This window comes from Pleurodeles waltl, unplaced genomic scaffold (assembly GCF_031143425.1).
Source record: "Pleurodeles waltl isolate 20211129_DDA unplaced genomic scaffold, aPleWal1.hap1.20221129 scaffold_72, whole genome shotgun sequence".
In the NCBI taxonomy this organism is placed as follows: Eukaryota; Metazoa; Chordata; class Amphibia; order Caudata; family Salamandridae; genus Pleurodeles; species Pleurodeles waltl.
This window is the reverse complement of record NW_027150393.1, coordinates 2,824,383-2,893,777: the sequence shown is the minus strand read 5'-3', so window position 1 is coordinate 2,893,777 and position 69,395 is coordinate 2,824,383. Positions and strand designations below refer to the sequence as shown.

At 48.6% G+C, this 69,395-nt stretch overlaps 15 non-coding genes across 15 annotated transcripts; all 15 read left to right on the top strand.

Moving 5' to 3' along the window:
• Window positions 1-12: 12 nt before the first annotated feature.
• Window positions 13-84, top strand: TRNAP-AGG (transfer RNA proline (anticodon AGG)). The gene has a single exon. It is a non-coding gene; the product is annotated as a tRNA-Pro (tRNA).
• A 3,501-nt stretch (window positions 85-3,585) lies between these two features.
• Window positions 3,586-3,657, top strand: TRNAP-AGG (transfer RNA proline (anticodon AGG)). The gene has a single exon. It is a non-coding gene; the product is annotated as a tRNA-Pro (tRNA).
• Window positions 3,658-10,739: 7,082 nt separating this feature from the next.
• Window positions 10,740-10,811, top strand: TRNAP-AGG (transfer RNA proline (anticodon AGG)). Its single transcript has one exon. It is a non-coding gene; the product is annotated as a tRNA-Pro (tRNA).
• A 7,071-nt stretch (window positions 10,812-17,882) lies between these two features.
• TRNAP-AGG (transfer RNA proline (anticodon AGG)) lies at window positions 17,883-17,954 on the top strand. The gene has a single exon. It is a non-coding gene; the product is annotated as a tRNA-Pro (tRNA).
• Window positions 17,955-21,465: 3,511 nt separating this feature from the next.
• Window positions 21,466-21,537, top strand: TRNAP-AGG (transfer RNA proline (anticodon AGG)). The gene has a single exon. It is a non-coding gene; the product is annotated as a tRNA-Pro (tRNA).
• A 3,363-nt stretch (window positions 21,538-24,900) lies between these two features.
• On the top strand, window positions 24,901-24,972 carry TRNAP-AGG (transfer RNA proline (anticodon AGG)). The gene has a single exon. It is a non-coding gene; the product is annotated as a tRNA-Pro (tRNA).
• Window positions 24,973-25,360: 388 nt separating this feature from the next.
• Window positions 25,361-25,433, top strand: TRNAV-CAC (transfer RNA valine (anticodon CAC)). The gene has a single exon. It is a non-coding gene; the product is annotated as a tRNA-Val (tRNA).
• A 3,024-nt stretch (window positions 25,434-28,457) lies between these two features.
• On the top strand, window positions 28,458-28,529 carry TRNAH-AUG (transfer RNA histidin (anticodon AUG)). Its single transcript has one exon. It is a non-coding gene; the product is annotated as a tRNA-His (tRNA).
• A 388-nt stretch (window positions 28,530-28,917) lies between these two features.
• On the top strand, window positions 28,918-28,990 carry TRNAV-CAC (transfer RNA valine (anticodon CAC)). Its single transcript has one exon. It is a non-coding gene; the product is annotated as a tRNA-Val (tRNA).
• Window positions 28,991-32,029: 3,039 nt separating this feature from the next.
• TRNAP-AGG (transfer RNA proline (anticodon AGG)) lies at window positions 32,030-32,101 on the top strand. The gene has a single exon. It is a non-coding gene; the product is annotated as a tRNA-Pro (tRNA).
• Window positions 32,102-35,622: 3,521 nt separating this feature from the next.
• Window positions 35,623-35,694, top strand: TRNAP-AGG (transfer RNA proline (anticodon AGG)). Its single transcript has one exon. It is a non-coding gene; the product is annotated as a tRNA-Pro (tRNA).
• Window positions 35,695-39,170: 3,476 nt separating this feature from the next.
• Window positions 39,171-39,242, top strand: TRNAP-AGG (transfer RNA proline (anticodon AGG)). The gene has a single exon. It is a non-coding gene; the product is annotated as a tRNA-Pro (tRNA).
• A 3,511-nt stretch (window positions 39,243-42,753) lies between these two features.
• On the top strand, window positions 42,754-42,825 carry TRNAP-AGG (transfer RNA proline (anticodon AGG)). Its single transcript has one exon. It is a non-coding gene; the product is annotated as a tRNA-Pro (tRNA).
• A 3,511-nt stretch (window positions 42,826-46,336) lies between these two features.
• On the top strand, window positions 46,337-46,408 carry TRNAP-AGG (transfer RNA proline (anticodon AGG)). The gene has a single exon. It is a non-coding gene; the product is annotated as a tRNA-Pro (tRNA).
• A 17,843-nt stretch (window positions 46,409-64,251) lies between these two features.
• On the top strand, window positions 64,252-64,323 carry TRNAP-AGG (transfer RNA proline (anticodon AGG)). The gene has a single exon. It is a non-coding gene; the product is annotated as a tRNA-Pro (tRNA).
• Window positions 64,324-69,395: the final 5,072 nt, after the last annotated feature.

Sequence of the window (69,395 nt, the reverse complement as noted above, 5' to 3'; positions counted from 1 at the left end):
TTTCTGTGCCCAGGCTCGTTGGTCTAGGGGTATGATTCTCGCTTAGGGTGCGAGAGGTCCCGGGTTCAAATCCCGGACGAGCCCATTTTAGCGGAAAACAATCAAATCCTGCTCAAAATACACAACCCCTCAACATTTCTCATTTTACTCGAAGCATTGTTGCGCAAAACATATTTTTTGCCTCAGGCGAAAAATGGATTACAATGCCTTGGCTTCCTTCCTGCTTGCTCTCAGTGCGCCCTGTGTGATGATTTCACAGGCTCTCCTTCCTGGCATTTAGGCATCAGATATTTGTCTGTCTCTGCCCGCAGCTATGGGATTTTTCAGGACGTCTGAGTGTATGCATGCTGGCCGACACCGCTGCAATTTTCACACTTACCCCTCGCATTCCGAGCAACTGCTGATAAAGTATAGAGGAAATCGTGCAAACATATGAGGGGAACTGTGCTCCTTCAGTCAAATCAGCAAGCTTGTTTCTGTAGTGTAGTGGTTATCACGTTCGCCTCACACGCGAAAAGTCCCCGGTTTGAGACCGGGCAGAAACACTTGGCAGCAGCAGCTTTTGTGTTTGCTCCCTAAAACCTCAGTCTCTCTCAATGCACACTTAGACAGAAATGACCTTTAAAAACTTGTGACCTGTGTAAAACGTGCTTTACTATTGCAGGACGCTAAAAAGTTATCTGCATCCCTCGGTGGTCGTGCATGTGCATTGTTTCTTGTTCTGTTTTTTTTTTTTTTTCTTGGCCATGTTATATTGTGGGGCCTTTAAAGCTGTGACTTTGATAGGAACATTGCAAGCGGCAAAATCAACAAGTGCAGACTGAAGAGTCCGACCTGCACACTGTTTTGGCTGTCAGGATGGCCGAGTGGTCTAAGGCGCCAGACTCAAGAGAGCTTGATCTTCAGTGAAGCTGAGCCTTCTGGTCTCTTCATGGAGGCGTGGGTTCAAATCCCACTTCTGACAGGTGTATTTTCTTCCCTTAAATCTTGCTCTGCTTGCAGAGCCAGCTCCTCAGACCACTATCTTTGGAAGCTGCTGTGGCATGTGAGGAGAAATCCACCAACCCATCGGCTGGGCCCTCAATCAAAATTCTGTGTATTACTGGAAGGGGCGTCTCAGGCACACCTTCTGTTAGAGCTGCACTTTATGACAGTAACTACCATGCTGGTTTCTACTTAAGCAGTTGATTCTATCGTTTGAAGTGAGGCTCTCCTGCCACCTTTTGGGCAAAGAAGACTCTGCCCCTGCAACAACACAGGCAGACAAGCTCAAACTAGGTTTCTTGGTTAGGTGGGCGGAGCATATTGGCAATGGTGCCTCCTCGTGACTTGCAATTTACATGAAGAAGACAGAGAGGCAGCTGGGAGTAGGCAGTACCCATGAACCCCTGAACACTGTCTTGCGACTAGCACACAATTCTGAAATGAGGCGGGGGAAAGGAGGTGATTTCCCCATCAAGGGCCATTCCGGGAAATCAGCCACCCTGCGTCTCCCAGGTGAGTGTTTCAGGCCTATGAGCCACTAATATAAATCTCGCCTGATCGAGCCCTGACCGAGCAAGTGTGCTTGAATCCAAGAGGCATGCTCCTCTGGCTCAAGAGCTAGCAGGCCCTTCAGTGCTTCTGGTTGGGAAATCTAAGGTGCAAGGGTCCATGACTAGCAGCGGGTTACAACTACCAGAAAGGGTCTGCTTTTCACATCAGTCCCCTAGTTCAGCTCACTGGCACAGGGCATTTTGACTACCTCTTGCCTTGCTAGAGACAAACAAAAAATCCTTGACAGAAAACATCAATTGCTATGGCACGCTTAGAGAGAGAGAGCCTCCAAATGGCCCTGCTTTTCTGAAAGACGCTTCAGAAGATGTTTCAAATGACTATGCAGCGGCAGTCTAGTTGGTATAGGGGTATGATTCTCGCTTCGGGTGTGAGAGGACCTCGGTTCAAATCCCAGACAAACCCCTACCTTTAGAGGTTCAGTCTGTGTTTTAAACAGGAGTATTTCTGCTTTTCACTCTTGTAAGATGTCATGTTGCAATGCAATACATGCTTTATACTGGCGTCGAGACGGTTCAGCATCATGAAGGTATGCGAGATTTCTTTGCAACTGCTTTTCTGTGCTGGAGCAGCAGTGCTCGTAGGAACATTAAATGCACAGTGCTTCTCCATGGTAATTTCGGGTCCAGTTCTGAAATCACCTCTTGGAATGAAAGTGATCCCAGTTCCTTTCTTCCAAGGGAAGAGATTGTGTTCCGGAAGGCTCAGCTTTGAGCGTCATGAACATTGGCCCTCATCCTTGCATCCCAGTCCAATGCATAGCCACATAAAGCAAGCAGGTGTGTCTGTTTCCATAGTGTGGTGGTTCCAGTACAATGCATAGCCACATGAAGCAAGCCGGCAAGTGTGTCTGCTTGTGTAGTGTAGTGGTTATCATGCGCACCTCACATGCGAAAGGTCCCTGGTTTGAGTCGCTGGGCTTTTTCACAGTATTTGCATTTCCTGCCTCACCTGACAGGCAAGCTGAGAAAAAAGAGACTGTGTCTATCCCTCACCATCGTGAGGTACTACGCTCCTGGGGCATCTGTCACAGCTCACCAAGAGGAGTTGCGCCAGCTTACGGCAGTCAGTTGCTCACTGTTTGACCTTTGCAATGAAGCCTGAGCCTACAGCATTCAAGCCAGCCAAGGAAGGAAGGTACGAGAGCGAAAATAGCTTTCCTGCCCTCACCAAGAACACACACCTTGAGCAAATAAAGTGCCAGACTTACAAGGCCCTATCGCCACCGGAGCATCACTTTTAGTGACGCCCCGGTGGCACTATGCACTGCGCGGTATTTACAAGATGGCGTTCAGCCACTTTTTGTGGCTTAACACCACCTTGTAAATACGGCCCCTTAGCACGCAGCGCGTTCCCTGGAAGGGGCGTGCAATGGGTGTTGTTGGGAGTGTGCCACAGCAACACCATAGCATTTTGATGCTGCTCCAGATTTAGGAGTTGGCGTAAATCTGCGTCAGCGCCAAAATCCAACGCCATCCCAGGGGTGTCGTTAGAGTGGCGCACTGAGGAGAAATGTTTTCATTTCTCCTTGTTTTTGCTCTTGCTATGTGTGATGCATTCTGCAGCACACATAGAAGTAAGAGCAAATCACCATTGAAGATTTTTTTTTTGGGCAGGAAGGTGTCCCTTCCTGCACAAAAACAATTTCCCCCTCAACGCAGTCATCCTTGTACCATGGTGCAAGAACGGCTGCGTTGGCGCTCAGCAGCTAATTTAGAGCTGGCGCAGGGGGAAGCACAGGGGTGCGCTGTATTCTACTAAATACGGCGCTTTCCTGCATTTTGAAAATGACGGCACGTGGGGCTTGCAAATTTGGCACAGCGTCGCGCTTAGTCATTTTCTTGTAAATCTGGGCCAAAATGTCTAAAGGATAGAGGCTTTTTATGTCATGTTCGATGAAGACCATGCAAATGACTCTAGTCGTACTGCAAAAGAGAGCACCATGTGCAGTTTCTTGCTTTGGGATGTAGTCTCCCACTCTCTGTCACCAATCCTCCGAGCAGGGTCGGAGCCGTTGCATTTCTGTGCCCAGGCTCGTTGGTCTAGGGGTATGATTCTCGCTTAGGGTGCGAGAGGTCCCGGGTTCAAATCCCGGACGAGCCCATTTTAGCGGAAAACAATCAAATCCTGCTCAAAATACACAACCCCTCAACATTTCTCATTTTACTCGAAGCATTGTTGCGCAAAACATATTTTTTGCCTCAGGCGAAAAATGGATTACAATGCCTTGGCTTCCTTCCTGCTTGCTCTGAGTGCGCCCTGTGTGATGATTTCACAGGCTCTCCTTCCTGGCATTTAGGCATCAGATATTTGTCTGTCTCTGCCCGCAGCTATGGGATTTTTCAGGACGTCTGAGTGTATGCATGCTGGCCGACACCGCTGCAATTTTCACACTTACCCCTCGCATTCCGAGCAACTGCTGATAAAGTATAGAGGAAATCGTGCAAACATATGAGGGGAACTGTGCTCCTTCAGTCAAATCAGCAAGCTTGTTTCTGTAGTGTAGTGGTTATCACGTTCGCCTCACACGCGAAAAGTCCCCGGTTTGAGACCGGGCAGAAACACTTGGCAGCAGCAGCTTTTGTGTTTGCTCCCTAAAACCTCAGTCTCTCTCAATGCACACTTAGACAGAAATGACCTTTAAAAACTTGTGACCTGTGTAAAACGTGCTTTACTATTGCAGGACGCTAAAAAGTTATCTGCATCCCTCGGTGGTCGTGCATGTGCATTGTTTCTTGTTCTGTTTTTTTTTTTTTTTCTTGGCCATGTTATATTGTGGGGCCTTTAAAGCTGTGACTTTGATAGGAACATTGCAAGCGGCAAAATCAACAAGTGCAGACTGAAGAGTCCGACCTGCACACTGTTTTGGCTGTCAGGATGGCCGAGTGGTCTAAGGCGCCAGACTCAAGAGAGCTTGATCTTCAGTGAAGCTGAGCCTTCTGGTCTCTTCATGGAGGCGTGGGTTCAAATCCCACTTCTGACAGGTGTATTTTCTTCCCTTAAATCTTGCTCTGCTTGCAGAGCCAGCTCCTCACACCACTATCTTTGGAAGCTGCTGTGGCATGTGAGGAGAAATCCACCAACCCATCGGCTGGGCCCTCAATCAAAATTCTGTGTATTACTGGAAGGGGCGTCTCAGGCACACCTTCTGTTAGAGCTGCACTTTATGACAGTAACTACCATGCTGGTTTCTACTTAAGCAGTTGATTCTATCGTTTGAAGTGAGGCTCTCCTGCCACCTTTTGGGCAAAGAAGACTCTGCCCCTGCAACAACACAGGCAGACAAGCTCAAACTAGGTTTCTTGGTTAGGTGGGCGGAGCATATTGGCAATGGTGCCTCCTCGTGACTTGCAATTTACATGAAGAAGACAGAGAGGCAGCTGGGAGTAGGCAGTACCCATGAACCCCTGAACACTGTCTTGCGACTAGCACACAATTCTGAAATGAGGCGGGGGAAAGGAGGTGATTTCCCCATCAAGGGCCATTCCGGGAAATCAGCCACCCTGCGTCTCCCAGGTGAGTGTTTCAGGCCTATGAGCCACTAATATAAATCTCGCCTGATCGAGCCTGATCGAGCGCTGACCGAGCAAGTGTGCTTGAATCCAAGAGGCATGCTCCTCTGGCTCAAGAGCTAGCAGGCCCTTCAGTGCTTCTGGTTGGGAAATCTAAGGTGCAAGGGTCCATGACTAGCAGCGGGTTACAACTACCAGAAAGGGTCTGCTTTTCACATCAGTCCCCTAGTTCAGCTCACTGGCACAGGGCATTTTGACTACCTCTTGCCTTGCTAGAGACAAACAAAAAATCCTTGACAGAAAACATCAATTGCTATGGCACGCTTAGAGAGAGAGAGCCTCCAAATGGCCCTGCTTTTCTGAAAGACGCTTCAGAAGATGTTTCAAATGACTATGCAGCGGCAGTCTAGTTGGTATAGGGGTATGATTCTCGCTTCGGGTGTGAGAGGACCTCGGTTCAAATCCCAGACAAACCCCTACCTTTAGAGGTTCAGTCTGTGTTTTAAACAGGAGTATTTCTGCTTTTCACTCTTGTAAGATGTCATGTTGCAATGCAATACATGCTTTATACTGGCGTCGAGACGGTTCAGCATCATGAAGGTATGCGAGATTTCTTTGCAACTGCTTTTCTGTGCTGGAGCAGCAGTGCTCGTAGGAACATTAAATGCACAGTGCTTCTCCATGGTAATTTCGGGTCCAGTTCTGAAATCACCTCTTGGAATGAAAGTGATCCCAGTTCCTTTCTTCCAAGGGAAGAGATTGTGTTCCGGAAGGCTCAGCTTTGAGCGTCATGAACATTGGCCCTCATCCTTGCATCCCAGTCCAATGCATAGCCACATAAAGCAAGCAGGTGTGTCTGTTTCCATAGTGTGGTGGTTCCAGTACAATGCATAGCCACATGAAGCAAGCCGGCAAGTGTGTCTGCTTGTGTAGTGTAGTGGTTATCATGCGCACCTCACATGCGAAAGGTCCCTGGTTCGAGTCGCTGGGCTTTTTCACAGTATTTGCATTTCCTGCCTCACCTGACAGGCAAGCTGAGATAAAAGAGACTGTGTCTATCCCTCACCATCGTGAGGTACTACGCTCCTGGGGCATCTGTCACAGCTCACCAAGAGGAGTTGCGCCAGCTTACGGCAGTCAGTTGCTCACTGTTTGACCTTTGCAATGAAGCCTGAGCCTACAGCATTCAAGCCAGCCAAGGAAGGAAGGTACGAGAGCGAAAATAGCTTTCCTGCCCTCACCAAGAACACACACCTTGAGCAAATAAAGTGCCAGACTTACAAGGCCCTATCGCCACCGGAGCATCACTTTTAGTGACGCCCCTGTGGCACTATGCACTGCGCGGTATTTACAAGATGGCGTTCAGCCACTTTTTGTGGCTTAACACCACCTTGTAAATACGGCCCCTTAGCACGCAGCGCGTTCCCTGGAAGGGGCGTGCAATGGGTGTTGTTGGGAGTGTGCCACAGCAACACCATAGCATTTTGATGCTGCTCCAGATTTAGGAGTTGGCGTAAATCTGCGTCAGCGCCAAAATCCAACGCCATCCCAGGGGTGTCGTTAGAGTGGCGCACTGAGGAGAAATGTTTTCATTTCTCCTTGTTTTTGCTCTTGCTATGTGTGATGCATTCTGCAGCACACATAGAAGTAAGAGCAAATCACCATTGAAGATTTTTTTTTTGGGCAGGAAGGTGTCCCTTCCTGCACAAAAACAATTTCCCCCTCAACGCAGTCATCCTTGTACCATGGTGAAAGAACGGCTGCGTTGGCGCTCAGCAGCTAATTTAGAGCTGGCGCAGGGGGAAGCACAGGGGTGCGCTGTATTCTACTAAATACGGCGCTTTCCTGCATTTTGAAAATGACGGCACGTGGGGCTTGCAAATTTGGCACAGCGTCGCGCTTAGTCATTTTCTTGTAAATCTGGGCCAAAATGTCTAAAGGATAGAGGCTTTTTATGTCATGTTCGATGAAGACCATGCAAATGACTCTAGTCGTACTGCAAAAGAGAGCACCATGTGCAGTTTCTTGCTTTGGGATGTAGTCTCCCACTCTCTGTCACCAATCCTCCGAGCAGGGTCGGAGCCGTTGCATTTCTGTGCCCAGGCTCGTTGGTCTAGGGGTATGATTCTCGCTTAGGGTGCGAGAGGACCCGGGTTCAAATCGCGGACGAGCCCATTTTAGCGGAAAACAATCAAATCCTGCTCAAAATACACAACCCCTCAACATTTCTCATTTTACTCGAAGCATTGTTGCGCAAAACATATTTTTTGCCTCAGGCGAAAAATGGATTACAATGCCTTGGCTTCCTTCCTGCTTGCTCTCAGTGCGCCCTGTGTGATGATTTCACAGGCTCTCCTTCCTGGCATTTAGGCATCAGATATTTGTCTGTCTCTGCCCGCAGCTATGGGATTTTTCAGGACGTCTGAGTGTATGCATGCTGGCCGACACCGCTGCAATTTTCACACTTACCCCTCGCATTCCGAGCAACTGCTGATAAAGTATAGAGGAAATCGTGCAAACATATGAGGGGAACTGTGCTCCTTCAGTCAAATCAGCAAGCTTGTTTCTGTAGTGTAGTGGTTATCACGTTCGCCTCACACGCGAAAAGTCCCCGGTTTGAGACCGGGCAGAAACACTTGGCAGCAGCAGCTTTTGTGTTTGCTCCCTAAAACCTCAGTCTCTCTCAATGCACACTTAGACAGAAATGACCTTTAAAAACTTGTGACCTGTGTAAAACGTGCTTTACTATTGCAGGACGCTAAAAAGTTATCTGCATCCCTCGGTGGTCGTGCATGTGCATTGTTTCTTGTTCTGTTTTTTTTTTTTTTTCTTGGCCATGTTATATTGTGGGGCCTTTAAAGCTGTGACTTTGATAGGAACATTGCAAGCGGCAAAATCAACAAGTGCAGACTGAAGAGTCCGACCTGCACACTGTTTTGGCTGTCAGGATGGCCGAGTGGTCTAAGGCGCCAGACTCAAGAGAGCTTGATCTTCAGTGAAGCTGAGCCTTCTGGTCTCTTCATGGAGGCGTGGGTTCAAATCCCACTTCTGACAGGTGTATTTTCTTCCCTTAAATCTTGCTCTGCTTGCAGAGCCAGCTCCTCAGACCACTATCTTTGGAAGCTGCTGTGGCATGTGAGGAGAAATCCACCAACCCATCGGCTGGGCCCTCAATCAAAATTCTGTGTATTACTGGAAGGGGCGTCTCAGGCACACCTTCTGTTAGAGCTGCACTTTATGACAGTAACTACCATGCTGGTTTCTACTTAAGCAGTTGATTCTATCGTTTGAAGTGAGGCTCTCCTGCCACCTTTTGGGCAAAGAAGACTCTGCCCCTGCAACAACACAGGCAGACAAGCTCAAACTAGGTTTCTTGGTTAGGTGGGCGGAGCATATTGGCAATGGTGCCTCCTCGTGACTTGCAATTTACATGAAGAAGACAGAGAGGCAGCTGGGAGTAGGCAGTACCCATGAACCCCTGAACACTGTCTTGCGACTAGCACACAATTCTGAAATGAGGCGGGGGAAAGGAGGTGATTTCCCCATCAAGGGCCATTCCGGGAAATCAGCCACCCTGCGTCTCCCAGGTGAGTGTTTCAGGCCTATGAGCCACTAATATAAATCTCGCCTGATCGAGCGCTGATCGAGCAAGTGTGCTTGAATCCAAGAGGAATGCTCCTCTGGCTCAAGAGCTAGCAGGCCCTTCAGTGCTTCTGGTTGGGAAGTCTAAGGTGCAAGGGTCCATGACTTGCAGCGGGATACAACTACCAGAAAGGGTCTGCTTTTCACATCAGTGCCCTAGTTCAGCTCACTGGCACAGGGCATTTTGACTACCTCTTGCCTTGCTAGAGACAAACAAAAAATCCTTGACAGAAAACATCAATTGCTATGGCACGCTTAGAGAGAGAGAGCCTCCAAATGGCCCTGCTTTTCTGAAAGACGCTTCAGAAGATGTTTCAAATGACTATGCAGCGGCAGTCTAGTTGGTATAGGGGTATGATTCTCGCTTCGGGTGTGAGAGGACCTCGGTTCAAATCCCAGACAAACCCCTAACTTTATAGGTTCAGTCTGTGTTTTAAACAGGAGTGTTTCTGCTTTTCACTCTTGTAAGATGTCATGTTGCAATGCAATACATGCTTTATACTGGCGTCGAGACGGTTCAGCATCATGAAGGTATGCGAGATTTCTTTGCAACTGCTTTTCTGTGCTGGAGCAGCAGTGCTCGTAGGAACATTAAATGCAGTGCTTCTCCATGGTAATTTCGGGTCCAGTTCTGAAATCACCTCTTGGAATGAAAGTGATCCCAGTTCCTTTCTTCCAAGGGAAGAGATCGTGTTCCGGAAGGCTCAGCTTTGAGCGTCATGAACATTGGCCCTCATCCTTGCATCCCAGTCCAATGCATAGCCACATAAAGCAAGCAGGTATGTCTGTTTCCATAGTGTGGTGGTTCCAGTACAATGCATAGCCACATGAAGCAAGCCGGCAAGTGTGTCTGTTTGTGTAGTGTAGTGCTTATCATGCGCACCTCACATGCGAAAGGTCCCTGGTTCGAGTCGCTGGGCTTTTTCACAGTATTTGCATTTCCTGCCTCACCTGACAGGCAAGCTGAGATAAAAGAGACTGTGTCTATCCCTCACCATCGTGAGGTACTACGCTCCTGGGGCATCTGTCACAGCTCACCAAGAGGAGTTGCGCTAGCTTAAGGCAGTCAGTTGCTCACTGTTTGACCTTTGCAATGAAGCCTGAGCCTACAGCATTCAAGCCAGCCAAGGAAGGAAGGTACGAGAGCGAAAATAGCTTTCCTGCACTCACCATGAACACACACCTTGAGCAAATAAAGTGCCAGACTTACAAGGCCCTATCGCCACCGGAGCATCACTTTTAGTGACGCCCCGGTGGCACTATGCACTGCGCGGTATTTACAAGATGGCGTTCAGCCACTTTTTGTGGCTTAACACCACCTTGTAAATACGGCCCCTTAGCACGCAGCGCGTTCCCTGGAAGGGGCGTGCAATGGGTGTTGTTGGGAGTGTGCCACAGCAACACCATAGCATTTTGATGCTGCTCCAGATTTAGGAGTTGGCGTAAATCTGCGTCAGCGCCAAAATCCAACGCCATCCCAGGGGTATCGTTAGAGTGGCGCACTGAGGAGAAATGTTTTCATTTCTCCTTGTTTTTGCTCTTTCTATGTGTGATGCATTCTGCAGCACACATAGAAGTAAGAGCAAATCACCAATGAAGATTTTTTTTTTGGGCAGGAAGGTGTCCCTTCCTGCACAAAAACAATTTCCCCCTCAACGCAGTCATCCTTGTACCATGGTGCAAGAACGGCTGCGTTGGCGCTCAGCAGCTAATTTAGAGCTGGCGCAGGGGGAAGCACAGGGGTGCGCTGTATTCTACTAAATACGGCGCTTTCCTGCATTTTGAAAATGACGGCGCGTGGGGCTTGCAAATTTGGCACAGCGTCGCGCTTAGTCATTTTCTTGTAAATCTGGGCCAAAATGTCTAAAGGATAGAGGCTTTTTATGTCATGTTCGATGAAGACCATGCAAATGACTCTAGTCGTACTGCAGAAGAGAGCACCATGTGCAGTTTCTTGCTTTGGGATGTAGTCTCCCACTCTCTGTCACCAACCCTCCGAGCAGGGTCGGAGCCGTTGCATTTCTGTGCCCAGGCTCGTTGGTCTAGGGGTATGATTCTCGCTTAGGGTGCGAGAGGTCCCGGGTTCAAATCCCAGACGAGCCCATTTTAGCGGAAAACAATCAAATCCTGCTCAAAATACACAACCCCTCAACATTTCTCATTCCACTTGAAGCATTGTTGCGCAAAACATATTTTTTGCCTCAGGCGAAAAATGGATTACAATGCCTTGGCTTCCTTCCTGCTTGCTCTCAGTGCGCCCTGTGTGATGATTTCACAGGCTCTCCTTCCTGGCATTTAGGCATCAGATATTTGTCTGTCTCTGCCCGCAGCTGTGGGATTTTTCAGGACGTTTGAGTGTATGCATGCTGGCCGACACCGCTGCAATTTTCACACTTACCCCTCGCATTCCGAGCAACTGCTGATAAAGTATAGAGGAAATCGTGCAAACATATGAGGGGAACTGTGCTCCTTCAGTCAAGTCAGCAAGCTTGTTTCTGTAGTGTAGTGGTTATCACGTTCGCCTCACACGCGAAAAGTCCCCGGTTCGAGAACGGGCAGAAACACTTGGCAGCAGCAGCTTTTGTGTTTGCTCCCTAAAACCTCAGTCTCTCTCAATGCACACTTAGTCAGAAATGACCTTTAAAAACTTGTGACCTGTGTAAAACGTGCTTTACTATTGCAGGACGCTAAAAAGTTATCTGCATCCCTCGGTGGTCGTGCATGTGCATTGTTTCTTGTTCTGTTTTTTTTTTTTTTCTTGGCCATGTTATATTGTGGGGCCTTTAAAGCTGCGACTTTGATAGGAACATTGCAAGCGGCAAAATCAACAAGTGCAGACTGAAGAGTCCAACCTGCACACTGTTTTGGCTGTCAGGATGGCCGTGTGGTCTAAGGCGCCAGACTCAAGAGAGCTTGATCTTCAGTGAAGCTGAGCCTTCTGGTCTCTTCATGGAGGCGTGGGTTCAAATCCCACTTCTGACAGGTGTATTTTCTTCCCTTAAATCTTGCTCTGCTTGCAGAGCCAGCTCCTCACACCACTATCTTTGGAAGCTGCTGTGGCATGTGAGGAGAAATCCACCAACCCATCGGCTGGGCCCTCAATCAAAATTCTGTGTATTACTGGAAGGGGCGTCTCAGGCACACCTTCTGTTAGAGCTGCACTTTATGACAGTAACTACCATGCTGGTTTCTACTTAAGCCGTTGATTCTATCGTTTGAAGTGAGGCTCTCCTGCCACCTTTTGGGCAAAGAAGACTCTGCCCCTGCAACAACACAGGCAGACAAGCTCAAACTAGGTTTCTTGGTTAGGTGGGCGGAGCATATTGGCAATGGTGCCTCCTCGTGACTTGCAATTTACATGAAGAAGACAGAGAGGCAGCTGGGAGTAGGCAGTACCCATGAACCCCTGAACACTGTCTTGCGACTAGCACACAATTCTAAAATGAGGCGGGGGAAAGGAGGTGATTTCCCCATCAAGGGCCATTCCGGGAAATCAGCCACCCTGCGTCTCCCAGGTGAGTGTTTCAGGCCTATGAGCCACTAATATAAATCTCGCCTGATCGAGCCCTGATCGAGCAAGTGTGCTTGAATCCAAGAGGCATGCTCCTCTGGCTCAAGAGCTAGCAGGCCCTTCAGTGCTTCTGGTTGGGAAGTCTAAGGTGCAAGGGTCCATGACTTGCAGCGGGTTACAACTACCAGAAAGGGTCTGCTTTTCACATCAGTGCCCTAGTTCAGCTCACTGGCACAGGGCATTTTGACCACCTCTTGCCTTGCTAGAGACAAACAAAAAATCCTTGACAGAAAACATCAATTGCTGTGGCACGCTTAGAGAGAGAGAGCCTCCAAATGGCCCTGCTTTTCTGAAAGACGCTTCAGAAGATGTTTCAAATGACTATGCATCGGCAGTCTAGTTGGTATAGGGGTATGATTCTTGCTTCGGGTGTGAGAGGACCTCGGTTCAAATCCCAGACAAACCCCTACCTTTATAGGTTCAGTCTGTGTTTTAAACAGGAGTGTTTCTGCTTTTCACTCTTGTAAGATGTCATGTTGCAATGCAATACATGCTTTATACTGGCGTCGAGACGGTTCAGCATCATGAAGGTATGCGAGATTTCTTTACAACTGCTTTTCTGTGCTGAGGCAGCAGTGCTCGTAGGAACATTAAATGCACAGTGCTTCTCCATGGTAATTTCGGGTCCAGTTCTGAAATCACCTCTTGGAATGAAAGTGATCCCAGTTCCTTTCTTCCAAGGGAAGAGATCGTGTTCCGGAAGGCTCAGCTTTGAGCGTCATGAACATTGGCTCTCATCCTTGCATCCCAGTCCAATGCATAGCCACATAAAGCAAGCAGGTGTGTCTGTTTCCATAGTGTGGTGGTTCCAGTACAATGCATAGCCACATGAAGCAAGCCGGCAAGTGTGTCTGTTTGTGTAGTGTAGTGGTTATCAAGCGCACCTCACATGCGAAAGGTCCCTGGTTCGAGTTGCTGGGCTTTTTCAGAGTATTTGCATTTCCTGCCTCACCTGACAGGCAAGCTGAGATAAAAGAGACTGTGTCTATCCCTCACCATCGTGAGGTACTACGCTCCTGGGGCATCTGTCACAGCTCACCAAGAGGAGTTGCGCCAGCTTACGGCAGTCAGTTGCTCACTGTTTGACCTTTGCAATGAAGCCTGAGCCTACAGCATTCAAGCCAGCCAAGGAAGGAAGCTACGAGAGCGAAAATAGCTTGCCTGCCCTCACCAAGAACACACGCCTTGAGCAAATAAAGTGCCAGACTTACAAGGCGCTATCGCCACCGGAGCATCACTTTTAGTGACGCCCCGGTGGCACTATGCACTGCGCGGTATTTACAAGATGGCGTTCAGCCACGTTTTGTGGCTTAACACCACCTTGTAAATACGGCCCCTTAGCACGCAGCGCGTTCCCTGGAAGGGGCGTGCAATGGGTGTTGTTGGGAGTGTGCCACAGTAACACCATAGCATTTTGATGCTGCTCCAGATTTAGGAGTTGGCGTAAATCTGCGTCAGCGCCAAAATCCAACACCGTCCCAGGGGTGTCGTTAGAGTGGCGCACTGAGGAGAAATGTTTTCATTTCTCCTTGTTTTTGCTCTTTCTATGTGTGATGCATTCTGCAGCACACATAGAAGTAAGAGCAAATCACCATTGAAGAATTTTTTTTTGGGCAGGAAGGTGTCCCTTCCTGCACAAAAACAATTTCCCCCTCAACGCAGTCATCCTTGTACCATGGTGCAAGAACGGCTGCGTTGGCGCTCAGCAGCTAATTTAGAGCTGGCGCAGGGGGAAGCACAGGGGTGCGCTGTATTCTACTAAATACTGCGCTTTCCTGCATTTTGAAAATGACGGCACGTGGGGCTTGCAAATTTGGCACAGCGTCGCGCTTAGTCATTTTCTTGTAAATCTGGGCCAAAATGTCTAAAGGATAGAGGCTTTTTATGTCATGTTCGATGAAGACCATGCAAATGACTCTAGTCGTACTACAGAAGAGAGTACCATGTGCAGTTTCTTGCTTTGGGATGTAGTCTCCCACTCTGTGTCACCAATCCTCCGAGCAGGGTCGGAGCCGTTGCATTTCTGTGCCCAAGCCCGTTGGTCTAGGGGTATGATTCTCGCTTAGGGTGTGAGAGGTCCCGGGTTCAAATCCCGGACAAGCCCATTTTAGCCGAAAACAATCAAATCCAGCTCAAAATACACAACCCCTCAACATTTCTCATTCCACTCGAAGCATTGTTGCGCAAAACATATTTTTTGCCTCAGGCGAAAAATGGATTACAATGCCTTGGCTTCCTTCCTGCTTGCTCTCAGTGCGCCCTATGTGATGATTTCACAGGCTCTCCTTCCTGGCATTTAGGCATCAGATATTTGTCTGTCTCTGCCCACAGCTGTGGGATTTTTCAGGACGTCTGAGTGTATGCATGCTGGCTGACACCGCTGCAATTTTCACACTTACCCCTCGCATTCCGAGCAACTGCTGATAAAGTATAGAGGAAATCGTGCAAACATATGAGGGGAACTGTGCTCCTTCAGTCAAACCAGCAAGCTTGTTTCTGTATTGTAGTGGTTATCACGTTCGCCTCACACGCGAAAGGTCCCCGGTTCGAGACTGGGCAGAAACACTTGGCAGCAGCAGCTTTTGTGTTTGCTCCCTAAAACCTCAGTCTCTCTCAATGCACACTTAGACAGAAATGACCTTTAAAAACTTGTGACCTGTGTAAAACGTGCTTTACTATTGCAGGACGCTAAAAAGTTATCTGCATCCCTCGGTGGTCGTGCATGTGCATTGTTTCTTGTTCTGTTTTTTTTTTTTTCTTGCCCATGTTATATTGTGGGGCCTTTAAAGCTGTGACTTTGATAGGAACATTGCAAGCGGCAAAATCAACAAGTGCAGACTGAAGAATCCGACCTGCACACTGTTTTGGCTGTCAGGATGGCCGAGAGGTCTAAGGCGCCAGACTCAAGAGAGCTTGATCTTCAGTGAAGCTGAGCCTTCTGGTCTCTTCATGGAGGCGTGGGTTCAAATCCCACTTCTGACAGGTGTATTTTCTTCCCTTAAATCTTGCTCTGCTTGCAGAGCCAGCTCCTCACACCACTATCTTTGGAAGCTGCTGTGGCATGTGAGGAGAAATCCACCAACCCATCGGCTCTGCCCTCAATCAAAATTCTGTGTATTACTGGAAGGGGCGTCTCAGGCACACCTTCTGTTAGAGCTGCACTTTATGACAGTAACTACCATGCTGGTTTCTACTTAAGCAGTTGATTCTATCGTTTGAAGTGAGGCTCTCCTGCCACCTTTTGGGCAAAGAAGACACTGCCCCTGCAACAACACAGGCAGACAAGCTCAAACTAGGTTTCTTGGTTAGGTGGGCGGAGCATATTGGCAATGGTGCCTCCTCGTGACTTGCAATTTACATGAAGAAGACAGAGAGGCAGCTGGGAGTAGGCAGTACCCATGAACCCCTGAACACTGTCTTGCGACTAGCACACAATTCTGAAATGAGGCTGGGGAAAGGAGGTGATTTCCCCATCAAGGGCCATTCCGGGAAATCAGCCACCCTGAGTCTCCCAGGTGAGTGTTTCAGGCCTATGAGCCACTAATATAAATCTCGCCTGATCGAGCGCTTATCGAGCAAGTGTGCTTGAATCCAAGAGGCATGCTCCTCTGGCTCAAGAGCTAGCAGGTCCTTCAGTGCTTCTGGTTGGGAAGTCTAAGGTGCAAGGGTCCATGACTTGCAGCGGGTTACACCTACCAGAAAGGGTCTGCTTTTCACATCAGTGCCCTAGTTCAGCTCACTGGCACAGGGCATTTTGACTACCTCTTGCCTTGCTAGAGACAAACAAAAAATCCTTGACAGAAAACATCAATTGCTATGGCACGCTTAGAGAGAGAGAGCCTCCAAATGGCCCTGCTTTTCGGAAAGACGCTTCAGAAGATGTTTCAAATGACTATGCAGCGGCAGTCTAGTTGGTATAGGGGTATGATTCTCGCTTCGGGTGTGAGAGGACCTCGGTTCAAATCCCAGACAAACCCCTACCTTTATAGGTTCAGTCTGTGTTTTAAACAGGAGTGTTTCTGCTTTTCACTCTTGTAAGATGTCATGTTGCAATGCAATACATGCTTTATACTGGCGTCGAGACGGTTCAGCATCATGAAGGTATGCGAGATTTCTTTGCAACTGCTTTTCTGTGCTGGAGCAGCAGTGCTCGTAGGAACATTAAATGCACAGTGCTTCTCCATGGTAATTTCGGGTCCAGTTCTGAAATCACCTCTTGGAATGAAAGTGATCCCAGTTCCTTTCTTCCAAGGGAAGAGATCGTGTTCCGGAAGGCTCAGCTTTGAGCGTCATGAACATTGGCCCTCATCCTTGCATCCCAGTCCAATGCATAGCCACATAAAGCAAGCAGGTGTGTCTGTTTCCATAATGTGGTGGTTCCAGTACAATGCATAGCCACATGAAGCAAGCCGGCAAGTGTGTCTGTTTGTGTAGTGTAGTGGTTATCATGCGCACCTCACATGCGAAAGGTCCCTGGTTCGAGTTGCTGGGCTTTTTCAGAGTATTTGCATTTCCTGCCTCACCTGACAGGCAAGCTGAGATAAAAGAGACTGTGTCTATCCCTCACCATCGTGAGGTACTACGCTCCTGGGGCATCTGTCACAGCTCACCAAGAGGAGTTGCGCCAGCTTACGGCAGTCAGTTGCTCACTGTTTGACCTTTGCAATGAAGCCTGAGCCTACAGCATTCAAGCCAGCCAAGGAAGGAAGGTACGAGAGCGAAAATAGCTTTCCTGCCCTCACCAAGAACACACACCTTGAGCAAATAAAGTGCCAGACTTACAAGGCCCTATCGCCACCGGAGCATCACTTTTAGTGACGCCCCGGTGGCACTATGCACTGCGCGGTATTTACAAGATGGCGTTCAGCCACGTTTTGTGGCTTAACACCACCTTGTAAATACGGCCCCTTAGCACGCAGCGCGTTCCCTGGAAGGGGCGTGCAATGGGTGTTGTTGGGAGTGTGCCACAGCAACCCCATAGCATTTTGATGCTGCTCCAGATTTAGGAGTTGGCGTAAATCTGCGTCAGCGCCAAAATCCAACGCCATCCCAGGGGTGTCGTTAGAGTGGCGCACTGAGGAGAAATGTTTTCATTCCTCCTTGTTTTTGCTCTTTCTATGTGTGATGCATTCTGCAGCACACATAGAAGTAAGAGCAAATCACCATTGAAGATTTTTTTTTTGGGCAGGAAGGTGTCCCTTCCTGCACAAAAACAATTTCCCCCTCAACGCAGTCATCCTTGTACCATGGTGCAAGAACGGCTGCGTTGGCGCTCAGCAGCTAATTTAGAGCTGGCGCAGGGGGAAGCACAGGGGTGCGCTGTATTCTACTAAATATGGCGCTTTCCTGCATTTTGAAAATGACGGCACGTGGGGCTTGCAAATTTGGCACAGCGTCGCGCTTAGTCATTTTCTTGTAAATCTGGGCCAAAATGTCTAAAGAATAGAGGCTTTTTATGTCATGTTCGATGAAGACCATGCAAATGACTCTAGTCGTACTGCAGAAGAGAGCACCATGTGCAGTTTCTTGCTTTGGGATGTAGTCTCCCACTCTGTGTCACCAATCCTCCGAGCAGGGTCGGAGCCGTTGCATTTCTGTGCCCAGGCTCGTTGGTCTAGGGGTATGATTCTCGCTTAGGGTGCGAGAGGTCCCGGGTTCAAATCCCGGACGAGCCCATTTTAGCGGAAAACAATCAAATCCTGCTCAAAATACACAACCCCTCAAAATTTCTCATTCCACTCGAAGCATTGTTGCGCAAAACATATTTTTTGCCTCAGGCGAAAAATGGATTACAATGCCTTGGCTTCCTTCCTGCTTGCTCTCAGTGCGCCCTGTGTGATGATTTCACAGGCTCTCCTTCCTGGCATTTAGGCATCAGATATTTGTCTGTCTCTACCCGCAGCTGTGGGATTTTTCAGGACGTCTGAGTGTATGCATGCTGGCCGACACCGCTGCAATTTTCACACTTACCCCTCGCATTCCGAGCAACTGCTGATAAAGTATAGAGGAAATCGTGCAAACATATGAGGGGAACTGTGCTCCTTCAGTCAAATCAGCAAGCTTGTTTCTGTAGTGTAGTGGTTATCACGTTTGCCTCACACGCGAAAAGTCCCCGGTTTGAGACCGGGCAGAAACACTTGGCAGCAGCAGCTTTTGTGTTTGCTCCCTAAAACCTCAGTCTCTCTCAATGCACACTTAGACAGAAATGACCTTTAAAAACTTGTGACCTGTGTAAAACGTGCTTTACTATTGCAGGACGCTAAAAAGTTATCTGCATCCCTCGGTGGTCGTGCATGTGCATTGTTTCTTGTTCTGTTTTTTTTTTTTTTTCTTGGCCATGTTATATTGTGGGGCCTTTAAAGCTGTGACTTTGATAGGAACATTGCATGCGGCAAAATCAACAAGTGCAGACTGAAGAGTCCGACCTGCACACTGTTTTGGCTGTCAGGATGGCCGAGTGGTCTAAGGCGCCAGACTCAAGAGAGCTTGATTTTCAGTGAAGCTGAGCCTTCTGGTCTCTTCATGGAGGCGTGGGTTCAAATCCCACTTCTGACAGGTGTATTTTCTTCCCTTAAATCTTGCTCTGCTTGCAGAGCCAGCTCCTCACACCACTATCTTTGGAAGCTGCTGTGGCATGTGAGGAGAAATCCACCAACCCATCGGCTGGGCCCTCAATCAAAATTCTGTGTATTACTGGAAGGGGCGTCTCAGGCACACCTTCTGTTAGAGCTGCACTTTATGACAGTAACTACCATGCTGGTTTCTACTTAAGCAGTTGATTCTATCGTTTGAAGTGAGGCTCTCCTGCCACCTTTTGGGCAAAGAAGACTCTGCCCCTGCAACAACACAGGCAGACAAGCTCAAACTAGGTTTCTTGGTTAGGTGGGCGGAGCATATTGGCAATGGTGCCTCCTCGTGACTTGCAATTTACATGAAGAAGACAGAGAGGCAGCTGGGAGTAGGCGGTACCCATGAACCCCTGAACACTGTCTTGCGACTAGCACACAATTCTGAAATGAGGCGGGGGAAAGGAGGTGATTTCCCCATCAAGGGCCATTCCGGGAAATCAGCCACCCTGCGTCTCCCAGGTGAGTGTTTCAGGCCTATGAGCCACTAATATAAATCTCGCCTGATCAAGCCTGATCGAGCGCTGATCGAGCAAGTGTGCTTGAATCCAAGAGGCATGCTCCTCTGGCTCAAGAGCTAGCAGGCCCTTCAGTGCTTCTGGTTGGGAAGTCTAAGGTGCAAGGGTCCATGACTAGCAGCGGGTTACAACTACCAGAAAGGGTCTGCTTTTCACATCAGTCCCCTAGTTCAGCTCACTGGCACAGGGCATTTTGACTACCTCTTGCCTTGCTAGAGACAAACAAAAAATCCTTGACAGAAAACATCAATTGCTATGGCACGCTTAGAGAGAGAGAGCCTCCAAATGGCCCTGCTTTTCTGAAAGACGCTTCAGAAGATGTTTCAAATGACTATGCAGCGGCAGTCTAGTTGGTATAGGGGTATGATTCTCGCTTCGGGTGTGAGAGGACCTCGGTTCAAATCCCAGACAAACCCCTACCTTTATAGGTTCAGTCTGTGTTTCAAACAGGAGTGTTTCTGCTTTTCACTCTTCTAAGATGTCATGTTGCAATGCAATACATGCTTTATACTGGCGTCGAGACGGTTCAGCATCATGAAGGTATGCGAGATTTCTTTGCAACTGCTTTTCTGTGCTGGAGCAGCAGTGCTCGTAGGAACATTAAATGCACAGTGCTTCTCCATGGTAATTTCGGGTCCAGTTCTGAAATCACCTCTTGGAATGAAAGTGATCCCAGTTCCTTTCTTCCAAGGGAAGAGATCGTGTTCCGGAAGGCTCAGCTTTGAGCGTCATGAACATTGGCCCTCATCCTTGCATCCCAGTCCAATGCATAGCCACATAAAGCAAGCAGGTGTGTCTGTTTCCATAGTGTGGTGGTTCCAGTACAATGCATAGCCACATGAAGCAAGCCGGCAAGTGTGTCTGCTTGTGTAGTGTAGTGGTTATCATGCGCACCTCACATGCGAAAGGTCCCTGGTTCGAGTCGCTGGGCTTTTTCACAGTATTTGCATTTCCTGCCTCACCTGACAGGCAAGCTGAGATAAAAGAGACTGTGTCTATCCCTCACCATCGTGAGGTACTACGCTCCTGGGGCATCTGTCACAGCTCACCAAGAGGAGTTGCGCCAGCTTACGGCAGTCAGTTGCTCACTGTTTGACCTTTGCAATGAAGCCTGAGCCTACAGCATTCAAGCCAGCCAAGGAAGGAAGGTACGAGAGCGAAAATAGCTTTCCTGCCCTCACCAAGAACACACACCTTGAGCAAATAAAGTGCCAGACTTACAAGGCCCTATCGCCACCGGAGCATCACTTTTAGTGACGCCCCGGTGGCACTATGCACTGCGCGGTATTTACAAGATGGCGTTCAGCCACTTTTTGTGGCTTAACACCACCTTGTAAATACGGCCCATTAGCACGCAGCGCATTCCCTGGAAGGGGCGTGCAATGGGTGTTGTTGGGAGTGTGCCCCAGCAACACCATAGCATTTTGATGCTGCTCCAGATTTAGGAGTTGGCGTAAATCTGCGTCAGCGCCAAAATCCAATGCCATCCCAGGGGTGTCGTTAGAGTGGCGCACTGAGGAGAAATGTTTTCATTTCTCCTTGTTTTTGCTCTTTCTATGTGTGATGCATTCTGCAGCACACATAGAAGTAAGAGCAAATCACCATTGAAGATTTTTTTTTTGGGCAGGAAGGTGTCCCTTCCTGCACAAAAACAATTTCCCCCTCAACGCAGTCATCCTTGTACCATGGTGCAAGAACGGCTGCGTTGGCGCTCAGCAGCTAATTTAGAGCTGGCGCAGGGGGAAGCACAGGGGTGCGCTGTATTCTACTAAATACGGCGCTTTCCTGCATTTTGAAAATGACGGCACGTGGGGCTTGCAAATTTGCCACAGCGTCGCGCTTAGTAATTTTCTTGTAAATCTGGGCTAAAATGTCTAAAGGATAGAGGCTTTTTATGTCATGTTCGATGAAGACCATGCAAATGACTCTAGTCGTACTGCAGAAGAGAGCACCATGTGCAGTTTCTTGCTTTGGGATGTAGTCTCCCACTCTGTGTCACCAATCCTCCGAGCAGGGTCGGAGCCGTTGCATTTCTGTGCCCAGGCTCGTTGGTCTAGGGGTATGATTCTCGCTTAGGGTGCGAGAGGTCCCGGGTTCAAATCCCGGACGAGCCCATTTTAGCGGAAAACAATCAAATCCTGCTCAAAATACACAACCCCTCAACATTTCTCATTCCACTCGAAGCATTGTTGCGCAAAACATATTTTTTGCCTCAGGCGAAAAATGGATTACAATGCCTTGGCTTCCTTCCTGCTTGCTCTCAGTGCGCCCTGTGTTATGATTTCACAGGCTCTCCTTCCTGGCATTTAGGCATCAGATATTTGTCTGTCTCTGCACGCAGCTGTGGGATTTTTCAGGACGTCTGAGTGTATGCATGCTGGCCGACACCGCTGCAATTTTCACACTTACCCCTCGCATTCCGAGCAACTGCTGATAAAGTATAGAGGAAATCGTGCAAACATATGAGGGGAACTGTGCTCCTTCAGTCAAATCAGCAAGCTTGTTTCTGTAGTGTAGTGGTTATCACGTTCGCCTCACACGCGAAAAGTCCCCGGTTTGAGACCGGGCAGAAACACTTGGCAGCAGCAGCTTTTGTGTTTGCTCCCTAAAACCTCAGTCTCTCTCAATGCACACTTAGACAGAAATGACCTTTAAAAACTTGTGACCTGTGTAAAACGTGCTTTACTATTGCAGGACGCTAAAAAGTTATCTGCATCCCTCGGTGGTCGTGCATGTGCATTGTTTCTTGTTCTGTTTTTTTTTTTTTTTCTTGGCCATGTTATATTGTGGGGCCTTTAAAGCTGTGACTTTGATAGGAACATTGCAAGCGGCAAAATCAACAAGTGCAGACTGAAGAGTCCGACCTGCACACTGTTTTGGCTGTCAGGATGGCCGAGTGGTCTAAGGCGCCAGACTCAAGAGAGCTTGATTTTCAGTGAAGCTGAGTCTTCTGGTCTCTTCATGGAGGCGTGGGTTCAAATCCCACTTCTGACAGGTGTATTTTCTTCCCTTAAATCTTGCTCTGCTTGCAGAGCCAGCTCCTCACCCCACTATCTTTGGAAGCTGCTGTGGCATGTGAGGAGAAATCCACCAACCCATCGGCTGGGCCCTCAATCAAAATTCTGTGTATTACTGGAAGGGGCGTCTCAGGCACACCTTCTGTTAGAGCTGCACTTTATGACAGTAACTACCATGCTGGTTTCTACTTAAGCAGTTGATTCTATCGTTTGAAGTGAGGCTCTCCTGCCACCTTTTGGGCAAAGAAGACTCTGCCCCTGCAACAACACAGGCAGACAAGCTCAAACTAGGTTTCTTGGTTAGGTGGGCGGAGCATATTGGCAATGGTGCCTCCTCGTGACTTGCAATTTACATGAAGAAGACAGAGAGGCAGCTGGGAGTAGGCGGTACCCATGAACCCCTGAACACTGTCTTGCGACTAGCACACAATTCTGAAATGAGGCGGGGGAAAGGAGGTGATTTCCCCATCAAGGGCCATTCCGGGAAATCAGCCACCCTGCGTCTCCCAGGTGAGTGTTTCAGGCCTATGAGCCACTAATATAAATCTCGCCTGATCGAGCGCTGATCGAGCAAGTGTGCTTGAATCCAAGAGGCATGCTCCTCTGGCTCAAGAGCTAGCAGGCCCTTCAGTGCTTCTGGTTGGGAAGTCTAAGGTGCAAGGGTCCATGACTAGCAGCGGGTTACAACTACCAGAAAGGGTCTGCTTTTCACATCAGTCCCCTAGTTCAGCTCACTGGCACAGGGCATTTTGACTACCTCTTGCCTTGCTAGAGACAAACAAAAAATCCTTGACAGAAAACATCAATTGCTATGGCACGCTTAGAGAGAGAGAGCCTCCAAATGGCCCTGCTTTTCTGAAAGACGCTGCAGAAGATGTTTCAAATGACTATGCAGCGGCAGTCTAGTTGGTATAGGGGTATGATTCTCGCTTCGGGTGTGAGAGGACCTCGGTTCAAATCCCAGACAAACCCCTACCTTTATAGGTTCAGTCTGTGTTTCAAACAGGAGTGTTTCTGCTTTTCACTCTTGTAAGATGTCATGTTGCAATGCAATACATGCTTTATACTGGCGTCGAGACGGTTCAGCATCATGAAGGTATGCGAGATTTCTTTGCAACTGCTTTTCTGTGCTGGAGCAGCAGTGCTCGTAGGAACATTAAATGCACAGTGCTTCTCCATGGTAATTTCGGGTCCAGTTCTGAAATCACCTCTTGGAATGAAAGTGATCCCAGTTCCTTTCTTCCAAGGGAAGAGATCGTGTTCCGGAAGGCTCAGCTTTGAGCGTCATGAACATTGGCCCTCATCCTTGCATCCCAGTCCAATGCATAGCCACATAAAGCAAGCAGGTGTGTCTGTTTCCATAGTGTGGTGGTTCCAGTACAATGCATAGCCACATGAAGCAAGCCGGCAAGTGTGTCTGCTTGTGTAGTGTAGTGGTTATCATGCGCACCTCACATGCGAAAGGTCCCTGGTTCGAGTTGCTGGGCTTTTTCACAGTATTTGCATTTCCTGCCTCACCTGACAGGCAAGCTGAGATAAAAGAGACTGTGTCTATCCCTCACCATCGTGAGGTACTACGCTCCTGGGGCATCTGTCACAGCTCACCAAGAGGAGTTGCGCCAGCTTACGGCAGTCAGTTGCTCACTGTTTGACCTTTGCAATGAAGCCTGAGCCTACAGCATTCAAGCCAGCCAAGGAAGGAAGGTACGAGAGCGAAAATAGCTTTCCTGCCCTCACCAAGAACACACACCTTGAGCAAATAAAGTGCCAGACTTACAAGGCCCTATCGCCACCGGAGCATCACTTTTAGTGACGCCCCGGTGGCACTATGCACTGCGCGGTATTTACAAGATGGCGTTCAGCCACTTTTTGTGGCTTAACACCACCTTGTAAATACGGCCCCTTAGCACGCAGCGCATTCCCTGGAAGGGGCGTGCAATGGGTGTTGTTGGGAGTGTGCCACAGCAACACCATAGCATTTTGATGCTGCTCCAGATTTAGGAGTTGGCGTAAATCTGCGTCAGCGCCAAAATCCAACGCCATCCCAGGGGTGTCGTTAGAGTGGCGCACTGAGGAGAAATGTTTTCATTCAAAACAATTTCCCCCTCAACGCAGTCATCCTTGTACCATGGTGCAAGAACGGCTGCGTTGGCGCAGGGGGAAGCACAGGGGTGCGCTGTATTCTACTAAATACGGCGCTTTCCTGCATTTTGAAAATGACGGCACGTGGGGCTTGCAAATTTGGCACAGCGTCGCGCTTAGTAATTTTCTTGTAAATCTGGGCTAAAATGTCTAAAGGATAGAGGCTTTTTATGTCATGTTCGATGAAGACCATGCAAATGACTCTAGTCGTACTGCAGAAGAGAGCACCATGTGCAGTTTCTTGCTTTGGGATGTAGTCTCCCACTCTGTGTCACCAATCCTCCGAGCAGGGTCGGAGCCGTTGCATTTCTGTGCCCAGGCTCGTTGGTCTAGGGGTATGATTCTCGCTTAGGGTGCGAGAGGTCCCGGGTTCAAATCCCGGACGAGCCCATTTTAGCGGAAAACAATCAAATCCTGCTCAAAATTCACAACCCCTCAACATTTCTCATTCCACTCGAAGCATTGTTGCGCAAAACATATTTTTTGCCTCAGGCGAAAAATGGATTACAATGCCTTGGCTTCCTTCCTGCTTGCTCTCAGTGCGCCCTGTGTTATGATTTCACAGGCTCTCCTTCCTGGCATTTAGGCATCAGATATTTGTCTGTCTCTGCACGCAGCTGTGGGATTTTTCAGGACGTCTGAGTGTATGCATGCTGGCCGACACCGCTGCAATTTTCACACTTACCCCTCGCATTCCGAGCAACTGCTGATAAAGTATAGAGGAAATCGTGCAAACATATGAGGGGAACTGTGCTCCTTCAGTCAAATCAGCAAGCTTGTTTCTGTAGTGTAGTGGTTATCACGTTCGCCTCACAAGCGAAAAGTCCCCGGTTTGAGACCGGGCAGAAACACTTGGCAGCAGCAGCTTTTGTGTTTGCTCCCTAAAACCTCAGTCTCTCTCAATGCACACTTAGACAGAAATGACCTTTAAAAACTTGTGACCTGTGTAAAACGTGCTTTACTATTGCAGGACGCTAAAAAGTTATCTGCATCCCTCGGTGGTCGTGCATGTGCATTGTTTCTTGTTCTGTTTTTTTTTTTTTTCTTCGCCATGTTATATTGTGGGGCCTTTAAAGCTGTGACTTTGATAGGAACATTGCAAGCGGCAAAATCAACAAGTGCAGACTGAAGAGTCCGACCTGCACACTGTCTTGGCTGTCAGGATGGCCGAGTGGTCTAAGGCGCCAGACTCAAGAGAGCTTAATCTTCAGTGAAGCTGAGCCTTCTGGTCTCTTCATGGAGGCGTGGGTTCAAATCCCACTTCTGACAGGTGTATTTTCTTCCCTTAAATCTTGCTCTGCTTGCAGAGCCAGCTCCTCACACCACTATCTTTGGAAGCTGCTGTGGCATGTGAGGAGAAATCCACCAACCCATCGGCTGGGCCCTCAATCAAAATTCTGTGTATTACTGGAAGGGGCGTCTCAGGCACACCTTCTGTTAGAGCTGCACTTTATGACAGTAACTACCATGCTGGTTTCTACTTAAGCAGTTGATTCTATCGTTTGAAGTGAGGCTCTCCTGCCACCTTTTGGGCAAAGAAGACTCTGCCCCTGCAACAACACAGGCAGACAAGCTCAAACTAGGTTTCTTGGTTAGGTGGGCGGAGCATATTGGCAATGGTGCCTCCTCGTGACTTGCAATTTACATGAAGAAGACAGAGAGGCAGCTGGGAGTAGGCAGTACCCATGAACCCCTGAACACTGTCTTGCGACTAGCACACAATTCTGAAATGAGGCGGGGGAAAGGAGGTGATTTCCCCATCAAGGGCCATTCCGGGAAATCAGCCACCCTGCGTCTCCCAGGTGAGTGTTTCAGGCCTATGAGCCACTAATATAAATCTCGCCTGATCAAGCCTGATCGAGCGCTGATCGAGCAAGTGTGCTTGAATCCAAGAGGCATGCTCCTCTGGCTCAAGAGCTAGCAGGCCCTTCAGTGCTTCTGGTTGGGAAGTCTAAGGTGCAAGGGTCCATGACTAGCAGCGGGTTACAACAACCAGAAAGGGTCTGCTTTTCACATCAGTCCCCTAGTTCAGCTCACTGGCACAGGGCATTTTGACTACCTCTTGCCTTGCTAGAGACAAACAAAAAATCCTTGACAGAAAACATCAATTGCTATGGCACGCTTAGAGAGAGAGAGCCTCCAAATGGCCCTGCTTTTCTGAAAGACGCTGCAGAAGATGTTTCAAATGACTATGCAGCGGCAGTCTAGTTGGTATAGGGGTATGATTCTCGCTTCGGGTGTGAGAGGACCTCGGTTCAAATCCCAGACAAACCCCTACCTTTATAGGTTCAGTCTGTGTTTCAAACAGGAGTGTTTCTGCTTTTCACTCTTGTAAGATGTCATGTTGCAATGCAATACATGCTTTATACTGGCGTCGAGACGGTTCAGCATCATGAAGGTATGCGAGATTTCTTTGCAACTGCTTTTCTGTGCTGGAGCAGCAGTGCTCGTAGGAACATTAAATGCACAGTGCTTCTCCATGGTAATTTCGGGTCCAGTTCTGAAATCACCTCTTGGAATGAAAGTGATCCCAGTTCCTTTCTTCCAAGGGAAGAGATCGTGTTCCGGAAGGCTCAGCTTTGAGCGTCATGAACATTGGCCCTCATCCTTGCATCCCAGTCCAATGCATAGCCACATAAAGCAAGCAGGTGTGTCTGTTTCCATAGTGTGGTGGTTCCAGTACAATGCATAGCCACATGAAGCAAGCCGGCAAGTGTGTCTGCTTGTGTAGTGTAGTGGTTATCATGCGCACCTCACATGCGAAAGGTCCCTGGTTCGAGTCGCTGGGCTTTTTCACAGTATTTGCATTTCCTGCCTCACCTGACAGGCAAGCTGAGATAAAAGAGACTGTGTCTATCCCTCACCATCGTGAGGTACTACGCTCCTGGGGCATCTGTCACAGCTCACCAAGAGGAGTTGCGCCAGCTTACGGCAGTCAGTTGCTCACTGTTTGACCTTTGCAATGAAGCCTGAGCCTACAGCATTCAAGCCAGCCAATGAGGGAAGGTACGAGAGCGAAAATAGCTTTCCTGCCCTCACCAAGAACACACACCTTGAGCAAATAAAGTGCCAGACTTACAAGGCCCTATCGCCACCGGAGCATCACTTTTAGTGACGCCCCGGTGGCACTATGCACTGCGCGGTATTTACAAGATGGCGTTCAGCCACTTTTTGTGGCTTAACACCACCTTGTAAATACGGCCCCTTAGCACGCAGCGCATTCCCTGGAAGGGGCGTGCAATGGGTGTTGTTGGGAGTGTGCCACAGCAACACCATAGCATTTTGATGCTGCTCCAGATTTAGGAGTTGGCGTAAATCTGCGTCAGCGCCAAAATCCAACGCCATCCCAGGGGTGTCGTTAGAGTGGCGCACTGAGGAGAAATGTTTTCATTTCTCCTTGTTTTTGCTCTTTCTATGTGTGATGCATTCTGCAGCACACATAGAAGTAAGAGCAAATCACCATTGAAGATTTTTTTTTTGGGCAGGAAGGTGTCCCTTCCTGCACAAAAACAATTTCCCCCTCAACGCAGTCATCCTTGTACCATGGTGCAAGAACGGCTGCGTTGGCGCAGGGGGAAGCACAGGGGTGCGCTGTATTCTACTAAATACGGCGCTTTCCTGCATTTTGAAAATGACGGCACGTGGGGCTTGCAAATTTGGCACAGCGTCGCGCTTAGTCATTTTCTTGTAAATCTGGGCCAAAATGTCTAAAGGATAGAGGCTTTTTATGTCATGTTCGATGAAGACCATGCAAATGACTCTAGTCGTACTGCTGAAGAGAGCACCATGTGCAGTTTCATACTTTGGGATGTAGTCTCCCACTCTCTGTCACCAATCCTCCGAGCAGGGTCGGAGCCGTTGCATTTCTGTGCCCAGGCTCGTTGGTCTAGGGGTATGATTCTCGCTTATGGTGCGAGAGGTCCCGGGTTCAAATCCCGGACAAGCCCATTTTAGCGGAAAACAATAAAATTCTGCTCAAAATACACAACCCCTCAACATTTCTCATTCCACTCGAAGCATTGTTGCGCAAAACATATTTTTTGCCTCAGGCGAAAAATGGATTACAATGCCTTGGCTTCCTTCCTGCTTGCTCTCAGTGCGCCCTGTGTGATGATTTCACAGGCTCTCCTTCCTGGCATTTAGGCATCAGATATTTGTCTGTCTCTGCCCGCAGCTGTGGGATTTTTCAGGACGTCTGAGTGTATGCATGCTGGCCGACACCGCTGCAATTTTCACACTTACCCCTCGCATTCCGAGCAACTGCTGATAAAGTATAGAGGAAATCGTGCAAACATATGAGGGGAACTGTGCTCCTTCAGTCAAATCAGCAAGCTTGTTTCTGTAGTGTAGTGGTTATCACGTTCGCCTCACACGCGAAATGTCCCCGGTTTGAGACCGGGCAGAAACACTTGGCAGCAGCAGCTTTTGTGTTTGTTCCCTAAAACCTCAGTCTCTCTCAATGCACACTTAGACAGAAATGACCTTTAAAAACTTGTGACCTGTGTAAAACGTGCTTTACTATTGCAGGACGCTAAAAAGTTATCTGCATCCCTCGGTGGTCGTGCATGTGCATTGTTTCTTGTTCTGTTTTTTTTTTTTTTCTTGGCCATGTTATATTGTGGGGCCTTTAAAGCTGTGACTTTGATAGGAACATTGCAAGCGGCAAAATCAACAAGTGCAGACTGAAGAGTCCGACCTGCACACTGTTTTGGCTGTCAGGATGGCCGAGTGGTCTAAGGCGCGAGACTCAAGAGAGATTGATCTTCAGTGAAGCTGAGCCTTCTGGTCTCTTCATGGAGGCGTGGGTTCAAATCCCACTTCTGACAGGTGTATTTTCTTCCCTTAAATCTTGCTCTGCTTGCAGAGCCAGCTCCTCACACCACTATCTTTGGAAGCTGCTGTGGCATGTGAGGAGAAATCCACCAACCCATCGGCTGGGCCCTCAATCAAAATTCTGTGTATTACTGGAAGGGGCGTCTCAGGCACACCTTCTGTTAGAGCTGCACTTTATGACAGTAACTACCATGCTGGTTTCTACTTAAGCAGTTGATTCTATCGTTTGAAGTGAGGCTCTCCTGCCACCTTTTGGGCAAAGAAGACTCTGCCCCTGCAACAACACAGGCAGACAAGCTCAAACTAGGTTTCTTGGTTAGGTGGGCGGAGCATATTGGCAATGGTGCCTCCTCGTGACTTGCAATTTACATGAAGAAGACAGAGAGGCAGCTGGGAGTAGGCAGTACCCATGAACCCCTGAACACTGTCTTGCGACTAGCACACAATTCTGAAATGAGGCGGGGGAAAGGAGGTGATTTCCCCATCAAGGGCCATTCCGGGAAATCAGCCACCCTGCGTCTCCCAGGTGAGTGTTTCAGGCCTATGAGCCACTAATATAAATCTCGCCTGATCGAGCCCTGATCGAGCAAGTGTGCTTGAATCCAAGAGGCATGCTCCTCTGGCTCAAGAGCTAGCAGGCCCTTCAGTGCTTCTGGTTGGGAAGTCTAAGGTGCAAGGGTCCATGACTAGCAGCGGGTTACAACTACCAGAAAGGGTCTGCTTTTCACATCAGTCCCCTAGTTCAGCTCACTGGCACAGGGCATTTTGACTACCTCTTGCCTTGCTAGAGACAAACAAAAAATCCTTGACAGAAAACATCAATTGCTATGGCACGCTTAGAGAGAGAGAGCCTCCAAATGGCCCTGCTTTTCTGAAAGACGCTTCAGAAGATGTTTCAAATGACTATGCAGCGGCAGTCTAGTTGGTATAGGGGTATGATTCTCGCTTCGGGTGTGAGAGGACCTCGGTTCAAATCCCCGACAAACCCCTACCTTTATAGGTTCAGTCTGTGTTTTAAACAGGAGTGTTTCTGCTTTTCACTCTTGTAAGATGTCATGTTGCAATGCAATACATGCTTTATACTGGCGTCGAGACGGTTCAGCATCATGAAGGTATGCGAGATTTCTTTGCAACTGCTTTTCTGTGCTGGAGCAGCAGTGCTCGTAGGAACATTAAATGCACAGTGCTTCTCCATGGTAATTTCGGGTCCAGTTCTGAAATCACCTCTTGGAATGAAAGTGATCCAAGTTCCTTTCTTCCAAGGGAAGTGATCGTGTTCCGGAAGGCTCAGCTTTGAGCGTCATGAACATTGGCCCTCATCCTTGCATCCCAGTCCAATGCATAGCCACATAAAGCAAGCAGGTGTGTCTGTTTCCATAGTGTGGTGGTTCCAGTACAATGCATAGCCACATGAAGCAAGCCGGCAAGTGTGTCTGCTTGTGTAGTGTAGTGGTTATCATGCGCACCTCACATGCGAAAGGTCCCTGGTTCGAGTCGCTGGGCTTTTTCACAGTATTTGCATTTCCTGCCTCACCTGACAGGCAAGCTGAGATAATAGAGACTGTGTCTATCCCTCACCATCGTGAGGTACTACGCTCCTGGGGCATCTGTCACAGCTCACCAAGAGTAGTTGCGCCAGCTTACGGCAGTCAGTTGCTCACTGTTTGACCTTTGCAATGAAGCCTGAGCCTACAGCATTCAAGCCAGCCAAGGAAGGAAGGTACAAGAGCGAAAATAGCTTTCCTGCCCTCACCAAGAACACACACATTGAGCAAATAAAGTGCCAGACTTACAAGGCCCTATCGCCACCGGAGCATCACTTTTAGTGACGCCCCGGTGGCACTATGCACTGTGCGGTATTTACAAGATGGCGTTCAGCCACTTTTTGTGGCTTAACACCACCTTGTAAATACGGCCCCTTAGCACGCAGCGCGTTCCCTGGAAGGGGCGTGCAATGGGTGTTGTTGGGAGTGTGCCACAGCAACACCATAGCATTTTGATGCTGCTCCAGATTTAGGAGTTGGCGTAAATCTGCGTCAGCGCCAAAATCCAATGCCATCCCAGGGGTGTCGTTAGAGTGGCGCACTGAGGAGAAATGTTTTCATTTCTCCTTGTTTTTGCTCTTTCTATGTGTGATGCATTCTGCAGCACACATAGAAGTAAGAGCAAATCACCATTGAAGATTTTTTTTTTGGGCAGGAAGGTGTCCCTTCCTGCACAAAAACAATTTCCCCCTCAATGCAGTCATCCTTGTACCATGGTGCAAGAACGGCTGCGTTGGCGCTCAGCAGCTAATTTAGAGCTGGCGCAGGGGGAAGCACAGGGGTGCGCTGTATTCTACTAAATACGGCGCTTTCCTGCATTTTGAAAATGACGGCGCGTGGGGCTTGCAAATTTGGCACAGCGTCGCGCTTAGTCATTTTCTTGTAAATCTGGGCCAAAATGTCTAAAGGATAGAGGCTTTTTATGTCATGTTCGATGAAGACCATGCAAATGACTCTAGTCGTACTGCAGAAGAGAGCACCATGTGCAGTTTCTTGCTTTGGGATGTAGTCTCCCACTCTCTGTCACCAACCCTCCGAGCAGGGTCGGAGCCGTTGCATTTCTGTGCCCAGGCTCGTTGGTCTAGGGGTATGATTCTCGCTTAGGGTGCGAGAGGTCCCGGGTTCAAATCCCGGACGAGCCCATTTTAGCGGAAAACAATCAAATCCTGCTCAAAATACACAACCCCTCAACATTTCTCATTCCACTCGAAGCATTGTTGCGCAAAACATATTTTTTGCCTCAGGCGAAAAATGGATTACAATGCCTTGGCTTCCTTCCTGCTTGCTCTCAGTGCGCCCTGTGTGATGATTTCACAGGCTCTCCTTCCTGGCATTTAGGCATCAGATATTTGTCTGTCTCTACCCGCAGCTGTGGGATTTTTCAGGACGTCTGAGTGTATGCATGCTGGCCGACACCGCTGCAATTTTCACACTTACCCCTCGCATTCCGAGCAACTGCTGATAAAGTATAGAGGAAATCGTGCAAACATATGAGGGGAACTGTGCTCCTTCAGTCAAATCAGCAAGCTTGTTTCTGTAGTGTAGTGGTTATCACGTTTGCCTCACACGCGAAAAGTCCCCGGTTTGAGACCGGGCAGAAACACTTGGCAGCAGCAGCTTTTGTGTTTGCTCCCTAAAACCTCAGTCTCTCTCAATGCACACTTAGACAGAAATGACCTTTAAAAACTTGTGACCTGTGTAAAACGTGCTTTACTATTGCAGGACGCTAAAAAGTTATCTGCATCCCTCGGTGGTCGTGCATGTGCATTGTTTCTTGTTCTGTTTTTTTTTTTTTTTCTTGGCCATGTTATATTGTGGGGCCTTTAAAGCTGTGACTTTGATAGGAACATTGCATGCGGCAAAATCAACAAGTGCAGACTGAAGAGTCCGACCTGCACACTGTTTTGGCTGTCAGGATGGCCGAGTGGTCTAAGGCGCCAGACTCAAGAGAGCTTGATTTTCAGTGAAGCTGAGCCTTCTGGTCTCTTCATGGAGGCGTGGGTTCAAATCCCACTTCTGACAGGTGTATTTTCTTCCCTTAAATCTTGCTCTGCTTGCAGAGCCAGCTCCTCACACCACTATCTTTGGAAGCTGCTGTGGCATGTGAGGAGAAATCCACCAACCCATCGGCTGGGCCCTCAATCAAAATTCTGTGTATTACTGGAAGGGGCGTCTCAGGCACACCTTCTGTTAGAGCTGCACTTTATGACAGTAACTACCATGCTGGTTTCTACTTAAGCAGTTGATTCTATCGTTTGAAGTGAGGCTCTCCTGCCACCTTTTGGGCAAAGAAGACTCTGCCCCTGCAACAACACAGGCAGACAAGCTCAAACTAGGTTTCTTGGTTAGGTGGGCGGAGCATATTGGCAATGGTGCCTCCTCGTGACTTGCAATTTACATGAAGAAGACAGAGAGGCAGCTGGGAGTAGGCGGTACCCATGAACCCCTGAACACTGTCTTGCGACTAGCACACAATTCTGAAATGAGGCGGGGGAAAGGAGGTGATTTCCCCATCAAGGGCCATTCCGGGAAATCAGCCACCCTGCGTCTCCCAGGTGAGTGTTTCAGGCCTATGAGCCACTAATATAAATCTCGCCTGATCAAGCCTGATCAAGCCTGATCGAGCGCTGATCGAGCAAGTGTGCTTGAATCCAAGAGGCATGCTCCTCTGGCTCAAGAGCTAGCAGGCCCTTCAGTGCTTCTGGTTGGGAAGTCTAAGGTGCAAGGGTCCATGACTAGCAGCGGGTTACAACTACCAGAAAGGGTCTGCTTTTCACATCAGTCCCCTAGTTCAGCTCACTGGCACAGGGCATTTTGACTACCTCTTGCCTTGCTAGAGACAAACAAAAAATCCTTGACAGAAAACATCAATTGCTATGGCACGCTTAGAGAGAGAGAGCCTCCAAATGGCCCTGCTTTTCTGAAAGACGCTTCAGAAGATGTTTCAAATGACTATGCAGCGGCAGTCTAGTTGGTATAGGGGTATGATTCTCGCTTCGGGTGTGAGAGGACCTCGGTTCAAATCCCAGACAAACCCCTACCTTTATAGGTTCAGTCTGTGTTTCAAACAGGAGTGTTTCTGCTTTTCACTCTTCTAAGATGTCATGTTGCAATGCAATACATGCTTTATACTGGCGTCGAGACGGTTCAGCATCATGAAGGTATGCGAGATTTCTTTGCAACTGCTTTTCTGTGCTGGAGCAGCAGTGCTCGTAGGAACATTAAATGCACAGTGCTTCTCCATGGTAATTTCGGGTCCAGTTCTGAAATCACCTCTTGGAATGAAAGTGATCCCAGTTCCTTTCTTCCAAGGGAAGAGATCGTGTTCCGGAAGGCTCAGCTTTGAGCGTCATGAACATTGGCCCTCATCCTTGCATCCCAGTCCAATGCATAGCCACATAAAGCAAGCAGGTGTGTCTGTTTCCATAGTGTGGTGGTTCCAGTACAATGCATAGCCACATGAAGCAAGCCGGCAAGTGTGTCTGCTTGTGTAGTGTAGTGGTTATCATGCGCACCTCACATGCGAAAGGTCCCTGGTTCGAGTCGCTGGGCTTTTTCACAGTATTTGCATTTCCTGCCTCACCTGACAGGCAAGCTGAGATAAAAGAGACTGTGTCTATCCCTCACCATCGTGAGGTACTACACTCCTGGGGCATCTGTCACAGCTCACCAAGAGGAGTTGCGCCAGCTTACGGCAGTCAGTTGCTCACTGTTTGACCTTTGCAATGAAGCCTGAGCCTACAGCATTCAAGCCAGCCAAGGAAGGAAGGTACGAGAGCGAAAATAGCTTTCCTGCCCTCACCAAGAACACACACCTTGAGCAAATAAAGTGCCAGACTTACAAGGCCCTATCGCCACCGGAGCATCACTTTTAGTGACGCCCCGGTGGCACTATGCACTGCGCGGTATTTACAAGATGGCGTTCAGCCACTTTTTGTGGCTTAACACCACCTTGTAAATACGGCCCATTAGCACGCAGCGCATTCCCTGGAAGGGGCGTGCAATGGGTGTTGTTGGGAGTGTGCCCCAGCAACACCATAGCATTTTGATGCTGCTCCAGATTTAGGAGTTGGCGTAAATCTGCGTCAGCGCCAAAATCCAATGCCATCCCAGGGGTGTCGTTAGAGTGGCGCACTGAGGAGAAATGTTTTCATTTCTCCTTGTTTTTGCTCTTTCTATGTGTGATGCATTCTGCAGCACACATAGAAGTAAGAGCAAATCACCATTGAAGATTTTTTTTTTGGGCAGGAAGGTGTCCCTTCCTGCACAAAAACAATTTCCCCCTCAACGCAGTCATCCTTGTACCATGGTGCAAGAACGGCTGCGTTGGCGCTCAGCAGCTAATTTAGAGCTGGCGCAGGGGGAAGCACAGGGGTGCGCTGTATTCTACTAAATACGGCGCTTTCCTGCATTTTGAAAATGACGGCACGTGGGGCTTGCAAATTTGGCACAGCGTCGCGCTTAGTAATTTTCTTGTAAATCTGGGCTAAAATGTCTAAAGGATAGAGGCTTTTTATGTCATGTTCGATGAAGACCATGCAAATGACTCTAGTCGTACTGCAGAAGAGAGCACCATGTGCAGTTTCTTGCTTTGGGATGTAGTCTCCCACTCTGTGTCACCAATCCTCCGAGCAGGGTCAGAGCCGTTGCATTTCTGTGCCCAGGCTCGTTGGTCTAGGGGTATGATTCTCGCTTAGGGTGCGAGAGGTCCCGGGTTCAAATCCCGGACGAGCCCATTTTAGCGGAAAACAATCAAATCCTGCTCAAAATACACAACCCCTCAACATTTCTCATTCCACTCGAAGCATTGTTGCGCAAAACATATTTTTTGCCTCAGGCGAAAAATGGATTACAATGCCTTGGCTTCCTTCCTGCTTGCTCTCAGTGCGCCCTGTGTTATGATTTCACAGGCTCTCCTTCCTGGCATTTAGGCATCAGATATTTGTCTGTCTCTGCACGCAGCTGTGGGATTTTTCAGGACGTCTGAGTGTATGCATGCTGGCCGACACCGCTGCAATTTTCACACTTACCCCTCGCATTCCGAGCAACTGCTGATAAAGTATAGAGGAAATCGTGCAAACATATGAGGGGAACTGTGCTCCTTCAGTCAAATCAGCAAGCTTGTTTCTGTAGTGTAGTGGTTATCACGTTCGCCTCACACGCGAAAAGTCCCCGGTTTGAGACCGGGCAGAAACACTTGGCAGCAGCAGCTTTTGTGTTTGCTCCCTAAAACCTCAGTCTCTCTCAATGCACACTTAGACAGAAATGACCTTTAAAAACTTGTGACCTGTGTAAAACGTGCTTTACTATTGCAGGACGCTAAAAAGTTATCTGCATCCCTCGGTGGTCGTGCATGTGCATTGTTTCTTGTTCTGTTTTTTTTTTTTTTTCTTGGCCATGTTATATTGTGGGGCCTTTAAAGCTGTGACTTTGATAGGAACATTGCAAGCGGCAAAATCAACAAGTGCAGACTGAAGAGTCCGACCTGCACACTGTTTTGGCTGTCAGGATGGCCGAGTGGTCTAAGGCGCCAGACTCAAGAGAGCTTGATTTTCAGTGAAGCTGAGTCTTCTGGTCTCTTCATGGAGGCGTGGGTTCAAATCCCACTTCTGACAGGTGTATTTTCTTCCCTTAAATCTTGCTCTGCTTGCAGAGCCAGCTCCTCACCCCACTATCTTTGGAAGCTGCTGTGGCATGTGAGGAGAAATCCACCAACCCATCGGCTGGGCCCTCAATCAAAATTCTGTGTATTACTGGAAGGGGCGTCTCAGGCACACCTTCTGTTAGAGCTGCACTTTATGACAGTAACTACCATGCTGGTTTCTACTTAAGCAGTTGATTCTATCGTTTGAAGTGAGGCTCTCCTGCCACCTTTTGGGCAAAGAAGACTCTGCCACTGCAACAACACAGGCAGACAAGCTCAAACTAGGTTTCTTGGTTAGGTGGGCGGAGCATATTGGCAATGGTGCCTCCTCGTGACTTGCAATTTACATGAAGAAGACAGAGAGGCAGCTGGGAGTAGGCGGTACCCATGAACCCCTGAACACTGTCTTGCGACTAGCACACAATTCTGAAATGAGGCGGGGGAAAGGAGGTGATTTCCCCATCAAGGGCCATTCCGGGAAATCAGCCACCCTGCGTCTCCCAGGTGAGTGTTTCAGGCCTATGAGCCACTAATATAAATCTCGCCTGATTGAGCGCTGATCGAGCAAGTGTGCTTGAATCCAAGAGGCATGCTCCTCTGGCTCAAGAGCTAGCAGGCCCTTCAGTGCTTCTGGTTGGGAAGTCTAAGGTGCAAGGGTCCATGACTAGCAGCGGGTTACAACTACCAGAAAGGGTCTGCTTTTCACATCAGTCCCCTAGTTCAGCTCACTGGCACAGGGCATTTTGACTACCTCTTGCCTTGCTAGAGACAAACAAAAAATCCTTGACAGAAAACATCAATTGCTATGGCACGCTTAGAGAGAGAGAGCCTCCAAATGGCCCTGCTTTTCTGAAAGACGCTGCAGAAGATGTTTCAAATGACTATGCAGCGGCAGTCTAGTTGGTATAGGGGTATGATTCTCGCTTCGGGTGTGAGAGGACCTCGGTTCAAATCCCAGACAAACCCCTACCTTTATAGGTTCAGTCTGTGTTTCAAACAGGAGTGTTTCTGCTTTTCACTCTTGTAAGATGTCATGTTGCAATGCAATACATGCTTTATACTGGCGTCGAGACGGTTCAGCATCATGAAGGTATGCGAGATTTCTTTGCAACTGCTTTTCTGTGCTGGAGCAGCAGTGCTCGTAGGAACATTAAATGCACAGTGCTTCTCCATGGTAATTTCGGGTCCAGTTCTGAAATCACCTCTTGGAATGAAAGTGATCCCAGTTCCTTTCTTCCAAGGGAAGAGATCGTGTTCCGGAAGGCTCAGCTTTGAGCGTCATGAACATTGGCCCTCATCCTTGCATCCCAGTCCAATGCATAGCCACATAAAGCAAGCAGGTGTGTCTGTTTCCATAGTGTGGTGGTTCCAGTACAATGCATAGCCACATGAAGCAAGCCGGCAAGTGTGTCTGCTTGTGTAGTGTAGTGGTTATCATGCGCAACTCACATGCGAAAGGTCCCTGGTTCGAGTCGCTGGGCTTTTTCACAGTATTTGCATTTCCTGCCTCACCTGACAGGCAAGCTGAGATAAAAGAGACTGTGTCTATCCCTCACCATCGTGAGGTACTACGCTCCTGGGGCATCTGTCACAGCTCACCAAGAGGAGTTGCGCCAGCTTACGGCAGTCAGTTGCTCACTGTTTGACCTTTGCAATGAAGCCTGAGCCTACAGCATTCAAGCCAGCCAAGGAAGGAAGGTACGAGAGCGAAAATAGCTTTCCTGCCCTCACCAAGAACACACACCTTGAGCAAATAAAGTGCCAGACTTACAAGGCCCTATCGCCACCGGAGCATCACTTTTAGTGACGCCCCGGTGGCACTATGCACTGCGCGGTATTTACAAGATGGCGTTCAGCCACTTTTTGTGGCTTAACACCACCTTGTAAATACGGCCCCTTAGCACGCAGCGCATTCCCTGGAAGGGGCGTGCAATGGGTGTTGTTGGGAGTGTGCCACAGCAACACCATAGCATTTTGATGCTGCTCCAGATTTAGGAGTTGGCGTAAATCTGCGTCAGCGCCAAAATCCAACGCCATCCCAGGGGTGTCGTTAGAGTGGCGCACTGAGGAGAAATGTTTTCATTTCTCCTTGTTTTTGCTCTTTCTATGTGTGATGCATTCTGCAGCACACATAGAAGTAAGAGCAAATCACCATTGAAGATTTTTTTTTTGGGCAGGAAGGTGTCCCTTCCTGCACAAAAACAATTTCCCCCTCAACGCAGTCATCCTTGTACCATGGTGCAAGAACGGCTGCGTTGGCGCAGGGGGAAGCACAGGGGTGCGCTGTATTCTACTAAATACGGCGCTTTCCTGCATTTTGAAAATGACGGCACGTGGGGCTTGCAAATTTGGCACAGCGTCGCGCTTAGTCATTTTCTTGTAAATCTGGGCCAAAATGTCTAAAGGATAGAGGCTTTTTATGTCATGTTCGATGAAGACCATGCAAATGACTCTAGTCGTACTGCAAAAGAGAGCACCATGTGCAGTTTCTTGCTTTGGGATGTAGTCTCCCACTCTCTGTCACCAATCCTCCGAGCAGGGTCGGAGCCGTTGCATTTCTGTGCCCAGGCTCGTTGGTCTAGGGGTATGATTCTCGCTTAGGGTGCTAGAGGTCCCGGGTTCAAATCCCGGACGAGCCCATTTTAGCGGAAAACAATCAAATCCTGCTCAAAATACACAACCCCTCAACATTTCTCATTTTACTCGAAGCATTGTTGCGCAAAACATATTTTTTGCCTCAGGCGAAAAATGGATTTCAATGCCTTGGCTTCCTTCCTGCTTGCTCTCAGTGCGCCCTGTGTGATGATTTCACAGGCTCTCCTTCCTGGCATTTAGGCATCAGATATTTGTCTGTCTCTGCCCGCAGCTATGGGATTTTTCAGGACGTCTGAGTGTATGCATGCTGGCCGACACCGCTGCAATTTTCACACTTACCCCTCGCATTCCGAGCAACTGCTGATAAAGTATAGAGGAAATCGTGCAAACATATGAGGGGAACTGTGCTCCTTCAGTCAAATCAGCAAGCTTGTTTCTGTAGTGTAGTGGTTATCACGTTCGCCTCACACGCGAAAAGTCCCCGGTTTGAGACCGGGCAGAAACACTTGGCAGCAGCAGCTTTTGTGTTTGCTCCCTAAAACCTCAGTCTCTCTCAATGCACACTTAGACAGAAATGACCTTTAAAAACTTGTGACCTGTGTAAAACGTGCTTTACTATTGCAGGACGCTAAAAAGTTATCTGCATCCCTCGGTGGTCGTGCATGTGCATTGTTTCTTGTTCTGTTTTTTTTTTTTTTTCTTGCCCATGTTATATTGTGGGGCCTTTAAAGCTGTGACTTTGATAGGAACATTGCAAGCGGCAAAATCAACAAGTGCAGACTGAAGAGTCCGACCTGCACACTGTTTTGGCTGTCAGGATGGCCGAGTGGTCTAAGGCGCCAGACTCAAGAGAGCTTGATCTTCAGTGAAGCTGAGCCTTCTGGTCTCTTCATGGAGGCGTGGGTTCAAATCCCACTTCTGACAGGTGTATTTTCTTCCCTTAAATCTTGCTCTGCTTGCAGAGCCAGCTCCTCACACCACTATCTTTGGAAGCTGCTGTGGCATGTGAGGAGAAATCCACCAACCCATCGGCTGGGCCCTCAATCAAAATTCTGTGTATTACTGGAAGGGGCGTCTCAGGCACACCTTCTGTTAGAGCTGCACTTTATGACAGTAACTACCATGCTGGTTTCTACTTAAGCAGTTGATTCTATCGTTTGAAGTGAGGCTCTCCTGCCACCTTTTGGGTAAAGAAGACTCTGCCCCTGCAACAACACAGGCAGACAAGCTCAAACTAGGTTTCTTGGTTAGGTGGGCGGAGCATATTGGCAATGGTGCCTCCTCGTGACTTGCAATTTACATGAAGAAGACAGAGAGGCAGCTGGGAGTAGGCAGTACCCATGAACCCCTGAACACTGTCTTGCGACTAGCACACAATTCTGAAATGAGGCGGGGGAAAGGAGGTGATTTCCCCATCAAGGGCCATTCCGGGAAATCAGCCACCCTGCGTCTCCCAGGTGAGTGTTTCAGGCCTATGAGCCACTAATATAAATCTCGCCTGATCGAGCCTGATTGAGCGCTGACCGAGCAAGTGTGCTTGAATCCAAGAGGCATGCTCCTCTGGCTCAAGAGCTAGCAGGCCCTTCAGTGCTTCTGGTTGGGAAATCTAAGGTGCAAGGGTCCATGACTAGCAGCGGGTTACAACTACCAGAAAGGGTCTGCTTTTCACATCAGTCCCCTAGTTCAGCTCACTGGCACAGGGCATTTTGACTACCTCTTGCCTTGCTAGAGACAAACAAAAAATCCTTGACAGAAAACATCAATTGCTATGGCACGCTTAGAGAGAGAGAGCCTCCAAATGGCCCTGCTTTTCTGAAAGACGCTTCAGAAGATGTTTCAAATGACTATGCAGCGGCAGTCTAGTTGGTATAGGGGTATGATTCTCGCTTCGGGTGTGAGAGGACCTCGGTTCAAATCCCAGACAAACCCCTACCTTTATAGGATCAGTCTGTGTTTTAAACAGGAGTATTTCTGCTTTTCACTCTTGTAAGATGTCATGTTGCAATGCAATACATGCTTTATACTGGCGTCGAGACGGTTCAGCATCATGAAGGTATGCGAGATTTCTTTGCAACTGCTTTTCTGTGCTGGAGCAGCAGTGCTCGTAGGAACATTAAATGCACAGTGCTTCTCCATGGTAATTTCGGGTCCAGTTCTGAAATCACCTCTTGGAATGAAAGTGATCCCAGTTCCTTTCTTCCAAGGGAAGAGATTGTGTTCCGGAAGGCTCAGCTTTGAGCGTCATGAACATTGGCCCTCATCCTTGCATCCCAGTCCAATGCATAGCCACATAAAGCAAGCAGGTGTGTCTGTTTCCATAGTGTGGTGGTTCCAGTACAATGCATAGCCACATGAAGCAAGCCGGCAAGTGTGTCTGCTTGTGTAGTGTAGTGGTTATCATGCGCACCTCACATGCGAAAGGTCCCTGGTTCGAGTCGCTGGGCTTTTTCACAGTATTTGCATTTCCTGCCTCACCTGACAGGCAAGCTGAGATAAAAGAGACTGTGTCTATCCCTCACCATCGTGAGGTACTACGCTCCTGGGGCATCTGTCACAGCTCACCAAGAGGAGTTGCGCCAGCTTACGGCAGTCAGTTGCTCACTGTTTGACCTTTGCAATGAAGCCTGAGCCTACAGCATTCAAGCCAGCCAAGGAAGGAAGGTACGAGAGCGAAAATAGCTTTCCTGCCCTCACCAAGAACACACACCTTGAGCAAATAAAGTGCCAGACTTACAAGGCCCTATCGCCACCGGAGCATCACTTTTAGTGACGCCCCGGTGGCACTATGCACTGCGCGGTATTTACAAGATGGCGTTCAGCCACTTTTTGTGGCTTAACACCACCTTGTAAATACGGCCCCTTAGCACGCAGCGCGTTCCCTGGAAGGGGCGTGCAATGGGTGTTGTTGGGAGTGTGCCACAGCAACACCATAGCATTTTGATGCTGCTCCAGATTTAGGAGTTGGCGTAAATCTGCGTCAGCGCCAAAATCCAACGCCATCCCAGGGGTGTCGTTAGAGTGGCGCACTGAGGAGAAATGTTTTCATTTCTCCTTGTTTTTGCTCTTGCTATGTGTGATGCATTCTGCAGCACACATAGAAGTAAGAGCAAATCACCATTGAAGATTTTTTTTTTGGGCAGGAAGGTGTCCCTTCCTGCACAAAAACAATTTCCCCCTCAACGCAGTCATCCTTGTACCATGGTGCAAGAACGGCTGCGTTGGCGCTCAGCAGCTAATTTAGAGCTGGCGCAGGGGGAAGCACAGGGGTGCGCTGTATTCTACTAAATACGGCGCTTTCCTGCATTTTGAAAATGACGGCACGTGGGGCTTGCAAATTTGGCACAGCGTCGCGCTTAGTCATTTTCTTGTAAATCTGGGCCAAAATGTCTAAAGGATAGAGGCTTTTTATGTCATGTTCGATGAAGACCATGCAAATGACTCTAGTCGTACTGCAAAAGAGAGCACCATGTGCAGTTTCTTGCTTTGGGATGTAGTCTCCCACTCTCTGTCACCAATCCTCCGAGCAGGGTCGGAGCCGTTGCATTTCTGTGCCCAGGCTCGTTGGTCTAGGGGTATGATTCTCGCTTAGGGTGCGAGAGGTCCCGGGTTCAAATCCCGGACGAGCCCATTTTAGCGGAAAACAATCAAATCCTGCTCAAAATACACAACCCCTCAACATTTCTCATTTTACTCGAAGCATTGTTGCGCAAAACATATTTTTTGCCTCAGGCGAAAAATGGATTACAATGCCTTGGCTTCCTTCCTGCTTGCTCTCGGTGCGCCCTGTGTGATGATTTCACAGGCTCTCCTTCCTGGCATTTAGGCATCAGATATTTGTCTGTCTCTGCCCGCAGCTATGGGATTTTTCAGGACGTCTGAGTGTATGCATGCTGGCCGACACCGCTGCAATTTTCACACTTACCCCTCGCATTCCGAGCAACTGCTGATAAAGTATAGAGGAAATCGTGCAAACATATGAGGGGAACTGTGCTCCTTCAGTCAAATCAGCAAGCTTGTTTCTGTAGTGTAGTGGTTATCACGTTCGCCTCACACGCGAAAAGTCCCCGGTTTGAGACCGGGCAGAAACACTTGGCAGCAGCAGCTTTTGTGTTTGCTCCCTAAAACCTCAGTCTCTCTCAATGCACACTTAGACAGAAATGACCTTTAAAAACTTGTGACCTGTGTAAAACGTGCTTTACTATTGCAGGACGCTAAAAATTTATCTGCATCCCTCGGTGGTCGTGCATGTGCATTGTTTCTTGTTCTGTTTTTTTTTTTTTTTCTTGGCCATGTTATATTGTGGGGCCTTTAAAGCTGTGACTTTGATAGGAACATTGCAAGCGGCAAAATCAACAAGTGCAGACTGAAGAGTCCGACCTGCACACTGTTTTGGCTGTCAGGATGGCCGAGTGGTCTAAGGCGCCAGACTCAAGAGAGCTTGATCTTCAGTGAAGCTGAGCCTTCTGGTCTCTTCATGGAGGCGTGGGTTCAAATCCCACTTCTGACAGGTGTATTTTCTTCCCTTAAATCTTGCTCTGCTTGCAGAGCCAGCTCCTCAGACCACTATCTTTGGAAGCTGCTGTGGCATGTGAGGAGAAATCCACCAACCCATCGGCTGGGCCCTCAATCAAAATTCTGTGTATTACTGGAAGGGGCGTCTCAGGCACACCTTCTGTTAGAGCTGCACTTTATGACAGTAACTACCATGCTGGTTTCTACTTAAGCAGTTGATTCTATCGTTTGAAGTGAGGCTCTCCTGCCACCTTTTGGGCAAAGAAGACTCTGCCCCTGCAACAACACAGGCAGACAAGCTCAAACTAGGTTTCTTGGTTAGGTGGGCGGAGCATATTGGCAATGGTGCCTCCTCGTGACTTGCAATTTACATGAAGAAGACAGAGAGGCAGCTGGGAGTAGGCAGTACCCATGAACCCCTGAACACTGTCTTGCGACTAGCACACAATTCTGAAATGAGGCGGGGGAAAGGAGGTGATTTCCCCATCAAGGGCCATTCCGGGAAATCAGCCACCCTGCGTCTCCCAGGTGAGTGTTTCAGGCCTATGAGCCACTAATATAAATCTCGCCTGATCGAGCCTGATTGAGCGCTGACCGAGCAAGTGTGCTTGAATCCAAGAGGCATGCTCCTCTGGCTCAAGAGCTAGCAGGCCCTTCAGTGCTTCTGGTTGGGAAATCTAAGGTGCAAGGGTCCATGACTAGCAGCGGGTTACAACTACCAGAAAGGGTCTGCTTTTCACATCAGTCCCCTAGTTCAGCTCACTGGCACAGGGCATTTTGACTACCTCTTGCCTTGCTAGAGACAAACAAAAAATCCTTGACAGAAAACATCAATTGCTATGGCACGCTTAGAGAGAGAGAGCCTCCAAATGGCCCTGCTTTTCTGAAAGACGCTTCAGAAGATGTTTCAAATGACTATGCAGCGGCAGTCTAGTTGGTATAGGGGTATGATTCTCGCTTCGGGTGTGAGAGGACCTCGGTTCAAATCCCAGACAAACCCCTACCTTTATAGGTTCAGTCTGTGTTTTAAACAGGAGTATTTCTGCTTTTCACTCTTGTAAGATGTCATGTTGCAATGCAATACATGCTTTATACTGGCGTCGAGACGGTTCAGCATCATGAAGGTATGCGAGATTTCTTTGCAACTGCTTTTCTGTGCTGGAGCAGCAGTGCTCGTAGGAACATTAAATGCACAGTGCTTCTCCATGGTAATTTCGGGTCCAGTTCTGAAATCACCTCTTGGAATGAAAGTGATCCCAGTTCCTTTCTTCCAAGGGAAGAGATTGTGTTCCGGAAGGCTCAGCTTTGAGCGTCATGAACATTGGCCCTCATCCTTGCATCCCAGTCCAATGCATAGCCACATAAAGCAAGCAGGTGTGTCTGTTTCCATAGTGTGGTGGTTCCAGTACAATGCATAGCCACATGAAGCAAGCCGGCAAGTGTGTCTGCTTGTGTAGTGTAGTGGTTATCATGCGCACCTCACATGCGAAAGGTCCCTGGTTCGAGTCGCTGGGCTTTTTCACAGTATTTGCATTTCCTGCCTCACCTGACAGGCAAGCTGAGATAAAAGAGACTGTGTCTATCCCTCACCATCGTGAGGTACTACGCTCCTGGGGCATCTGTCACAGCTCACCAGGAGGAGTTGCGCCAGCTTACGGCAGTCAGTTGCTCACTGTTTGACCTTTGCAATGAAGCCTGAGCCTACAGCATTCAAGCCAGCCAAGGAAGGAAGGTACGAGAGCGAAAATAGCTTTCCTGCCCTCACCAAGAACACACACCTTGAGCAAATAAAGTGCCAGACTTACAAGGCCCTATCGCCACCGGAGCATCACTTTTAGTGACGCCCCGGTGGCACTATGCACTGCGCGGTATTTACAAGATGGCGTTCAGCCACTTTTTGTGGCTTAACACCACCTTGTAAATACGGCCCCTTAGCACGCAGCGCGTTCCCTGGAAGGGGCGTGCAATGGGTGTTGTTGGGAGTGTGCCACAGCAACACCATAGCATTTTGATGCTGCTCCAGATTTAGGAGTTGGCGTAAATCTGCGTCAGCGCCAAAATCCAACGCCATCCCAGGGGTGTCGTTAGAGTGGCGCACTGAGGAGAAATGTTTTCATTTCTCCTTGTTTTTGCTCTTGCTATGTGTGATGCATTCTGCAGCACACATAGAAGTAAGAGCAAATCACCATTGAAGATTTTTTTTTTGGGCAGGAAGGTGTCCCTTCCTGCACAAAAACAATTTCCCCCTCAACGCAGTCATCCTTGTACCATGGTGCAAGAACGGCTGCGTTGGCGCTCAGCAGCTAATTTAGAGCTGGCGCAGGGGGAAGCACAGGGGTGCGCTGTATTCTACTAAATACGGCGCTTTCCTGCATTTTGAAAATGACGGCACGTGGGGCTTGCAAATTTTGCACAGCGTCGCGCTTAGTCATTTTCTTGTAAATCTGGGCCAAAATGTCTAAAGGATAGAGGCTTTTTATGTCATGTTCGATGAAGACCATGCAAATGACTCTAGTCGTACTGCAAAAGAGAGCACCATGTGCAGTTTCTTGCTTTGGGATGTAGTCTCCCACTCTCTGTCACCAATCCTCCGAGCAGGGTCGGAGCCGTTGCATTTCTGTGCCCAGGCTCGTTGGTCTAGGGGTATGATTCTCGCTTAGGGTGCGAGAGGTCCCGGGTTCAAATCCCGGACAAGCCCATTTTAGCGGAAAACAATCAAATCCTGCTCAAAATACACAACCCCTCAACATTTCTCATTTTACTCGAAGCATTGTTGCGCAAAACATATTTTTTGCCTCAGGCGAAAAATGGATTACAATGCCTTGGCTTCCTTCCTGCTTGCTCTCAGTGCGCCCTGTGTGATGATTTCACAGGCTCTCCTTCCTGGCATTTAGGCATCAGATATTTGTCTGTCTCTGCCCGCAGCTATGGGATTTTTCAGGACGTCTGAGTGTATGCATGCTGGCCGACACCGCTGCAATTTTCACACTTACCCCTCGCATTCCGAGCAACTGCTGATAAAGTATAGAGGAAATCGTGCAAACATATGAGGGGAACTGTGCTCCTTCAGTCAAATCAGCAAGCTTGTTTCTGTAGTGTAGTGGTTATCACGTTTGCCTCACACGCGAAAAGTCCCCGGTTTGAGACCGGGCAGAAACACTTGGCAGCAGCAGCTTTTGTGTTTGCTCCCTAAAACCTCAGTCTCTCTCAATGCACACTTAGACAGAAATGACCTTTAAAAACTTGTGACCTGTGTAAAACGTGCTTTACTATTGCAGGACGCTAAAAAGTTATCTGCATCCCTCGGTGGTCGTGCATGTGCATTGTTTCTTGTTCTGGTTTTTTTTTTTTTTCTTGGCCATGTTATATTGTGGGGCCTTTAAAGCTGTGACTTTGATAGGAACATTGCAAGCGGCAAAATCAACAAGTGCAGACTGAAGAGTCCGACCTGCACACTGTTTTGGCTGTCAGGATGGCCGAGTGGTCTAAGGCGCCAGACTCAAGAGAGCTTGATCTTCAGTGAAGCTGAGCCTTCTGGTCTCTTCATGGAGGCGTGGGTTCAAATCCCACTTCTGACAGGTGTATTTTCTTCCCTTAAATCTTGCTCTGCTTGCAGAGCCAGCTCCTCACACCACTATCTTTGGAAGCTGCTGTGGCATGTGAGGAGAAATCCACCAACCCATCGGCTGGGCCCTCAATCAAAATTCTGTGTATTACTGGAAAGGGCGTCTCAGGCACACCTTCTGTTAGAGCTGCACTTTATGACAGTAACTACCATGCTGGTTTCTACTTAAGCAGTTGATTCTATCGTTTGAAGTGAGGCTCTCCTGCCACCTTTTGGGCAAAGAAGACTCTGCGACTGCAACAACACAGGCAGACAAGCTCAAACTAGGTTTCTTGGTTAGGTGGGCGGAGCATATTGGCAATGGTGCCTCCTCGTGACTTGCAATTTACATGAAGAAGACAGAGAGGCAGCTGGGAGTAGGCAGTACCCATGAACCCCTGAACACTGTCTTGCGACTAGCACACAATTCTGAAATGAGGCGGGGGAAAGGAGGTGATTTCCCCATCAAGGGCCATTCCGGGAAATCAGCCACCCTGCGTCTCCCAGGTGAGTGTTTCAGGCCTATGAGCCACTAATTTAAATCTCGCCTGATTGAGCCTGATCGAGCGCTGACCGAGCAAGTGTGCTTGAATCCAAGAGGCATGCTCCTCTGGCTCAAGAGCTAGCAGGCCCTTCAGTGCTTCTGGTTGGGAAATCTAAGGTGCAAGGGTCCATGACTAGCAGCGGGTTACAACTACCAGAAAGGGTCTGCTTTTCACATCAGTCCCCTAGTTCAGCTCACTGGCACAGGGCATTTTGACTACCTCTTGCCTTGCTAGAGACAAACAAAAAATCCTTGACAGAAAACATCAATTGCTATGGCACGCTTAGAGAGAGAGAGCCTCCAAATGGCCCTGCTTTTCTGAAAGACGCTTCAGAAGATGTTTCAAATGACTATGCAGCGGCAGTCTAGTTGGTATAGGGGTATGATTCTCGCTTCGGGTGTGAGAGGACCTCGGTTCAAATCCCAGACAAACCCCTACCTTTAGAGGTTCAGTCTGTGTTTTAAACAGGAGTATTTCTGCTTTTCACTCTTGTAAGATGTCATGTTGCAATGCAATACATGCTTTATACTGGCGTCGAGACGGTTCAGCATCATGAAGGTATGCGAGATTTCTTTGCAACTGCTTTTCTGTGCTGGAGCAGCAGTGCTCGTAGGAACATTAAATGCACAGTGCTTCTCCATGGTAATTTCGGGTCCAGTTCTGAAATCACCTCTTGGAATGAAAGTGATCCCAGTTCCTTTCTTCCAAGGGAAGAGATTGTGTTCCGGAAGGCTCAGCTTTGAGCGTCATGAACATTGGCCCTCATCCTTGCATCCCAGTCCAATGCATAGCCACATAAAGCAAGCAGGTGTGTCTGTTTCCATAGTGTGGTGGTTCCAGTACAATGCATAGCCACATGAAGCAAGCCGGCAAGTGTGTCTGCTTGTGTAGTGTAGTGGTTATCATGCGCACCTCACATGCGAAAGGTCCCTGGTTCGAGTCGCTGGGCTTTTTCACAGTATTTGCATTTCCTGCCTCACCTGACAGGCAAGCTGAGATAAAAGAGACTGTGTCTATCCCTCACCATCGTGAGGTACTATGCTCCTGGGGCATCTGTCACAGCTCACCAAGAGGAGTTGCGCCAGCTTACGGCAGTCAGTTGCTCACTGTTTGACCTTTGCAATGAAGCCTGAGCCTACAGCATTCAAGCCAGCCAAGGAAGGAAGGTACGAGAGCGAAAATAGCTTTCCTGCCCTCACCAAGAACACACACCTTGAGCAAATAAAGTGCCAGACTTACAAGGCCCTATCGCCACCGGAGCATCACTTTTAGTGACGCCCCTGTGGCACTATGCACTGCGCGGTATTTACAAGATGGCGTTCAGCCACTTTTTGTGGCTTAACACCACCTTGTAAATACGGCCCCTTAGCACGCAGCGCGTTCCCTGGAAGGGGCGTGCAATGGGTGTTGTTGGGAGTGTGCCACAGCAACACCATAGCATTTTGATGCTGCTCCAGATTTAGGAGTTGGCGTAAATCTGCGTCAGCGCCAAAATCCAACGCCATCCCAGGGGTGTCGTTAGAGTGGCGCACTGAGGAGAAATGTTTTCATTTCTCCTTGTTTTTGCTCTTGCTATGTGTGATGCATTCTGCAGCACACATAGAAGTAAGAGCAAATCACCATTGAAGATTTTTTTTTTGGGCAGGAAGGTGTCCCTTCCTGCACAAAAACAATTTCCCCCTCAACGCAGTCATCCTTGTACCATGGTGAAAGAACGGCTGCGTTGGCGCTCAGCAGCTAATTTAGAGCTGGCGCAGGGGGAAGCACAGGGGTGCGCTGTATTCTACTAAATACGGCGCTTTCCTGCATTTTGAAAATGACGGCACGTGGGGCTTGCAAATTTGGCACAGCGTCGCGCTTAGTCATTTTCTTGTAAATCTGGGCCAAAATGTCTAAAGGATAGAGGCTTTTTATGTCATGTTCGATGAAGACCATGCAAATGACTCTAGTCGTACTGCAAAAGAGAGCACCATGTGCAGTTTCTTGCTTTGGGATGTAGTCTCCCACTCTCTGTCACCAATCCTCCGAGCAGGGTCGGAGCCGTTGCATTTCTGTGCCCAGGCTCGTTGGTCTAGGGGTATGATTCTCGCTTAGGGTGCGAGAGGTCCCGGGTTCAAATCGCGGACGAGCCCATTTTAGCGGAAAACAATCAAATCCTGCTCAAAATACACAACCCCTCAACATTTCTCATTTTACTCGAAGCATTGTTGCGCAAAACATATTTTTTGCCTCAGGCGAAAAATGGATTACAATGCCTTGGCTTCCTTCCTGCTTGCTCTCAGTGCGCCCTGTGTGATGATTTCACAGGCTCTCCTTCCTGGCATTTAGGCATCAGATATTTGTCTGTCTCTGCCCGCAGCTATGGGATTTTTCAGGACGTCTGAGTGTATGCATGCTGGCCGACACCGCTGCAATTTTCACACTTACCCCTCGCATTCCGAGCAACTGCTGATAAAGTATAGAGGAAATCGTGCAAACATATGAGGGGAACTGTGCTCCTTCAGTCAAATCAGCAAGCTTGTTTCTGTAGTGTAGTGGTTATCACGTTCGCCTCACACGCGAAAAGTCCCCGGTTTGAGACCGGGCAGAAACACTTGGCAGCAGCAGCTTTTGTGTTTGCTCCCTAAAACCTCAGTCTCTCTCAATGCACACTTAGACAGAAATGACCTTTAAAAACTTGTGACCTGTGTAAAACGTGCTTTACTATTGCAGGACGCTAAAAAGTTATCTGCATCCCTCGGTGGTCGTGCATGTGCATTGTTTCTTGTTCTGTTTTTTTTTTTTTTTCTTGGCCCTGTTATATTGTGGGGCCTTTAAAGCTGTGACTTTGATAGGAACATTGCAAGCGGCAAAATCAACAAGTGCAGACTGAAGAGTCCGACCTGCACACTGTTTTGGCTGTCAGGATGGCCGAGTGGTCTAAGGCGCCAGACTCAAGAGAGCTTGATCTTCAGTGAAGCTGAGCCTTCTGGTCTCTTCATGGAGGCGTGGGTTCAAATCCCACTTCTGACAGGTGTATTTTCTTCCCTTAAATCTTGCTCTGCTTGCAGAGCCAGCTCCTCAGACCACTATCTTTGGAAGCTGCTGTGGCATGTGAGGAGAAATCCACCAACCCATCGGCTGGTCCCTCAATCAAAATTCTGTGTATTACTGGAAGGGGCGTCTCAGGCACACCTTCTGTTAGAGCTGCACTTTATGACAGTAACTACCATGCTGGTTTCTACTTAAGCAGTTGATTCTATCGTTTGAAGTGAGGCTCTCCTGCCACCTTTTGGGCAAAGAAGACTCTGCCCCTGCAACAACACAGGCAGACAAGCTCAAACTAGGTTTCTTGGTTAGGTGGGCGGAGCATATTGGCAATGGTGCCTCCTCGTGACTTGCAATTTACATGAAGAAGACAGAGAGGCAGCTGGGAGTAGGCAGTACCCATGAACCCCTGAACACTGTCTTGCGACTAGCACACAATTCTGAAATGAGGCGGGGGAAAGGAGGTGATTTCCCCATCAAGGGCCATTCCGGGAAATCAGCCACCCTGCGTCTCCCAGGTGAGTGTTTCAGGCCTATGAGCCACTAATATAAATCTCGCCTGATCGAGCCTGATCGAGCGCTGACCGAGCAAGTGTGCTTGAATCCAAGAGGCATGCTCCTCTGGCTCAAGAGCTAGCAGGCCCTTCAGTGCTTCTGGTTGGGAAATCTAAGGTGCAAGGGTCCATGACTAGCAGCGGGTTACAACTACCAGAAAGGGTCTGCTTTTCACATCAGTCCCCTAGTTCAGCTCACTGGCACAGGGCATTTTGACTACCTCTTGCCTTGCTAGAGACAAACAAAAAATCCTTGACAGAAAACATCAATTGCTATGGCACGCTTAGAGAGAGAGAGCCTCCAAATGGCCCTGCTTTTCTGAAAGACGCTTCAGAAGATGTTTCAAATGACTATGCAGCGGCAGTCTAGTTGGTATAGGGGTATGATTCTCGCTTCGGGTGTGAGAGGACCTCGGTTCAAATCCCAGACAAACCCCTACCTTTAGAGGTTCAGTCTGTGTTTTAAACAGGAGTATTTCTGCTTTTCACTCTTGTAAGATGTCATGTTGCAATGCAATACATGCTTTATACTGGCGTCGAGACGGTTCAGCATCATGAAGGTATGCGAGATTTCTTTGCAACTGCTTTTCTGTGCTGGAGCAGCAGTGCTCGTAGGAACATTAAATGCACAGTGCTTCTCCATGGTAATTTCGGGTCCAGTTCTGAAATCACCTCTTGGAATGAAAGTGATCCCAGTTCCTTTCTTCCAAGGGAAGAGATTGTGTTCCGGAAGGCTCAGCTTTGAGCGTCATGAACATTGGCCCTCATCCTTGCATCCCAGTCCAATGCATAGCCACATAAAGCAAGCAGGTGTGTCTGTTTCCATAGTGTGGTGGTTCCAGTACAATGCATAGCCACATGAAGCAAGCCGGCAAGTGTGTCTGCTTGTGTAGTGTAGTGGTTATCATGCGCACCTCACATGCGAAAGGTCCCTGGTTCGAGTCGCTGGGCTTTTTCACAGTATTTGCATTTCCTGCCTCACCTGACAGGCAAGCTGAGATAAAAGAGACTGTGTCTATCCCTCACCATCGTGAGGTACTACGCTCCTGGGGCATCTGTCACAGCTCACCAAGAGGAGTTGCGCCAGCTTACGGCAGTCAGTTGCTCACTGTTTGACCTTTGCAATGAAGCCTGAGCCTACAGCATTCAAGCCAGCCAAGGAAGGAAGGTACGAGAGCGAAAATAGCTTTCCTGCCCTCACCAAGAACACACACCTTGAGCAAATAAAGTGCCAGACTTACAAGGCCCTATCGCCACCGGAGCATCACTTTTAGTGACGCCCCGGTGGCACTATGCACTGCGCGGTATTTACAAGATGGCGTTCAGCCACTTTTTGTGGCTTAACACCACCTTGTAAATACGGCCCCTTAGCACGCAGCGCGTTCCCTGGAAGGGGCGTGCAATGGGTGTTGTTGGGAGTGTGCCACAGCAACACCATAGCATTTTGATGCTGCTCCAGATTTAGGAGTTGGCGTAAATCTGCGTCAGCGCCAAAATCCAACGCCATCCCAGGGGTGTCGTTAGAGTGGCGCACTGAGGAGAAATGTTTTCATTTCTCCTTGTTTTTGCTCTTGCTATGTGTGATGCATTCTGCAGCACACATAGAAGTAAGAGCAAATCACCATTGAAGATTTTTTTTTTGGGCAGGAAGGTGTCCCTTCCTGCACAAAAACAATTTCCCCCTCAACGCAGTCATCCTTGTACCATGGTGCAAGAACGGCTGCGTTGGCGCTCAGCAGCTAATTTAGAGCTGGCGCAGGGGGAAGCACAGGGGTGCGCTGTATTCTACTAAATACGGCGCTTTCCTGCATTTTGAAAATGACGGCACGTGGGGCTTGCAAATTTGGCACAGCGTCGCGCTTAGTCATTTTCTTGTAAATCTGGGCCAAAATGTCTAAAGGATAGAGGCTTTTTATGTCATGTTCGATGAAGACCATGCAAATGACTCTAGTCGTACTGCAAAAGAGAGCACCATGTGCAGTTTCTTGCTTTGGGATGTAGTCTCCCACTCTCTGTCACCAATCCTCCGAGCAGGGTCGGAGCCGTTGCATTTCTGTGCCCAGGCTCGTTGGTCTAGGGGTATGATTGTCGCTTAGGGTGCGAGAGGTCCCGGGTTCAAATCCCGGACGAGCCCATTTTAGCGGAAAACAATCAAATCCTGCTCAAAATACACAACCCCTCAACATTTCTCATTTTACTCGAAGCATTGTTGCGCAAAACATATTTTTTGCCTCAGGCGAAAAATGGATTACAATGCCTTGGCTTCCTTCCTGCTTGCTCTCAGTGCGCCCTGTGTGATGATTTCACAGGCTCTCCTTCCTGGCATTTAGGCATCAGATATTTGTCTGTCTCTGCCCGCAGCTATGGGATTTTTCAGGACGTCTGAGTGTATGCATGCTGGCCGACACCGCTGCAATTTTCACACTTACCCCTCGCATTCCGAGCAACTGCTGATAAAGTATAGAGGAAATCGAGCAAACATATGAGGGGAACTGTGCTCCTTCAGTCAAATCAGCAAGCTTGTTTCTGTAGTGTAGTGGTTATCACGTTCGCCTCACACGCGAAAAGTCCCCGGTTTGAGACCGGGCAGAAACACTTGGCAGCAGCAGCTTTTGTGTTTGCTCCCTAAAACCTCAGTCTCTCTCAATGCACACTTAGACAGAAATGACCTTTAAAAACTTGTGACCTGTGTAAAACGTGCTTTACTATTGCAGGACACTAAAAAGTTATCTGCATCCCTCGGTGGTCGTGCATGTGCATTGTTTCTTGTTCTGTTTTTTTTTTTTTTTCTTGGCCATGTTATATTGTGGGGCCTTTAAAGCTGTGACTTTGATAGGAACATTGCAAGCGGCAAAATCAACAAGTGCAGACTGAAGAGTCCGACCTGCACACTGTTTTGGCTGTCAGGATGGCCGAGTGGTCTAAGGCGCCAGACTCAAGAGAGCTTGATCTTCAGTGAAGCTGAGCCTTCTGGTCTCTTCATGGAGGCGTGGGTTCAAATCCCACTTCTGACAGGTGTATTTTCTTCCCTTAAATCTTGCTCTGCTTGCAGAGCCAGCTCCTCACACCACTATCTTTGGAAGCTGCTGTGGCATGTGAGGAGAAATCCACCAACCCATCGGCTGGGCCCTCAATCAAAATTCTGTGTATTACTGGAAGGGGCGTCTCAGGCACACCTTCTGTTAGAGCTGCACTTTATGACAGTAACTACCATGCTGGTTTCTACTTAAGCAGTTGATTCTATCGTTTGAAGTGAGGCTCTCCTGCCACCTTTTGGGCAAAGAAGACTCTGCCCCTGCAACAACACAGGCAGACAAGCTCAAACTAGGTTTCTTGGTTAGGTGGGCGGAGCATATTGGCAATGGTGCCTCCTCGTGACTTGCAATTTACATGAAGAAGACAGAGAGGCAGCTGGGAGTAGGCAGTACCCATGAACCCCTGAACACTGTCTTGCGACTAGCACACAATTCTGAAATGAGGCGGGGGAAAGGAGGTGATTTCCCCATCAAGGGCCATTCCGGGAAATCAGCCACCCTGCGTCTCCCAGGTGAGTGTTTCAGGCCTATGAGCCACTAATATAAATCTCGCCTGATCGAGCCTGATCGAGCGCTGACCGAGCAAGTGTGCTTCAATCCAAGAGGCATGCTCCTCTGGCTCAAGAGCTAGCAGGCCCTTCAGTGCTTCTGGTTGGGAAATCTAAGGTGCAAGGGTCCATGACTAGCAGCGGGTTACAACTACCAGAAAGGGTCTGCTTTTCACATCAGTCCCCTAGTTCAGCTCACTGGCACAGGGCATTTTGACTACCTCTTGCCTTGCTAGAGACAAACAAAAAATCCTTGACAGAAAACATCAATTGCTATGGCACGCTTAGAGAGAGAGAGCCTCCAAATGGCCCTGCTTTTCTGAAAGACGCTTCAGAAGATGTTTCAAATGACTATGCAGCGGCAGTCTAGTTGGTATAGGGGTATGATTCTCGCTTCGGGTGTGAGAGGACCTCGGTTCAAATCCCAGACAAACCCCTACCTTTAGAGGTTCAGTCTGTGTTTTAAACAGGAGTATTTCTGCTTTTCACTCTTGTAAGATGTCATGTTGCAATACAATACATGCTTTATACTGGCGTCGAGACGGTTCAGCATCATGAAGGTATGCGAGATTTCTTTGCAACTGCTTTTCTGTGCTGGAGCAGCAGTGCTCGTAGGAACATTAAATGCACAGTGCTTCTCCATGGTAATTTCGGGTCCAGTTCTGAAATCACCTCTTGGAATGAAAGTGATCCCAGTTCCTTTCTTCCAAGGGAAGAGATTGTGTTCCGGAAGGCTCAGCTTTGAGCGTCATGAACATTGGCCCTCATCCTTGCATCCCAGTCCAATGCATAGCCACATAAAGCAAGCAGGTGTGTCTGTTTCCATAGTGTGGTGGTTCCAGTACAATGCATAGCCACATGAAGCAAGCCGGCAAGTGTGTCTGCTTGTGTAGTGTAGTGGTTATCATGCGCACCTCACATGCGAAAGGTCCCTGGTTCGAGTCGCTGGGCTTTTTCACAGTATTTGCATTTCCTGCCTCACCTGACAGGCAAGCTGAGATAAAAGAGACTGTGTCTATCCCTCACCATCGTGAGGTACTACGCTCCTGGGGCATCTGTCACAGCTCACCAAGAGGAGTTGCGCCAGCTTACGGCAGTCAGTTGCTCACTGTTTGACCTTTGCAATGAAGCCTGAGCCTACAGCATTCAAGCCAGCCAAGGAAGGAAGGTACGAGAGCGAAAATAGCTTTCCTGCCCTCACCAAGAACACACACCTTGAGCAAATAAAGTGCCAGACTTACAAGGCCCTATCGCCACCGGAGCATCACTTTTAGTGACGCCCCTGTGGCACTATGCACTGCGCGGTATTTACAAGATGGCGTTCAGCCACTTTTTGTGGCTTAACACCACCTTGTAAATACGGCCCCTTAGCACGCAGCGCGTTCCCTGGAAGGGGCGTGCAATGGGTGTTGTTGGGAGTGTGCCACAGCAACACCATAGCATTTTGATGCTGCTCCAGATTTAGGAGTTGGCGTAAATCTGCGTCAGCGCCAAAATCCAATGCCATCCCAGGGGTGTCGTTAGAGTGGCGCACTGAGGAGAAATGTTTTCATTTCTCCTTGTTTTTGCTCTTGCTATGTGTGATGCATTCTGCAGCACACATAGGAGTAAGAGCAAATCACCATTGAAGATTTTTTTTTTGGGCAGGAAGGTGTCCCTTCCTGCACAAAAACAATTTCCCCCTCAACGCAGTCATCCTTGTACCATGGTGCAAGAACGGCTGCGTTGGCGCTCAGCAGCTAATTTAGAGCTGGCGCAGGGGGAAGCACAGGGGTGCGCTGTATTCTACTAAATACGGCGCTTTCCTGCATTTTGAAAATGACGGCACGTGGGGCTTGCAAATTTGGCACAGCGTCGCGCTTAGTCATTTTCTTGTAAATCTGGGCCAAAATGTCTAAAGGATAGAGGCTTTTTATGTCATGTTCGATGAAGACCATGCAAATGACTCTAGTCGTACTGCAAAAGAGAGCACCATGTGCAGTTTCTTGCTTTGGGATGTAGTCTCCCACTCTCTGTCACCAATCCTCCGAGCAGGGTCGGAGCCGTTGCATTTCTGTGCCCAGGCTCGTTGGTCTAGGGGTATGATTCTCGCTTAGGGTGCGAGAGGTCCCGGGTTCAAATCCCAGACGTGCCCATTTTAGCGGAAAACAATCAAATCCTGCTCAAAATACACAACCCCTCAACATTTCTCATTTTACTCGAAGCATTGTTGCGCAAAACATATTTTTTGCCTCAGGCGAAAAATGGATTACAATGCCTTGGCTTCCTTCCTGCTTGCTCTCAGTGCGCCCTGTGTGATGATTTCACAGGCTCTCCTTCCTGGCATTTAGGCATCAGATATTTGTCTGTCTCTGCCCGCAGCTATGGGATTTTTCAGGACGTCTGAGTGTATGCATGCTGGCCGACACCGCTGCAATTTTCACACTTACCCCTCGCATTCCGAGCAACTGCTGATAAAGTATAGAGGAAATCGTGCAAACATATGAGGGGAACTGTGCTCCTTCAGTCAAATCAGCAAGCTTGTTTCTGTAGTGTAGTGGTTATCACGTTCGCCTCACACGCGAAAAGTCCCCGGTTTGAGACCGGGCAGAAACACTTGGCAGCAGCAGCTTTTGTGTTTGCTCCCTAAAACCTCAGTCTCTCTCAATGCACACTTAGACAGAAATGACCTTTAAAAACTTGTGACCTGTGTAAAACGTGCTTTACTATTGCAGGACGCTAAAAAGTTATCTGCATCCCTCGGTGGTCGTGCATGTGCATTGTTTCTTGTTCTGTTTTTTTTTTTTTTTCTTGGCCATGTTATATTGTGGGGCCTTTAAAGCTGTGACTTTGATAGGAACATTGCAAGCGGCAAAATCAACAAGTGCAGACTGAAGAGTCCGACCTGCACACTGTTTTGGCTGTCAGGATGGCCGAGTGGTCTAAGGCGCCAGACTCAAGAGAGCTTGATCTTCAGTGAAGCTGAGCCTTCTGGTCTCTTCATGGAGGCGTGGGTTCAAATCCCACTTCTGACAGGTGTGTTTTCTTCCCTTAAATCTTGCTCTGCTTGCAGAGCCAGCTCCTCAGACCACTATCTTTGGAAGCTGCTGTGGCATGTGAGGAGAAATCCACCAACCCATCGGCTGGGCCCTCAATCAAAATTCTGTGTATTACTGGAAGGGGCGTCTCAGGCACACCTTCTGTTAGAGCTGCACTTTATGACAGTAACTACCATGCTGGTTTCTACTTAAGCAGTTGATTCTATCGTTTGAAGTGAGGCTCTCCTGCCACCTTTTGGGCAAAGAAGACTCTGCCCCTGCAACAACACAGGCAGACAAGCTCAAACTAGGTTTCTTGGTTAGGTGGGCGGAGCATATTGGCAATGGTGCCTCCTCGTGACTTGCAATTTACATGAAGAAGACAGAGAGGCAGCTGGGAGTAGGCAGTACCCATGAACCCCTGAACACTGTCTTGCGACTAGCACACAATTCTGAAATGAGGCGGGGGAAAGGAGGTGATTTCCCCATCAAGGGCCATTCCGGGAAATCAGCCACCCTGCGTCTCCCAGGTGAGTGTTTCAGGCCTATGAGCCACTAATATAAATCTCGCCTGATCGAGCCTAATCGAGCGCTGACCGAGCAAGTGTGCTTCAATCCAAGAGGCATGCTCCTCTGGCTCAAGAGCTAGCAGGCCCTTCAGTGCTTCTGGTTGGGAAATCTAAGGTGCAAGGGTCCATGACTAGCAGCGGGTTACAACTACCAGAAAGGGTCTGCTTTTCACATCAGTCCCCTAGTTCAGCTCACTGGCACAGGGCATTTTGACTACCTCTTGCCTTGCTAGAGACAAACAAAAAATCCTTGACAGAAAACATCAATTGCTATGGCACGCTTAGAGAGAGAGAGCCTCCAAATGGCCCTGCTTTTCTGAAAGACGCTTCAGAAGATGTTTCAAATGACTATGCAGCGGCAGTCTAGTTGGTATAGGGGTATGATTCTCGCTTCGGGTGTGAGAGGACCTCGGTTCAAATCCCAGACAAACCCCTACCTTTATAGGTTCAGTCTGTGTTTTAAACAGGAGTATTTCTGCTTTTCACTCTTGTAAGATGTCATGTTGCAATGCAATACATGCTTTATACTGGCGTCGAGACGGTTCAGCATCATGAAGGTATGCGAGATTTCTTTGCAACTGCTTTTCTGTGCTGGAGCAGCAGTGCTCGTAGGAACATTAAATGCACAGTGCTTCTCCATGGTAATTTCGGGTCCAGTTCTGAAATCACCTCTTGGAATGAAAGTGATCCCAGTTCCTTTCTTCCAAGGGAAGAGATTGTGTTCCGGAAGGCTCAGCTTTGAGCGTCATGAACATTGGCCCTCATCCTTGCATCCCAGTCCAATGCATAGCCACATAAAGCAAGCAGGTGTGTCTGTTTCCATAGTGTGGTGGTTCCAGTACAATGCATAGCCACATGAAGCAAGCCGGCAAGTGTGTCTGCTTGTGTAGTGTAGTGGTTATCATGCGCACCTCACATGCGAAAGGTCCCTGGTTCGAGTCGCTGGGCTTTTTCACAGTATTTGCATTTCCTGCCTCACCTGACAGGCAAGCTGAGATAAAAGAGACTGTGTCTATCCCTCACCATCGTGAGGTACTACGCTCCTGGGGCATCTGTCACAGCTCACCAAGAGGAGTTGCGCCAGCTTACGGCAGTCAGTTGCTCACTGTTTGACCTTTGCAATGAAGCCTGAGCCTACAGCATTCAAGCCAGCCAAGGAAGGAAGGTACGAGAGCGAAAATAGCTTTCCTGCCCTCACCAAGAACACACACCTTGAGCAAATAAAGTGCCAGACTTACAAGGCCCTATCGCCACCGGAGCATCACTTTTAGTGACGCCCCGGTGGCACTATGCACTGCGCGGTATTTACAAGATGGCGTTCAGCCACTTTTTGTGGCTTAACACCACCTTGTAAATACGGCCCCTTAGCACGCAGCGCGTTCCCTGGAAGGGGCGTGCAATGGGTGTTGTTGGGAGTGTGCCACAGCAACACCATAGCATTTTGATGCTGCTCCAGATTTAGGAGTTGGCGTAAATCTGCGTCAGCGCCAAAATCCAACGCCATCCCAGGGGTGTCGTTAGAGTGGCGCACTGAGGAGAAATTTTTTCATTTCTCCTTGTTTTTGCTCTTTCTATGTGTGATGCATTCTGCAGCACACATAGAAGTAAGAGCAAATCACCATTGAAGATTTTTTTTGGGGGCAGGAAGGTTTCCCTTCCTGCACAAAAACAATTTCCCCCTCAACGCAGTCATCCTTGTACCATGGTGCAAGAACGGCTGCGTTGGCGCTCAGCAGCTAATTTAGAGCTGGCGCAGGGGGAAGCACAGGGGTGCGCTGTATTCTACTAAATACGGCGCTTTCCTGCATTTTGAAAATGACGGCACGTGGGGCTTGCAAATTTGGCACAGCGTCGCGCTTAGTCATTTTCTTGTAAATCTGGGCCAAAATGTCTAAAGGATAGAGGCTTTTTATGTCATGTTCGATGAAGACCATGCAAATGACTCTAGTCGTACTGCAAAAGAGAGCACCATGTGCAGTTTCTTGCTTTGGGATGTAGTCTCCCACTCTCTGTCACCAATCCTCCGAGCAGGGTCGGAGCCGTTGCATTTCTGTGCCCAGGCTCGTTGGTCTAGGGGTATGATACTCGCTTAGGGTGCGAGAGGTCCCGGGTTCAAATCCCAGACGTGCCCATTTTAGCGGAAAACAATCAAATCCTGCTCAAAATACACAACCCCTCAACATTTCTCATTTTACTCGAAGCATTGTTGCGCAAAACATATTTTTTGCCTCAGGCGAAAAATGGATTACAATGCCTTGGCTTCCTTCCTGCTTGCTCTCAGTGCGCCCTGTGTGATGATTTCACAGGCTCTCCTTCCTGGCATTTAGGCATCAGATATTTGTCTGTCTCTGCCCGCAGCTATGGGATTTTTCAGGACGTCTGAGTGTATGCATGCTGGCCGACACCGCTGCAATTTTCACACTTACCCCTCGCATTCCGAGCAACTGCTGATAAAGTATAGAGGAAATCGTGCAAACATATGAGGGGAACTGTGCTCCTTCAGTCAAATCAGCAAGCTTGTTTCTGTAGTGTAGTGGTTATCACGTTCGCCTCACACGCGAAAAGTCCCCGGTTTGAGACCGGGCAGAAACACTTGGCAGCAGCAGCTTTTGTGTTTGCTCCCTAAAACCTCAGTCTCTCTCAATGCACACTTAGACAGAAATGACCTTTAAAAACTTGTGACCTGTGTAAAACGTGCTTTACTATTGCAGGACGCTAAAAAGTTATCTGCATCCCTCGGTGGTCGTGCATGTGCATTGTTTCTTGTTCTGTTTTTTTTTTTTTTTCTTGGCCATGTTATATTGTGGGGCCTTTAAAGCTGTGACTTTGATAGGAACATTGCAAGCGGCAAAATCAACAAGTGCAGACTGAAGAGTCCGACCTGCACACTGTTTTGGCTGTCAGGATGGCCGAGTGGTCTAAGGCGCCAGACTCAAGAGAGCTTGATCTTCAGTGAAGCTGAGCCTTCTGGTCTCTTCATGGAGGCGTGGGTTCAAATCCCACTTCTGACAGGTGTATTTTCTTCCCTTAAATCTTGCTCTGCTTGCAGAGCCAGCTCCTCAGACCACTATCTTTGGAAGCTGCTGTGGCATGTGAGGAGAAATCCACCAACCCATCGGCTGGGCCCTCAATCAAAATTCTGTGTATTACTGGAAGGGGCGTCTCAGGCACACCTTCTGTTAGAGCTGCACTTTATGACAGTAACTACCATGCTGGTTTCTACTTAAGCAGTTGATTCTATCGTTTGAAGTGAGGCTCTCCTGCCACCTTTTGGGCAAAGAAGACTCTGCCCCTGCAACAACACAGGCAGACAAGCTCAAACTAGGTTTCTTGGTTAGGTGGGCGGAGCATATTGGCAATGGTGCCTCCTCGTGACTTGCAATTTACATGAAGAAGACAGAGAGGCAGCTGGGAGTAGGCAGTACCCATGAACCCCTGAACACTGTCTTGCGACTAGCACACAATTCTGAAATGAGGCGGGGGAAAGGAGGTGATTTCCCCATCAAGGGCCATTCCGGGAAATCAGCCACCCTGCGTCTCCCAGGTGAGTGTTTCAGGCCTATGAGCCACTAATATAAATCTCGCCTGATCGAGCCTGATCGAGCGCTGACCGAGCAAGTGTGCTTCAATCCAAGAGGCATGCTCCTCTGGCTCAAGAGCTAGCAGGCCCTTCAGTGCTTCTGGTTGGGAAATCTAAGGTGCAAGGGTCCATGACTAGCAGCGGGTTACAACTACCAGAAAGGGTCTGCTTTTCACATCAGTCCCCTAGTTCAGCTCACTGGCACAGGGCATTTTGACTACCTCTTGCCTTGCTAGAGACAAACAAAAAATCCTTGACAGAAAACATCAATTGCTATGGCACGCTTAGAGAGAGAGAGCCTCCAAATGGCCCTGCTTTTCTGAAAGACGCTTCAGAAGATGTTTCAAATGACTATGCAGCGGCAGTCTAGTTGGTATAGGGGTATGATTCTCGCTTCGGGTGTGAGAGGACCTCGGTTCAAATCCCAGACAAACCCCTACCTTTATAGGTTCAGTCTGTGTTTTAAACAGGAGTATTTCTGCTTTTCACTCTTGTAAGATGTCATGTTGCAATGCAATACATGCTTTATACTGGCGTCGAGACGGTTCAGCATCATGAAGGTATGCGAGATTTCTTTGCAACTGCTTTTCTGTGCTGGAGCAGCAGTGCTCGTAGGAACATTAAATGCACAGTGCTTCTCCATGGTAATTTCGGGTCCAGTTCTGAAATCACCTCTTGGAATGAAAGTGATCCCAGTTCCTTTCTTCCAAGGGAAGAGATTGTGTTCCGGAAGGCTCAGCTTTGAGCGTCATGAACATTGGCCCTCATCCTTGCATCCCAGTCCAATGCATAGCCACATAAAGCAAGCAGGTGTGTCTGTTTCCATAGTGTGGTGGTTCCAGTACAATGCATAGCCACATGAAGCAAGCCGGCAAGTGTGTCTGCTTGTGTAGTGTAGTGGTTATCATGCGCACCTCACATGCGAAAGGTCCCTGGTTCGAGTCGCTGGGCTTTTTCACAGTATTTGCATTTCCTGCCTCACCTGACAGGCAAGCTGAGATAAAAGAGACTGTGTCTATCCCTCACCATCGTGAGGTACTACGCTCCTGGGGCATCTGTCACAGCTCACCAAGAGGAGTTGCGCCAGCTTACGGCAGTCAGTTGCTCACTGTTTGACCTTTGCAATGAAGCCTGAGCCTACAGCATTCAAGCCAGCCAAGGAAGGAAGGTACGAGAGCGAAAATAGCTTTCCTGCCCTCACCAAGAACACACACCTTGAGCAAATAAAGTGCCAGACTTACAAGGCCCTATCGCCACCGGAGCATCACTTTTAGTGACGCCCCGGTGGCACTATGCACTGCGCGGTATTTACAAGATGGCGTTCAGCCACTTTTTGTGGCTTAACACCACCTTGTAAATACGGCCCCTTAGCACGCAGCGCGTTCCCTGGAAGGGGCGTGCAATGGGTGTTGTTGGGAGTGTGCCACAGCAACACCATAGCATTTTGATGCTGCTCCAGATTTAGGAGTTGGCGTAAATCTGCGTCAGCGCCAAAATCCAACGCCATCCCAGGGGTGTCGTTAGAGTGGCGCACTGAGGAGAAATTTTTTCATTTCTCCTTGTTTTTGCTCTTTCTATGTGTGATGCATTCTGCAGCACACATAGAAGTAAGAGCAAATCACCATTGAAGATTTTTTTTGGGGGCAGGAAGGTTTCCCTTCCTGCACAAAAACAATTTCCCCCTCAACGCAGTCATCCTTGTACCATGGTGCAAGAACGGCTGCGTTGGCGCTCAGCAGCTAATTTAGAGCTGGCGCAGGGGGAAGCACAGGGGTGCGCTGTATTCTACTAAATACGGCGCTTTCCTGCATTTTGAAAATGACGGCACGTGGGGCTTGCAAATTTGGCACAGCGTCGCGCTTAGTCATTTTCTTGTAAATCTGGGCCAAAATGTCTAAAGGATAGAGGCTTTTTATGTCATGTTCGATGAAGACCATGCAAATGACTCTAGTCGTACTGCAAAAGAGAGCACCATGTGCAGTTTCTTGCTTTGGGATGTAGTCTCCCACTCTCTGTCACCAATCCTCCGAGCAGGGTCGGAGCCGTTGCATTTCTGTGCCCAGGCTCGTTGGTCTAGGGGTATGATTCTCGCTTAGGGTGCGAGAGGTCCCGGGTTCAAATCCCGGACGAGCCCATTTTAGCGGAAAACAATCAAATCCTGCTCAAAATACACAACCCCTCAACATTTCTCATTTTACTCGAAGCATTGTTGCGCAAAACATATTTTTTGCCTCAGGCGAAAAATGGATTACAATGCCTTGGCTTCCTTCCTGCTTGCTCTCAGTGCGCCCTGTGTGATGATTTCACAGGCTCTCCTTCCTGGCATTTAGGCATCAGATATTTGTCTGTCTCTGCCCGCAGCTATGGGATTTTTCAGGACGTCTGAGTGTATGCATGCTGGCCGACACCGCTGCAATTTTCACACTTACCCCTCGCATTCCGAGCAACTGCTGATAAAGTATAGAGGAAATCGTGCAAACATATGAGGGGAACTGTGCTCCTTCAGTCAAATCAGCAAGCTTGTTTCTGTAGTGTAGTGGTTATCACGTTCGCCTCACACGCGAAAAGTCCCCGATTTGAGACCGGGCAGAAACACTTGGCAGCAGCAGCTTTTGTGTTTGCTCCCTAAAACCTCAGTCTCTCTCAATGCACACTTAGACAGAAATGACCTTTAAAAACTTGTGACCTGTGTAAAACGTGCTTTACTATTGCAGGACGCTAAAAAGTTATCTGCATCCCTCGGTGGTCGTGCATGTGCATTGTTTCTTGTTCTGTTTTTTTTTTTTTTTCTTGGCCATGTTATATTGTGGGGCCTTTAAAGCTGTGACTTTGATAGGAACATTGCAAGTGGCAAAATCAACAAGTGCAGACTGAAGAGTCCGACCTGCACACTGTTTTGGCTGTCAGGATGGCCGAGTGGTCTAAGGCGCCAGACTCAAGAGAGCTTGATCTTCAGTGAAGCTGAGCCTTCTGGTCTCTTCATGGAGGCGTGGGTTCAAATCCCACTTCTGACAGGTGTATTTTCTTCCCTTAAATCTTGCTCTGCTTGCAGAGCCAGCTCCTCACACCACTATCTTTGGAAGCTGCTGTGGCATGTGAGGAGAAATCCACCAACCCATCGGCTGGGCCCTCAATCAAAATTCTGTGTATTACTGGAAGGGGCGTCTCAGGCACACCTTCTGTTAGAGCTGCACTTTATGACAGTAACTACCATGCTGGTTTCTACTTAAGCAGTTGATTCTATCGTTTGAAGTGAGGCTCTCCTGCCACCTTTTGGGCAAAGAAGACTCTGCCCCTGCAACAACACAGGCAGACAAGCTCAAACTAGGTTTCTTGGTTAGGTGGGCGGAGCATATTGGCAATGGTGCCTCCTCGTGACTTGCAATTTACATGAAGAAGACAGAGAGGCAGCTGGGAGTAGGCAGTACCCATGAACCCCTGAACACTGTCTTGCGACTAGCACACAATTCTGAAATGAGGCGGGGGAAAGGAGGTGATTTCCCCATCAAGGGCCATTCCGGGAAATCAGCCACCCTGCGTCTCCCAGGTGAGTGTTTCAGGCCTATGAGCCACTAATATAAATCTCGCCTGATCGAGCCTGATCGAGCAAGTGTGCTTGAATCCAAGAGGCATGCTCCTCTGGCTCAAGAGCTAGCAGGCCCTTCAGTGCTTCTGGTTGGGAAATCTAAGGTGCAAGGGTCCATGACTAGCAGAGGGTTACAACTACCAGAAAGGGTCTGCTTTTCACATCAGTCCCCTAGTTCAGCTCACTGGCACAGGGCATTTTGACTACCTCTTGCCTTGCTAGAGACAAACAAAAAATCCTTGACAGAAAACATCAATTGCTATGGCACGCTTAGAGAGAGAGAGCCTCCAAATGGCCCTGCTTTTCTGAAAGACGCTTCAGAAGATGTTTCAAACGACTATGCAGCGGCAGTCTAGTTGGTATAGGGGTATGATTCTCGCTTCGGGTGTGAGAGGACCTCGGTTCAAATCCCAGACAAACCCCTACCTTTAGAGGTTCAGTCTGTGTTTTAAACAGGAGTATTTCTGCTTTTCACTCTTGTAAGATGTCATGTTGCAATGCAATACATGCTTTATACTGGCGTCGAGACGGTTCAGCATCATGAAGGTATGCGAGATTTCTTTGCAACTGCTTTTCTGTGCTGGAGCAGCAGTGCTCGTAGGAACATTAAATGCACAGTGCTTCTCCATGGTAATTTCGGGTCCAGTTCTGAAATCACCTCTTGGAATGAAAGTGATCCCAGTTCCTTTCTTCCAAGGGAAGAGATTGTGTTCCGGAAGGCTCAGCTTTGAGCGTCATGAACATTGGCCCTCATCCTTGCATCCCAGTCCAATGCATAGCCACATAAAGCAAGCAGGTGTGTCTGTTTCCATAGTGTGGTGGTTCCAGTACAATGCATAGCCACATGAAGCAAGCCGGCAAGTGTGTCTGCTTGTGTAGTGTAGTGGTTATCATGCGCACCTCACATGCGAAAGGTCCCTGGTTCGAGTCGCTGGGCTTTTTCACAGTATTTGCATTTCCTGCCTCACCTGACAGGCAAGCTGAGATAAAAGAGACTGTGTCTATCCCTCACCATCGTGAGGTACTACGCTCCTGGGGCATCTGTCACAGCTCACCAAGAGGAGTTGCGCCAGCTTACGGCAGTCAGTTGCTCACTGTTTGACCTTTGCAATGAAGCCTGAGCCTTCAGCATTCAAGCCAGCCAAGGAAGGAAGGTACGAGAGCGAAAATAGCTTTCCTGCCCTCACCAAGAACACACACCTTGAGCAAATAAAGTGCCAGACTTACAAGGCCCTATCGCCACTGGAGCATCACTTTTAGTGACGCCCCTGTGGCACTATGCACTGCGCGGTATTTACAAGATGGCGTTCAGCCACTTTTTGTGGCTTAACACCACCTTGTAAATACGGCCCCTTAGCACGCAGCGCGTTCCCTGGAAGGGGCGTGCAATGGGTGTTGTTGGGAGTGTGCCACAGCAACACCATAGCATTTTGATGCTGCTCCAGATTTAGGAGTTGGCGTAAATCTGCGTCAGCGCCAAAATCCAACGCCATCCCAGGGGTGTCGTTAGAGTGGCGCACTGAGGAGAAATGTTTTCATTTCTCCTTGTTTTTGCTCTTGCTATGTGTGATGCATTCTGCAGCACACATAGAAGTAAGAGCAAATCACCATTGAAGATTTTTTTTTTGGGCAGGAAGGTGTCCCTTCCTGCACAAAAACAATTTCCCCCTCAACGCAGTCATCCTTGTACCATGGTGCAGGAACGGCTGCGTTGGCGCTCAGCAGCTAATTTAGAGCTGGCGCAGGGGGAAGCACAGGGGTGCGCTGTATTCTACTAAATACGGCGCTTTCCTGCATTTTGAAAATGACGGCACGTGGGGCTTGCAAATTTGGCACAGCGTCGCGCTTAGTCATTTTCTTGTAAATCTGGGCCAAAATGTCTAAAGGATAGAGGCTTTTTATGTCATGTTCGATGAAGACCATGCAAATGACTCTAGTCAAACTGCAAAAGAGAGCACCATGTGCAGTTTCTTGCTTTGGGATGTAGTCTCCCACTCTCTGTCACCAATCCTCCGAGCAGGGTCGGAGCCGTTGCATTTCTGTGCCCAGGCTCGTTGGTCTAGGGGTATGATTCTCGCTTAGGGTGCGAAAGGTCCCGGGTTCAAATCCTGGACGAGCCCATTTTAGCGGAAAACAATCAAATCCTGCTCAAAATACACAACCCCTCAACATTTCTCATTTTACTCGAAGCATTGTTGCGCAAAACATATTTTTTGCCTCAGGCGAAAAATGGATTACAATGCCTTGGCTTCCTTCCTGCTTGCTCTCAGTGCGCCCTGTGTGATGATTTCACAGGCTCTCCTTCCTGGCATTTAGGCATCAGATATTTGTCTGTCTCTGCCCGCAGCTATGGGATTTTTCAGGACGTCTGAGTGTATGCATGCTGGCCGACACCGCTGCAATTTTCACACTTACCCCTCGCATTCCGAGCAACTGCTGATAAAGTATAGAGGAAATCGTGCAAACATATGAGGGGAACTGTGCTCCTTCAGTCAAATCAGCAAGCTTGTTTCTGTAGTGTAGTGGTTATCACGTTCGCCTCACACGCGAAAAGTCCCCGGTTTGAGACCGGGCAGAAACACTTGGCAGCAGCAGCTTTTGTGTTTGCTCCCTAAAACCTCAGTCTCTCTCAATGCACACTTAGACAGAAATGACCTTTAAAAACTTGTGACCTGTGTAAAACGTGCTTTACTATTGCAGGACGCTAAAAAGTTATCTGCATCCCTCGGTGGTCGTGCATGTGCATTGTTTCTTGTTCTGTTTTTTTTTTTTTTTCTTGCCCATGTTATATTGTGGGGCCTTTAAAGCTGTGACTTTGATAGGAACATTGCAAGCGGCAAAATCAACAAGTGCAGACTGAAGAGTCCGACCTGCACACTGTTTTGGCTGTCAGGATGGCCGAGTGGTCTAAGGCGCCAGACTCAAGAGAGCTTGATCTTCAGTGAAGCTGAGCCTTCTGGTCTCTTCATGGAGGCGTGGGTTCAAATCCCACTTCTGACAGGTGTATTTTCTTCCCTTAAATCTTGCTCTGCTTGCAGAGCCAGCTCCTCAGACCACTATCTTTGGAAGCTGCTGTGGCATGTGAGGAGAAATCCACCAACCCATCGGCTGGGCCCTCAATCAAAATTCTGTGTATTACTGGAAGGGGCGTCTCAGGCACACCTTCTGTTAGAGCTGCACTTTATGACAGTAACTACCATGCTGGTTTCTACTTAAGCAGTTGATTCTATCGTTTGAAGTGAGGCTCTCCTGCCACCTTTTGGGCAAAGAAGACTCTGCCCCTGCAACAACACAGGCAGACAAGCTCAAACTAGGTTTCTTGGTTAGGTGGGCGGAGCATATTGGCAATGGTGCCTCCTCGTGACTTGCAATTTACATGAAGAAGACAGAGAGGCAGCTGGGAGTAGGCAGTACCCATGAACCCCTGAACACTGTCTTGCGACTAGCACACAATTCTGAAATGAGGCGGGGGAAAGGAGGTGATTTCCCCATCAAGGGCCATTCCGGGAAATCAGCCACCCTGCGTCTCCCAGGTGAGTGTTTCAGGCCTATGAGCCACTAATATAAATCTCGCCTGATCGAGCCTGATCGAGCGCTGACCGAGCAAGTGTGCTTGAATC